This window comes from Phallusia mammillata, chromosome 3 (assembly GCF_965637545.1).
Source record: "Phallusia mammillata chromosome 3, kaPhaMamm4.hap1.1, whole genome shotgun sequence".
NCBI lineage: Eukaryota > Metazoa > Chordata > Ascidiacea > Phlebobranchia > Ascidiidae > Phallusia > Phallusia mammillata.
Genome location: NC_137254.1, coordinates 14,446,064 through 14,500,708, shown reverse-complemented (window position 1 = coordinate 14,500,708; position 54,645 = coordinate 14,446,064). Strand labels below are relative to the sequence as shown.

Below are 54,645 nucleotides of genomic sequence, written 5' to 3'. Positions count from 1 at the left end.
GTATAAACGTGCACCAAGCGATACAACTAGGTGCACCTAGTTGTATAAACGTGCACCAAGCGATATAAAGGTGCACCTAGTTGTATAAACGTGCACCAAGCGATATAAAGGTGCACCTAGTTGTATAAACGTGCACCAAGCGATATAAAGGTGCACCAAGCGATACAAAGGTGCCACCTAGTTGTATAAACGTGCACCAAGCGATACAAAGGTGCACCTAGTTGTATAAACGTGCACCAAGCGATATAAAGGTGCACCAAGCGATACAAAGGTGCACCTAGTTGTATAAACGTGCACCAAGCGATATAAAGGTGCACCTAGTTGTATAAACGTGCACCAAGCGATATAAAGGTGCACCTAGTTGTATAAACGTGCACCAAGCGATATAAAGGTGCACCAAGCGATATAAAGGTGCACCAAGCGATATAAAGTAGCACCAAGCGATATAAAGGTGCACCAAGCGATATAAAGGTGCACCAAGCGATATAAAGTAGCACCAAGCGATATAAAGGTGCACCAAGCGATATAAAGGTGCACCAAGCGATATAAAGGTGCACCAAGCGATATAAAGGTGCACCTAGTTGTATAAACGTGCACCAAGCGATATAAAGGTGCACCTAGTTGTATAAACGTGAACCAAGCGATATAGAGGTGCACCTAGTTGTATAAACGTGCACCAAGCGATATAAAGGTGCACCTAGTTGTATAATCGTGCACCAAGCGATATAAAGGTGCACCTAGTTGTATAAACGTGCACCAAGCGATATAAAGGTGCACCAAGCGATACAAAGGTGCACCTAGTTGTATAAACGTGCACCAAGCGATATAAAGGTGCACCAAGCGATACAAAGGTGCACCTAGTTGTATAAACGTGCACCAAGCGATATAAAGGTGCACCTAGTTGTATAAACGTGCACCAAGCGATATAAAGGTGCACCTAGTTGTATAAACGTGCACCAAGCGATATAAAGGTGCACCAAGCGATATAAAGGTGCACCAAGCGATATAAAGTAGCACCAAGCGATATAAAGGTGCACCAAGCGATATAAAGGTGCACCAAGCGATATAAAGTAGCACCAAGCGATATAAAGGTGCACCAAGCGATATAAAGGTGCACCAAGCGATATAAAGGTGCACCAAGCGATACAAAGGTGCACCTAGTTGTATAAACGTGCACCAAGCGATATAAAGGTGCACCTAGTTGTATAAACGTGAACCAAGCGATATAGAGGTGCACCTAGTTGTATAAACGTGCACCAAGCGATATAAAGGTGCACCTAGTTGTATAATCGTGCACCAAGCGATATAAAGGTGCACCTAGTTGTATAAACGTGCACCAAGCGATATAAAGGTGCACCTAGTTGTATAAACGTGCACAAAGCGATATAAAGGTGCACCTAGTTGTATAAACGTGCACCAAGCGATATAAAGGTGCACCAAGCGATCCTGTATGTTTTAGATGCACCCGAAATGCAAGAATATTTTTTTCTAACGTTTTGGCTATTCCAACATTTTTCTCAAGATCACCACAACCTGTTACCATTTTAAAAAAACATATGGATGCCAAAATTCCACGTCCATCTGCTACAAGGTGGAACTTCAATATTCGGACCATAATCAGAGTTTATGAAAACTTGTCACCTTTGACAAAATGCCTCACTGAAATTCAGGCAACATCAAATGCAGACCAAACAACTGCAGAAGCAACAGGCATTTTAAAATACTTGACTGACGATAATTTCAAGTTTTGGTTGGGGCTGTTTTATCAGATTATGCCCCGTGTCGAAATTATTTACTATCAAATGCAATCTCGAGATATTGAAGCTTTTAAGGTCAGTGAATATATAACAAATTTTAAGTGTGCTATTTCTAAAATAAGAAATTTAAAGTACTGTTAAAACCCTTTAAGGACACTAAAGGCAGAAGCTAAGGAAGTATGTGACTGTATATGTTTGATATTACGGACAGATACTCTTCCACTGAACACATAGTAGCTGCTAGATTGTTTGACCGGAAACTTATCCCTTCATTGACACAGAAAAGCTGGCAACTGAACTAAATGTGTTCTACTGTAGATCTGATATTCATGAATATTGCAAATTACTCGAGCTATTGAAATTTATCATGGAAAATAATCTAGATGATATATTGAGTGAAATTACAAAACTGATAAAAATCCTTTTGACAATCCCCATGACTACTTCACAGGCTGAACGATGCTTTTCAACACTAAAGAGAATAAAACTTTTCTAAGAAACACAATGAATTCAGAAAGACTCCAAAACAGTTTCTTAGTAGTCATTTAGATATCAAGTAGAAAGTTATTGATCATTTTGCCCAAATTAAAACCAGAAGGATGGATTTTATTTTTAAATAACTAGATCTTGCTACAACTATATGCTTTTATTCGGGTTTGAAAGAAAGCAAAGTTTAAAAGTATGCTTTAAATGTAAGTAGGAATGTTGTAAATTTTAGGATGAGGAGTTTTGTCCTGTAGATAAGTTCTTTATTTGAGCTTAAGAAACTGAAACAAAATACTTGATGTACAAACATTAGAACAAAGTGAAGTTGCTTTAACTAACATTAGCAGATAGAAACAAAATGTAGTTGTTAAATTTTTATTTAATACGCATTTTTGCTTGAACGCCTGAGTGTGGTTAACCAATAAGCATTTTTGCTTGAACGCCTTATCGGTGTGGTTAACCAAGAAGTCTGCTGCAGTCTTGGACGCTCCAAAGGTGTGGTTAACCAAAATCCTAGGCTTGTAATAAGGCCTAAAGGCTTGAACGCTCAACAGGTGTGGTTGTACTACAAACTCCCAGTTTCATAGGGCTACTGGCGAGGCGTCTGGGTTAACAAAAATGCCAACGACCACAAATGAGAGCCTCATGGGTGTGGTTGGAATTCTCATATTATTTCATTAGCAATTGCAAAAAAAGTTAACTATTCCTGCCCTAAACTGTCATCAACTACCATGTAGTTTTGTGCTAATAAGTGTTAATTCTTCGGCATGAACCTAAACGTATAACACCATAAGCAATTTCCAAAACTTGTATTTCTTTTTTCTGCGAAACACAAAACAGGTCAATAACAAAAATACATTTGTAATAGGGTGCATGTACTATGCATACTGTCACAAATTTATTTACATTGTGTGTGTGCCTTTGAGCAAATGGCAGTGCGTGGTTACGGCAGAAGTGGCTGATGGCAGCGTGCCTGTGACTGCCCGCGTCTTTCCCGAGGCACACGTTGTGTTTTGCGCATTGCAGTTCTTTTTTTGACTTGTTTTGGTTGCGCAAGTCATTCTATTTTGGAGACGGTACGGTGTGGACCTGTGCGCTGTTTTAATAAAGAAACAATTGGCTTTGAAACTGACTGACAGCTTCTAGGTATCAGTCGAAGAGTTCAAAAGGTTATTCTTTACAAATAATCGCGCATAAGGAAGTACACTAAACGCGACATCTGGGGGCTCGTCCGGGATAACCTTACTACGAATCTTTTCTATACCGACAGACGAAGAATGTCAACAGTTCAAGCTTTGAGTGAAACTGGGAAGGCAATGGGACTTTCAGGGGAAGCATTGGTCAAGTGGGTCAATGACCAGCAGTTACGTGATCGCGACGAACGCAAAGAGAGGCGTGAAAACGAACGTGAAGCAAGAAGACTCGAAGAGATAAAAATTAATGAAGCGCGCAAGCTTGAAGAACTTAAAATTAATGAAACACGCAAGCTTGAAGAACGGCGAATGGCCGAGGCGAAAATTGAGCGTGAACATAGAATGGAGCTTAAGAAAATGGATTTACAACTTGCGGAGTTAAAGGGTGCTAAGGAGGTCGCAACAACAAGTCATGCCAAGGTGCCGAAACTGCCACCGTTTGTGGATGGTCAAGATGAGCTCGATAGTTACATTCTCAGGTACGAAAGATTTGCTTCTAGTAACAAATGGGACAGGAACGACTGGGCAACCTCTCTCAGTGCGCTTCTTACAGGTAGAGCGCTGGAAGTTTATTCGAGATTATCTGACGCTGACGCAGTCAACTACGATGTTCTCAAGAAAGCACTTTTAGACAGATACGGTCTAACCGAGGACGGTTACAGGTCTAAATTCCGTGGTACTAAACCAAAGTCAGACGAAAATTCGACACAGTTTATAGTTCGTTTACAGAACTATTTGCAAAAATGGGTTGAAATGTCTGGTGTTTCTACGGAATGGAAAGAAGTGCGCAATTTATTTGTAAAAGAACAGTTTACTAAGTCGTGCTCTAACGAACTTTCCATATATTTGCATGAACAAGCGCCCAAGGCATTAGACGCGTTGGCTACTGTGGCAGACGTGTCAATTGCTAATTTGGCATAATAGCTACCAAGTATTATAATTTCGTTTTCATTGGGCTGTGGTTCCAAAATATTGTAGGTTCCCTTTCTTGGATTTCTAACGCTGTATTGTTTTTGAAAATTTCTTATTTCCACCAGATTCTCGCCGTTCTTCCAATAAATTATTCTACTGTATCGTAAGCTACACCATGTTCCACAATCATCGTGAAACTTTTTGTTAATCCCTGCCTTCATTCGGTTGACATTTGTATTGTTGTTGACTATAAAAAACACGCTTTCTTTCGCTCCCGCTGGGATTTCTTCCAACGGGGTATCGGAAAAGGTTGCAAGTTTTGCTACAACCTGACGCGTTGGTAAAAATGTGTCGTATTCCAATACCCCCCTTTGGGCCCCAAATTTGACACTTTTTTCGGGCGTTTCTTCACAACTGTATGAATCTGAAGATTGAATATCTTCGCAAACCACCGACTCCTGTAAAGTATTACTTAACTCTGCGGAAGATATTTGTGGAGACGAGTGAGAAACCTTTCTTGGAATCACAGCAACAAAATGATTTGGAGTCCAAACAGGAGTTTTTGAGGGCCCCACTCATCAAAATCATCAGCTGCTATGATGCGATTAAGGATTTCTACTACTTGGTCTTGTTGACCATTGCATGGCGGATAAATACAGTTAATTGGCCGTTTGATAACGCTGGTTAATGCCAAAATGGTCCAAACACTTGAAAATCCCCCAACTTTTGCACAGTCAATGCATGCTTCGTCGTACGATGGTGACACCAAATCAAACGAATGCGAGGACGCGTGTTTTTGATACGACTCTTTGTTTAGTATGAGATTAACACACGTTCGCGCGCGCAACTCCTGTGATAAACTTTCAGAACCGGACAGGCAAATCGAAACAGCATTAAAAAGACAATTACCATCAGCAGTGGTTTGAAATGGAAGCCAATTTTCCTGCAAATTGTGGTTGTTAAGAACCTCCGAGGCACGGATATCTTCCTGTAGGGAGTCAAAGTTGAAGCTAATGAGCATTTGATTGCTGGTTGGCAGAAATATATTTTCGACATGTGCTGCTTTTCGTAGAACTTCTGTGTCTTGACTGGATGCCTGAAAAATACAAACAAATTATAAGTAGACAAATAGGCACGTTCAAGGCTATAGTTTTGTCGGGGTTTGCAAAACAAATGTCAATTATGACGTAACAATGTAAACAATCATAGCAGTATGTACATTATTATTTGAAGTTTTAGTTGACTTATGACTTACATTGTTTCATTAACGAAACACTGTAATTATTACATACCTGGTTCAATCTCATCATAGCGGCACAGTAATTATAATGACCATCATTGCTACTGCGGCACGACACGCAAATGTAGGGAATTACTGACTCGTCCTTTAGAATAGAGAAGTCTTTGTCTGACAAGTATACACATTTACAGTGGTACCAGTTAAAGCATGCTTCGCAAAGGACACTTTCGCTGTTATCATCACACTTGTTTTTACAAGCACCGCAATGATAAATAGGCTTTGCAGGCATTTTGTCAAGATGGAATTATAGCAACCGTGCAAACCAGTTTTTGCAACCAAAAAAGTACGCAAAATCTTTTTCATCATGTCCACGTAAGGGAGTTCCAAAGTTTCCACAGAACAAAATGCAGTCTATTATTTTGGACAATATTTCACGATTTTTTTTCACTTTTTTGTTGTGTTCAATAATTGAAAGTCTATACGCCTCACTAAGTTTTTCCTTAATATTTACAGTTCCCAAAAGTGAAAGTGAAACATCATTGTCCACATGCTTCTTTGACTTTTCATGTTTTTCTGCTTTCTCACCTATTTTGGCTACATTTGTAAAACCATCTTTTGTCCAGCATTTTTCATCACCTCCAAACAGCAAACATGAAAAACAGAACAGTGCATTTTTAACTTCACAACCACAAAACCATTTTTTTCTTTTGATACCATTCAGAATTAAAACTGCGTATATATTTCTTGTTGTGGCTCATTCCTGGCTGACAAAGTTGAATATCAGGCGTTGGACGCCCTTTTTTCATTATACTTACCTTTTCAGAACTTGATAACTGCGAAAACTTAAGTTGCTGAAGCTTACTTACAGTCACCGAATGAGAATCTTAAAAAGCCATGATTAACCTTTCAATCAAAAACTGTAAAAATGATTAAAAAAGAATAACTGTCGTACTGTACTCATTGTCAAACCTGATGGTACACGTGATTTGCTTTGGCACACAATAAACGCGGAACAGACAACACAACTACTTTCGGGTGCCCATGTCACACGCTACTAGATTGGTGGAGCTGCGAGAGCCGCAGCACCCTGGCTCCTATTTCGCCCAGCAAGTAGCTTTTTAAAGTGCGCATGCGCAGAACCGCAAAACGTCATGAAACGACACGAAACGTCAGAAAACTGGAGCTGCAGTTCCAGCATAGGTATACATTAGTGTTTCCCAAAAAAACTTTTGTTAATGTAAAAAAAGGTGATTAGGGCGAAAATTATGGAATAAAAAATAAAAATAATGAAAGTTATTTGTAATATTATGATAGGGGTATTAATTAAAAATATCTAGGGGGTGCTGCAGCACCCTAGCACGAGCCGCCCCTGATCTTAAAACATGTTAACCCTATATTATTAGATGGTAAATAAAACATAAACCATAAAACAAAAGTAAGCAGGTAAATGGCGGTCGTTTGTGAAATAAGAATCTGCGATGCGGCCGTCCAAGCAAAAAGGTTGTGCACCACTGCACTAAGGTTTTATTTTTTATTTTTGACGTAACAAAGAGCATTGTGCGAGTTGTTCGGAGGCAGAAAAACAACGAAATTTTGTTGGCAGCAAAAACATGTCTTTTCCATGTTTGTGTGCAGATGCTAAAAATACTGTGCTTCATTTTGGTAAAAACTAAAAATTGCCGGAATTAAAGTAATCCTGAAACAAGTTGCTTTTATTATTATGTCAGAATTTAACAAAATGACAAACAGTTACAGTTGCCACTATGTTTGAAAAAACTAATTATGACTCACCAAACAAAATGGGTTAAAACCTAGGATGTAACTTTGGGGTTCGACCAAATGCTGAAGAATATCGTAGGGGTTCGGCCGTTACAAAAAGGTTAAGAATCACTGATCTAAATGAAGTGATAGGTCGTGAAGATTCTATTTGAATAAGGTTGCTTAGGTAACATTATTTAAATATAAAAAAATCTGACTTGAAAGATTATTGGAAAGATGTCTCAATTGAGGAAAAAAAGGACGAAACAATCTGTGGTTCTTGAAAGGATAGAATCCCTGAGGGATGAGGTACGGGAGAGTAAAATCTCCACCGACTCAACCCTAAAAGAACTAATCAATGAGCTCAGGGAGATCCGCAAGAGCCAAACTTTCTTGCAGGAACAATATAATAAGGTACAGACTCAGCTGGTAAACAACGAGGCTGAGATAAAACTTCTAAACACTGAAAATAGGGAACTCAAAAAGGCTGTAAAACAACTACAGGTGCAAACAATCTCCAATGTCGAGAACTTAAATGATCTCGAGCAATATGGTCGAAGACCATGCTTGGAGTTCAAAGGCCTGCCCTATTCGGAAACGGAGCCTGACATCAGTATCTCTCACCGAGTCTCTAAAGATCATCCCCGTCCGGCAATCATTGCTAAATTTATGAGCCGCAAAGTGAGAGATGCCATTTACTCCAACCGGTATAGGCTGAAACAATCCAACAAAGGCGTAGCCCCTGGGAACCAAATTTAATTTTTATCAACGAGAGCCTGACAAAGAAGAACCATGAGCGATTTAACAACTGTCTCCGGTTTAAGAGGGAGCACCAGTACCATCACATCTGGACTAGGAACGGAGCGACATTTCTAAAGGATGACAACAGCAACATCATTGCCACCCACAGTGACAAAGACTTGGTGAGGCATAAGATTTGTTAATACTTGTTGTATTTTAACCCACAAACTTTTACAACTTCTCTTCCACATGAAATGCAACAAATGTGCAAGTAATCTTCACAATAACACCCCATACTTTTGTACCCGATGCCTACTGTCCTATTTACCATTCAGCAATGTCAGTAACTCAGAGCTAGAAAGTGCTATTTCACCAGTAAAATCACCATTTTCACCCTGTTTACTGGCCAACATTGATCACACCCATTCATGTTACTATGATTGTGCATCCTTGAACTATGCCCTAAAGAAACTTAGCAACAAAGATATGTTAATATTGCACATAAACATTCGAAGTCTGAGAAAAAACAAACCTGCTTTAGAACAACTTCTGTCTGATATAGTAAGATCCCCTGACATTGTTATGATATCTGAGACTAGAATAACCCTAAATGGCATAACCACTGCTACTGATATAATGGGATATAATTTCCATCATACTGATACTTCACATAGTGCAGGAGGAGTAGGAGTTTATATAAAATCACACATTTTTTATAGCATAAGATCTGATATTAAATTTACTACCCCAGATACTAAAAGTCATTGGTTGCAACTTAAATTGAAACAAAAAATGTAATATTGGGAGTAATATACAGACATCCCAAACATTCATTTGAAGTGTTCCAGGATGCACTATCATCAGTATTGCATAAGCTCAGTGATACCAACCATCCTGTATATATATGTGGTGACTTTAACATAGATCTCATGCAATACAAGGATGTAAAAAGTCTTCAAAACTTTTTTTTGATCTCTCACCATTAATATGTCAACCAACTCGTTTAACGAACCACAGCCAAACTCTTATTGACCACTTTTACACAAACAATGTACATATTACCTGCAAATCAGGAATACTGACTGCAGACATTTCTGACCACTTGCCAACTTTTGTGTTATTGCATTCAACTTGCTGTGATAAAACAAAAAAATTCCTGAGAAGAAATTAGACCCGATTTATCAGTGAAGATTTTATTTCTGATATAAAAGATGCTGTCATAAAAATACCACTGTTATCTGAAACTATATTACATCAATTTTCTTCATTTAACCATGTATTTAACAAAATACTGCAACGCCATGCACCACTGACCACAGTGAGTAGAAGAAGAAGAAAATTGGTCAAGAAACCTTGGATAAGCAAGGGTATTTATAAATCAATCAAAGCAAAAAATAAAATGTATCATGCTTTATGTAGGTCAGGATTTTCAAGTACAAGTAAACATAACCAATATAAACAGTATCGTAACAAGCTAAACCGCATTCTGAGAGAAGCTAAACATAAATACAGTGAAAAAGAACTGACAGATCACAGAAATGATGTTGGTGGAATGTGGAAAATTATTAATAGTTTGTTGTCACGAAAACAAACTTTACACAACGCTCCTGCACAACTAAAACTAGATGGAATATCACAATGCACTAAAGACCCAGTTTTAATTGCTAGCAATTTTAATCAGCTCTTTGCTAACATACGAGCAAATATGGCATCATCCATTCCACAGCCAGTTATGCCACCACTTGATAGTTCCTCCATCATAAAGCCATCATCCTTCTTCTTCTATGACACTACCCCAGATGAGGTGGAAATGTATATATCCACTCTTGACAGTCAAAAATCTGTGCCCAGTTATGAAGTTCCTATTAAATACATCAAAATGGTTAAAAGCATTCTTTCACCTTTGCTCTCCGAGACTTTTAACTGGTGTATACAACATTGGGAATACCCCACTGAACTTAAAATTGCGGAAGTAATACCCATTCATAAATCAGAATTTGAATGCACTAACTACGGACCAATTTCACTGCTATTCCTTTTTGCTAAGATTTTTGAAAAAATTATGTATGATGGTTTGTATGACTACGTTGAAAAAAATGGAATGTTAACAACTCACCAGTATGGTTTTCGATGCAATCGGTCCACCTCCCTGGCAATTTACGATATCCACGAAAAAGTGTTAGCTGCGCTTGATCAAAAACAATACACATGTGCCATTTTCTTGGACCTGTCAAAAGCGTTTGACACAGTCGACCACAGGGTTTTGTTGTGCAAGTTAGAGCATCAGTATGGAATACGGGGAAGTCCCTTAGAACTGTTCCGTAGCTACTTAAGTCACCGCAAACAATGCACACGCATAGCCAATGTAACATCACAACTGCTAAACGTTACCTGTGGTTGCCTTCAAGGTTCGTCACTGGCTCATTTACTCTTCTCGCTTTACATAAACGATTTACCAACGGCATCTAAATTCACAACGAAACTCTTTGCGGATGACACGTGTTTAAGCATGTCATCAGAGTCGCTGACTGATCTACAGGCAAACGTAAACAAGGAACTCGTTTATGTTGACAACTGGATGCGCCACAACAAACTTTCGCTTTACAAGATCAAAACAACGTATTTATTGTTTTGTCCTTCCAAGCGCTCAAACACGCAGAAGTTTTCGATTTCCATAGGATCTCAACAAATACAGCGATCAACAGAAACAAAATACCTTGGAGTATATATCGACGATCAGTTAAAATGGGAGAAACACATAGCCCATGTGGAACAAAAACTAGCACAAGCCTGCGGTATTATGTTCAAGCTGCGTGACTACAACAATTTCTCCGCATTATTTACTACTCTTTTGCGTACCTCCCCTATCTGCAATATGCCGTAGCGGCGTGGGGTAGCGGATATGCTGCATCAATCAAAACGCTTAACATCAAACATAATAAAATTTTGCGAGCTCGCAGCCCTTGCCGATGTCGCGCTACCCCACTATAGCTAAATTGCATGCGTTTCGTACTGGTACACTACCTTCCACATACAACTCTCTGTTCACACCTATCGCGTCAGTGCACCATCACAACACCCGAAGGGCTGAAAACCAGAACTACTTTCATCCACGGATAAACACCGCGTTCGGCACAAGATCGATTTGTCATCGAGGTCAAAAAGTATGGGAAGGCTTACCACAAGATATCAAGTCTCTGTCACGCTTATCCTCTTTAAAAAAAAAGTTTCGCTCGCATTTGTTAAGGCAATATGACCCCTTAACAATTAATTCACTTCCGTGCCCTCGCTTATACCAGAATACATATAATGCAGCTTGTTCTCTTATGTCATAACTACCCTAGTTTTCACTTTCTTTTGTGCTTTTTGTGTGTGTGTGTATTTCAGTTTATCTTAGTGTGATTGTACTTTTTTTCTTTTGTGCTTTTTGTGTGTGTGTGTGTGTGTATTTCAGTTGATCTTAGTGTGATTTTACTTTAGTTTATCTTAGTGTGATTGATTTTTTTTACTCTATACCAGCGGTTCCCAAACTGGGGTCCGCGGTCCTTTAGGGGTCCGTGAGGCAATTTTGGGGGGACCGCGAAGCGGTTGAAGTAATTCTATAATCTTATTTGGCGTCAGTTTGTGCCACTAAATAAGTTTAAATCAAAGTAGAATTGAGAATCGACTGTCTCCATTGCTAAACAATGACCTTTATTGAATGACAACTATCAAAAATGCAATTGTTCGCGCACAATCGTAATGTTTTTTGTCCTGTTTGTGATGTCACATGCTGTCTTTGGATGATTGTTATGAGCAATTTTGCACAACTAGCTAAAATCCTGCAATCAACTTTCGTTTTTTATGAAATACACATTTAGGCTTAAGGACCGCGAGCCCTCGAAATAATGACAAAGGGACCGTTTTGAAAAATATATGAAAAAGTTTGGGAACCACTGCTCTATACCAGGGGTGGCCAACTTGTTAGTCGTTGAGATCGACAAAAAATTTCCTAATCGCACGCGATCGACTGATCAGTAGTAATTTATGCTGCCACTGACACAAAGCACTAACGCAAATTTTCTGCATGCAATTTTAATAGAAAATTACCACGTATTTATAGTCATGAGTTTTATTGTCAACGAAAATTCTCATATGTACATATTCGTCATCAAAAGAGTCAGTGGGATGTTTGCGTCATCATCTCGTTCACTAACTTTTCATAGTCAGGCGTGTATCCCGTCAAAGACAGCTTTAGGCAATCGCGCAAGTGGTTGTCAGTGAGCATAGCACGGTGTTTTGTTTTGATTACATTCATGAATGAAAATGCAGATTCACATAAATAAGTTGAACCAAAACAGGAATGAATATACTCCGCACATTTTTTAACATTGGTGTATTTTACGTCTACAACCTGCCAGAAATCATTTTCGCCCGACCGAGCCCTGAGGAATACGTCAGCTTTTATCGCCAACATTTCCATTTCAATTGCCGCTCTATCCAATTCAAACACTTCACTGATTTGTTTGGAGATTAAAGACACGTTCAAACCCGACTTGAATGCATATGATAAATATTGAACAATTTCTTCGATCTTTTGAAAGTCACGAAATCGATCTTCAAAATCATCAAAAACTATCTTTATTTCTTCGGTATATTTCTCAGAGTCCCATGTACTTTGTGGATGATTTTGCAGATGGTCTTTGATGTTCGGAAAAAAATCAAACCGCTTTTCTTCAAGATCGGCAATCAATGCAGATACTTGCAACTTGAAAGCACCAATGGTACTAATCATTTCGCTTATTTCTTTCCCTTTCCCTTGTAATTGCAAGTTTAGGGCACTTAACCTTCCTGTAAAGTCCGCTAAAAAAGCTAAGTCACACAACCAAGCTAAATCATCCAACTTGACGCAGTCGTCACCTCGGTCATGAAGAAAAACCTTAATATCTCGCAAGAGATCCCGAAACCGTTGAAGAAATTTGCTGCTGCTCAGCCATCTTACGTTTGTGTGTAATAGAAGTTCTTGTCCCCCAACTTCCTGTTTAAAAAGTCGTCGCTGAAGGGCCTTAGCCCTGATTGAATTCGCAATCTTAAATGCCACATCCATTACTTCTTTGGTGTTTAGTCGTTTGCTGCACAAAACTTGCTGGTGAATAATACAATAGTACTTTAAGAAATGTGGAAAATCGTCATCGTTTTGGCACAAGGCAACAAAGCCGTTTACACGACCCACCATTGATTTGGCCCCATCTGTTGTGACTGAAACCAACTTCCACAGAGGCAATTTTATTTCATTGCAGTAGTTTTTAAATGCATTATAAATATCTATGCCTCTTGTCCTTTCTTTTAAAGTTATAATGCCAATCACCTCCTCTCTAATGCTCCAGTCATGAAAAACCATACGAACAAACAAAACGACCTGTGCAGCATCCCTGATGTCTGTTGACTCATCCAGTTGCAGTGAATAGCACACACAGCTAGCAAAATCATTTTGAAGTTGGTGAGAAACATTCTCACTCATTTTTTCTATTCTTCTCATCACTGTGTTTCTGGACAACTGCAGCTCTTTAATCGCTGTTTTAATCTCGTTTTTATTACGAAAATCCCCGAAAAGGCTGTCTGAAATTTCAAGAAAGCATTCTTTTAGTATTTCTCCATCTAAGAATGGTTTTCCTTTTTTAGCTAAGAAACAACTTGCTTTAAATGAGGCTAAAGTAGTTGCTTTTGACGAAGTACAAAATCTTTTTAGGCCTATTTGCTGTCCTCGCAAATTTGTTGTGAGCTCTTTAACTTTTATTCTTCTTGCTTCACTTCCAAGAGGATAGTTATCGTTGTATTGGCCATGGCGTGTCATAAAGTGTCTTTCCAAATTTCCTTTCTTGGGCAATGCAAGAGAAGCATTACAGATCAGACATGTGCAACTCTCTTTTACCATGACAAAAAAATAGTCGATCTCCCATTGATCATTAAAGTGATACGTTTTCTTTCGCTTTAATTCGCTCATTATTTGAACTGAACTAATGCTACCGCTCAACTGTAAATGCTTTAATTGTAAATTTCCCCCAATCAATTGCAACTGCTTTGTTAACGCAAACAATCCAGTTGTTACGACATACTTCGATGCCAAAATCATAATTGTCACACAACAAAGAAGTAATATTCATTTACTTATTGTGCTAAGGCACACTTCTGTGGTGTGTCAAATTGTCGCAATTGCTGTTAGATATTGTTTAATTGGTTATTGATAAATATTAAACCGTTGATTAGTTAATGGAGGATTTATTGGCGATCGACCGGTCGATCGCGATCGACGTGTTGGCCACACCTGCTCTATACTATTATATCATTAAACTGGATAACTTGGTCACATACAAAAGAACGAAATACTGCCATAGGATTCGGTTTTTCAGATCAGCCATCCGGGTCGAAAACAGTGCAGCACCTTCCCAGCACACAACATCTGAGATCTGTAAAAATTGGTTGTTGTTTATGCAAACTTGTCTAATTGCGGTTTAAATTTGTTCAAATTTTAGTTTGATGGTTTGACACAAACCCAATTACGTATTTCTTTCTTGTAACCTGAGAAAAACACGCAAGACTATTCTTACAAAATTATCAAAACTCCTGTGACGAAACTATAACTAGTTTGCATGTAATACAAAATAGCTATTACATCAAGAACAACCTGAACAAAAAAAGATTACCTCCTATCTCATGCATCATCGTCTTCATTTTCGGCAAAACAAACAAAAAAGAAAAGGTATGAAGGATATGAAAGTGTATTATTTAGACAAGTTGAAATAATTTAATTTTAGAAAGTTCATGTATATTATATTTTTATCCTTATTATAATGCAATAGAAAGAAGTACAGTCGAAAACGAAGGACCTGTTGATGCCAACTTGAAAAGAACAAATATCAGCTAATCCCTGAAGTGTAAAGCCGCAGCAGAAAATCTAAAAACATAGGCGCCGAGTAGGCGGTTGCGCCGCCAACTTGGGTTTGTAAAGCATGGTGACGTTATGGGTGATTGAGTTCCAAACGCCCAAACCTTATATCCGTGAATAGACTGTATAAAACGTTATACTTAAAAAAAATTGTAATCATTATGTTCACAGCTAGGAGACTGTTTAATCCTAAATTGACTTTAGCGGACATAGAAAACTATTGCTTGAATGATGTCGAATGCACGGCGTGGGGTCTTTGTAGCCCAAGCGTTAAAGCGGAAGAGATCCGCAGAAGAAGTTTCAGAATCTGAAAAAAGAGTGAGACAGAATACAGAACAAGAGAAGAAATCCTTAGAAAATGTAAATATAAAAAAGCGTGTATGGGCCTTTACGACGAGAAGCAAACAGAATCAAATAATATCGTTTGGTGGAGGCACTATATGGATAGGGCCATTCGAGATGGAGAATGGTCAAGTTGGAGCAGCCCATAGGCTGGTTACTTCATTAGAGCCCGGAAGAACAAGAGAGAGCAGTTCACTATGGATAATGGGTGGAATTAGTAAGATACTACATATGGACATAAGAGCAGAATACTTACAACCAGTGGGAAATAAAGTAGAATATGTAAACTATATGTATAAACAAAATGAGATGAATTACCAGAATCATTAAAAAGATGGATCCAACATTGGGGTGAAAAGGGTGCAAGGTACAGTAATGAAGATCAGTATATACTAGATGGCTATAAAAAACTTGGAAGCAAACCTACCAAAAAACGAATGGAGCAAGTACCTCACAGACAAATTCGTATTAGGATACTCTCAAATCAAAATAAACAGAGGTTACATAAGTTGGACAAAAACATCAAGCAGCAATTTACAAAACATCTTAAACAAACTAAAGAAGAGACAAGCAAAACCGATGACTGGACAAATAGCAATGAAGGTGTTCACCCAAATTCTAGACAACATTAAAATAGAAAAAACCTAAGAATCAATCTTAAACAGAGACGAAGTCGAACTAGCATTAATCTGCGAAGCACTTGAAGGAAGAACAGAAGACATAAGTAAACATCTAATTATTAGAAGGAGACGCTGGAGCAGGCAATACGACGCTGGTCAAAATATTATTCCCTAAAAATATTGCTTCTACTATGCCAAATGACGCAAAGGGAGTAGGACAGATGGAGATGGCAACAGGCCATAGTCTTAAAAATAAATGACGCAAGTGACCCCTTTTGGCTGAACTCGGAAATCCTAAGTGCGCATCAAAATAGTTGGGAAGCAAAAATTGACTCTTCAAAACAGAAAAATGCAGCAACCTTAGCAGTAATAACATCAAATAACATCCATAACCTTACAAGAATAGCAGAAGTTTGTGATCTAAGATGAGCTGAACGCAGATTCAGTGATGGAGTTCCATGGCAAATTAAAGATGGACCGGAGAGAGAAAAGAAGGCTCTACCATATTCCATGACGTAGCAATTCTCGGGCAAACTACCTTCGTATCTATTAATCAAGACATATATTTAATAGATACTTTAATAGTAACGGTAACACAGTATATTCAAACAAAAACACCGGTACCGCATTGACGTAATGGAAAAATACTGAGGTAATGGTCACGCACTGTTGTGCAGCTACATGTCGTTACTGTTACCGACAGGGTTGCCATCGACTTAAAACCGAAAAAGGATATTTTCATACTAACAAAACAAACATTTTCTAACAAATCTTTGCATTTGTACGAGCCATGACATGTCATATGCAATATTTTGGCCAGAAACAATCTTTTGCAACTACTTGTTTGCAACTGCACCCCTTGACAAAGACTCCAATGCTTGGCCCACGGGAGCGAAGATAATGCCGGGCAGAAATTTTCTCCAAACCTGTTCACTCCGCACCCAAACATTCCCAACCCGCGAGGCAGTCACCAGTAGAAGAAGAAGAAGAGGGGCAACTCCGGAATGCCGCCTTTGCGGATTACCAGGCGGGACGCTGTCTCCTCTCCTGCCAGCGTCATTAAACCCGACATATATGCCAGATGCCCAGAAGGAGGCATTACATCTAGGATGCCGCCTTCGTCTACGAAAGCGATGAGGACTCGATGGTAAGAGCGCGGATCAACGAGTTCAAGAAATACCGCGCTCTTTGCAAGACCGTCTCTGATTTCCTTCAAGTCCCATTCAACAACAGTAGGGGCAAGAGCTCTCCCACTATCAATCCATAAACTAGGTAAGCAAGCGGGTATACCCCAAAGCAGACTTAGGCTATTAAAGGGAGCCTAAAAATCTTTCGATTATTGATGGCCCTGTAGGTAGGTCATGAATACCATTCGTTATGATGCATTGCGAAGGGGAAGCTGTCCCTTGCGTGGCAGTGAAACCTTCAATTTAAAATATGCGACATGACCCCTCACCGCCGCGGCTTAATGATAAGCCGAACACTATTTTTGAATAAGTCCAGACCCTCCTCCTAAGGCCATACGAAAGTTCTCTTCGGAGGTAATCATCGGACTGATTCCGGTAAAAGTTTTAATTATTAGGGGGGCAATTCCCATAGCCCCTACAATAGCGAGGCGTGCCCTACAATATATGGGTTGCAAGGCGTACGGCCCAATTCCTTATGTCCCAAGTTTTTACTGAATTCCCAAAACCATACGAAAAAAAACGGTCTGATTTTGTTTATCGTACGGCGATAATCTCACTTTGATTTTCAAACAGGGAACCGGCTCAAAGCAGCCGGGGATTGAGTACAGGGGTCAACTGCAGTACGGAAGGCGATGCACAACTCCACATCCTAAAGTAAGTGCGGTCGTGTTTGGCGACGCCTTGTTGCTCCACCAAACGTGGGCCTCAACCACATTGGCTTACAACCAGAGTTTGGAAGAAGTGGATACAACGGGGCGACATGCTTACCAAGTACCAGAACTTCAGGCATTAGCTCGCGTCGAAAGCAATATTGTCGGGGACAAGGCTCCAGGCGGGCAAGTAAAGTTCAGTTTTGAACTTGCGCGACTTCAGATTGTAAACCGTATTCGCGAGCAAATAAAACAGATGAGAAAGACTGGGAATGTATTGGACGAGATTAAAGAATCGACTCTAGCGGAGATCCAAAGCATGGCAATGAGGTTTATCTCTCTTGCAGTGAAACTACAGCAGACCCTCTCGGCAGTTATCCGGAGGAAGAACTAGCTGTTGGAGGAAATTCCTACAGAGGGCAAATCGGCCTGCAGGTGCCAAGGGTACCGCTAGACGCGAAAATTCGAATGCACCACCCAAAAGTGTAGAAGGAAGATTTTGCACGAGAAGACGACAGGAGAATTGCATGCTGTAATCTCTATGGCGAACGAACAAGCGTAGATTGGGCAAGGTTATTCTGGACAATGCTCCCATTAATCCAGATAACTTTCCATCAATCTAAAAGATACAGGCCGAGTTCCGCACTCGCTTCGAGGAGGGCCGAACCAAATCAACATTGCAGGAATACGAAAAGTTGGCGTTCCCACGTTAACTGCTCTCTTCAACTCAATACTGGAGGCTGGTCGAAGTCCATTGTGGACAAAAAATGTCGGACCACTCTGATTGAAAAATGCGACGACCACTGGGAACTGGGGCCGATTACGGTTGGTTCCCACTTCATCCGCCTCGATAATCGCGCTGAGCGACATGCTCGCAAAGCTGCAATGTTGCTTGCCAGACCCCAACGCGCACAGTCAGCGCTTCTCTACCTGTGAAGTGTTTTTTTCTGTGTCGTTGGTATTTGCTTGCTGTTGTTTTACCTTTTTATTGTTGTTTTAATGCATGGTGTTACAGAAACGATACCAATAGGCAAAATATATATTTTCTTAAATATTATGGACTGATTCTGCTTCTTTGAAATATTCTTTCTCAGACAGGTATTTTAATTACAGTGACCTATGTCACGCAAAGGAAGCCTGAATCGTCTATGACTAAACCTCGTAGGTTGACACCGTGCAAAATAATTCGACATTGCAATGTGACACACCAAAGCGATAAAAATGACATTTTAACCAACTACACGTGCTAAGGAAAAATGCAGGGGAATGCTATTAACGTAAATGCAACTCGATCCATTGCGCCAAAGTCGCGCCGACGTGTACCGAACGCCAAATTGACTCAAATTAAGTTTTACATATACAATGAGCACAGTTCACGAAGCACTACTGCAAACAGTCGCTAGGTTAAATAATGTTTCATTAAGCAACCACAGCTTAAACGATGTTGATTGCATAACAATGGCCTTGCCCCGACTGCCAAATTATTAATCTGTTAGGATACACAAAATCACTGTATGACCCACACGTAGGAAGCCAAATCAAGATGCCATTATCGAACCGTAAAAATGCTTGTCACAGTTCTAGAAAGTACGACAGCGTAAATTCTTTAGTTGAGTACGCAAGCATACCAAAAAAAAATCTACTATTCGACTTCCGTTGAAGGCAACGTTTTGCGACAAATTCACTCTCCTATGACGGCTACATCTTTTGGGTAGAGATATTGCGTATATCGTGGACTTGGTCACCTTCTACTGTTTGTTTTTATCGTCACAGGGACATCTTTTTGAAGCGTGTCCGTTCAAGGCATCGCAGTGACCTGCTGTCAATCTACGCCATTCCTTGTTTTTTGTTTGGTTTCTTTTCTATTTGAATCCCACCATATTTAACCGCTATGCCCCAACCTTACTTTCTAGCGTGTCCACCAATTGTGCCCTTTACTTTTTAACGCCGACATTCGAAAAAAGCTTTCATGGATCTCAAAATGTATTCACTTCACGATTTGCTGATTGCGGGGCCCATGGACTACCTTATGGATTAAAGCCTTTCTCCATTTGATTCATTGTTGTGTATGACAGCGCCCCTAAAGCGTAGTATAGCCCTTACGATCATCAGTTCGTTTTATCTAAACTTGTTGCATGTGAACATAAACAGCCATCATGTGTTTTTCCTGGTGTTGCCAAAAAATCAAAAGATTCTGAAAATTGTCCATTTTTAATAAAGTTTGCAGCCGCTTTGTGTTTGGGTATTCATCCAGAAAATGTGTATCACGGTAGCTTCAAAAGACAATGGCACAATGACAAGTGGTATTTTTTTTCCTGTGCTTTACTGTCTCCTCGTGCTTTTTAAAATGCTTAACCGTGACCCAATAGTACAGTGGCAAACCTTACCATATCCGTTTTTACTTTCGCTCGCTGTCGTACGATTGTTTCCATTTTTACATGACATTGTTGAACTTTTGAAACTAAATAAACTCGATGCTACTTGCCGGCGCTGACACCGTTTTTCGGAACACAAATTTTATGATTTCCAATAAGCTCTGCCTAGCCCACAATTAATATTTTTTCTTTTGTTGCAATTGTAGCATTGATTTGTCGAAAAGGGCTTGTGTAACGTATACGGGAATTCAATGAAACAGAGCCTACCCATTGTAATGGCGCAGTTAGCGGATTTAAGCCGTAATTTGTGGTTTCAAAAGCGCAAACCTTAAAAAAAAGCAAAAACGCCCAAAATAAACAGGGCTAAAAAAGCCAACCAACTACATAAACCGCCAAATTTTACAAAAGTTTTCGCCAAACCACCAGTTGCTATTTTTGGTGCCAACTACATTCAAAAAAGCCAATTTTGAGGTATTTGGCCGCCAAACCGCCAAATTGGCAACCCTGTGTCGCGTTTGGTCCTTGGAGAGACATATTAACTCATTTAAGATTGCAAAGATGTCAGCCAAGTAAGCAATTCTGTGAAGTTGGTTTTTGTCGCCGAACAGTGCGCAAAACTGTGCTTTGGATTTTAGATTCAAAATTGTTTTTAGTTTATTACGAAGATCAAAAACACGTTTCAAAACTTTGACGGTTAGTCGGTACGGTTCTCAAATGGTCACCTATCATTTGTTAGGAATACAATGACGGATAAACGGGGCAAATCAGAACAATTATTTTGTTCAACTCGGTTGATTTTTATGTTAAAGTCGGAAGAAGCGTGCAGTGCTGTAAACACTGACCTATATCCTGTTTCCATGGCTGTGGGTCCGATCGGACTTTTCTGCTTATATCGTCTCTGATAGGACGCGAAACAAATTTTATTTGCGTTTTAGCGGATCTCGTCAAAAGGGATTAGGAACTTTTGTTTGCTTCGATAGTTGTTGCCCATGTCTACTTTCAAACAGTTTTACAAAAGTATGGTTATTATGAATACCTTTAAAACGAAGTTATTTGCAATTCAGCTATTTACCCTACAAAACAGAATTTTCAGGCAACCCTAGGTTGGGAAACACTGGTTTAAACAATAAATACACGAAGTATCTAAAACCGAAGCAAGAGCTGCACCTAACCTGCAGCTGTCGTGAAATGACTTGGGACCTACCAAAATTTTAAACGCTCAACACACCATATCAACCTAATTATTTCACTTAATGGTTTATGATTGACAGTAAGTAGACAATGGGCAACAGTACAACAGTAAAAAGTAGGCTACAAGGTGTAAAATGAAAAGTTTACTGACAGTGCAACCTCTACAACACCACGACAATGCAGTTTGTAAACAATTTTTGACCTATTATAAAAATTTTGCCAATTTAAAATACCGATCGGTTTTGTCTGTATCTGAGTAACCCAATACTGCAACAATGTTTCGTATGCTGTATGACAAAAACGGTCTTCCCAAACGACATTTAACAAACGGCATGTTTTGTGTCCAGGTAGAGTAAAATCAGAACACTATCGCATTTCGCCCAGAAGTTAAAACGTTGCCGTTCCAAAAAGTCTTTAGTTGTTATGATCGAGGCTGGCTAGTGATCACCAATTACGTTAAGCGGTAGTGTAACAAATAACTTATCGAAACAAAACCGTCTCATTTCGAACATTGTAATTTACGTTTGGCGGCGTGTGTCGCGTTGTTACAGCGTTCAACAGAAAGTGCTAGACAAATTCTACACCACATCGGCTATAAATCGTCTTGATGTTCTGTGATTGGACCCTGACTTTGTACACAAAGTTTGCGATGAGCCAGTAGTAGGGGAACAGGTGCAGTTCAGTGCCATATACCGGGTTTGATTATTACATTTTATTCGTTATTGCCTGGTCGTTTAAAACAATTACGATTTTTTGGTTTGCATACCTAGTTCCTGAAATCTCATCTTGCTCGATTCTCTTCATAACGTGCGCAGTGTCGTTACATCAGCTGAACAAGATGGCACAAGAACCGTTTTGTTTTAAATGTACAAAACGAGGCAGGGATACCAACTGTGTGATGCTGCAATACTTGCCCAAAAAGACTTGTAACTTAATAGTGTCTACTTCTCGTGTGTATCAACATGTGTCTTTTCAAATGTCCTCGATGGCTAAATGGTTTCTCACATATGTCACATCGATAGGGTTTCTCTCTCGTGTGGGTCGTCATGTGCATTGTTAAATCTCCTCTTGCACCAAATCTTTTCTCACATACGCAGCATTGGTGTGGTTTCTCTTTTGTGTGAGTTATCATGTGTCTTTTCAAATATTGGTCCTGGCTAAACATTTTTTCACATACATCACATCGATGTTGTTTTTCATTAGTGTGAGTCAACTTGTGCCTTTTCAAATTTCCACCTTGACTGAACGTTTTCTCACACACATCACATCGATAATCTTTCGTGGGGGAGTGAATTGCTATGTGTCTTTTTAAATCTGCGCGAAGACTGAACGTTTTGTGACAAACATAACATCGATGGGGTTTCTCTTTTGTGTGGGTCAACATGTGTCTTTTTAAGCCTGTGCTGCGGTTGAACTTCTTTTCACATACATCACATTGAAAGGTTGTTTTATTGGTGGGAGTCAATTGTTTTCGTTTGAAGGTACCTTTCTCAGAAACAGTGCTTTCGTTTATTTTAGACAGTTGTTGACGTTTGGATCTCTCAGATAATTTCAGCTGATCACAAGCATCTGCACATTGCAGATCGGTTTGCTTCAAAATTAATTCCTGGGTCGCCATTATTCATTTTTGTTTATCTGCGAAAACGACAAAATGGTTTTTATGTTGTACTGCTCTCTGAAAACATTTTTTATTTGGGCGTAAAAATCAGTTGATAACAATTTTAACATATAGCAGTCCAAAATCCACAGCCAACAGTCAAAATTACATTGCAAAAGCGAACTGAACTTGTTTCATTATCATTATTATCAACTAAAACCCTCAATCAGTATATTTTAACCTGTGATGTTAAGTGAAGTTGATGACTACTATAGAAACCGGCAATATCTTAAGTCGATATGGCTTGTAATTGTAAACTTTGGGGCAAACTTTGAAAATATGTTAAACACTTCTTTCCTAGCTACAGTTGGGCATACAAGGCTTTAGACAAGTGCAACAAGAAAAACTATGTGACAATTGAGGATGAAGCGAGTTACTTTGTCTGTTCGCTGATAGTCTATTATTTACCATCATTTTAAACCAGTTCTACGCTTACCAGTAATTCGTCTGGATTTTGCAAAAGATTACATAGAAATAGCTGAAATCTCCCGTACCTGCAATCATATAACACTGTTCGCAAACTCAGAAGATCTATTCTTAGCGAAGCTTTTAGTTAAATATTCGAATGTTCTGACAATTGCCTTAATAATGCTACACTGATTTAACACCTTGAAAATATCCCCTTGGTACAGCATACAACAGAAGGTTGAAACTAAAAAGAACTATCAACGTCTAAATCTAAAAGAACGAAACACTGCGTGTTGTCACAAACGGAAAACTGAATTGCTTCCGACTATAGTCGCAGCTGCACAAACGCCACACGGCAAAGTACATCTAGTAGAAAGAACATGTTTCACAAATCGTTTATTTTTCAATATAGTTGCTGCAGACCAAAGTTTATGAAGTCTGTACGTTATTCTTTTCTATTACAGTAAAACTTTAAACACGTGGGTGACTACAACACAATTCCTAGAGTGGACGAATACATATTTGTTTTGTTAAACACTATTCTACAAACCGAGCACTCTAATACTCCTGCGTAAGCTTCGCGCATAGCATCTGGCACATCCAGCGCACAAACGTAACATTGAATATCTTGAGATGGCCTAAAATTTACACCTGCAGTAGAATTAAAAAATATTTTAAAATAAAAGCACTGGAACTTATTTAAGTCGCCCAACAACGCATCAGTAAACACGAGTGCATTGACCTGTAACCGAAAGAAAAAAGGGCAGCTCGTTGAGCGCCAGGTCCACTGTATGGTGTGTACTTTTATAAAAGCAATTTAAAATGTGATCACTGCATGGATGAAACTTTTCCGTTATCGTCATAGTTAAGCTAAGTAATTTTACAACGATAATATTTGTCTTGTGTTATGGGAAAAATAAAACACGCCCTTTGCTTGGCTAGTACGCTAACAATTTGACGAAAACGAGATGGGTCATGTTTTAGCGCAATCCAGGGTTTATGGAGATCAGTGGAAAAAAGCGACAAATCTGTTAACGATTTATATGTTGAATAATTACATTGTATCTATTTTCGATCCACTTTCAACTTGGGACTTTGATTTGCTTAAGGATTTCAAAGCACTCTGGGAACCGTTTTCCAATACGTATCATGAACATACAAGGAGTTTTAAACCAAAGGAGATACTATATAAGGGTATTGTACGAAACAACTTCATCGGACAACGTGTAGAGAAAAATATGACTCATTATTTTTTATTAGAATTAATTGCGTTGAAAAAACAGATTTGTTAACCACTAGACGTGCCTTGAAAACTCACCCAAGATGCCACGGTCCATTTAGCGACGGCTGCATTAATCCGTCCCACATTGCGTGCTCTGGTTTGCAACAGGAAATTGAATTGCTTCCTGTCTGACAAGAACGCCTGCATTCGCCGCACAACAATTGACTTATTATGTGTGAAAAAGCAAAGGAAGGTTTCGGGTTGTATGTGACATTAAACGTAAAGTGTAATGTTGGGCTGCGCACCGAAAGCATATTTCCAAAATGTTTCCGAATTCGAACCACAGGCTTTTTCAGCCAATCACAAGAGCGGAATTCTGCGGGTTGTAGTTACGTCACGTCTAGGTTGCTAAGCGGTTACTTTAACTTCTTAGATGGACAAGACATTATTAACAAATTTACCTGGTTTCCACTCCAACTTTATGCCTCTGACGTAAATATGCACAAGGAATGATCACGAGAAACTTACACATAATATGGTACAGCACTAGTAGACAGATTAAAAGATTAACGTGTAAACAGCAAGTCGAACGAGTTTATTTGTTACGAAACAATGCCTTAGTTTAAAACGTCAATATACTATCACAATGGACTTTGTGACTTACAAGTGTTACTTTTTCACGGCATTCGAAGCCGTACAATCCAAGGATGAATCCCATTTTATTTTTTCAGATTATTAGTGGAAAAGCGCTTCGGACCATTCGACCAATCTACGATACGCACTTAGCAATACAATCGTTTTTGGGAAAGTCGTATTGATAGTTCGTTGCCAATGGCAACCCTGCTAATAGGTCCTCTTAATATTCGCAATCGAGTCATAATACCGCTTATGGGTCCTCTTAATATTCGCCATGACCATAATACCGAAGGTATTATTAAGGACCCTTCCGGCCATATATACAATGAAACCAGTTTCAAGGTTTACAGGCTTTTGGACCCCTCCATATATGTGCTTATTGTTTCATGGATAGTGAGAGTAGTGAGCTGATAGCCTAATATAGTCAACTAAACAGAAGCCTATGCAGAAAGTTAATTGACATCGTATCTAACGTTTTTTCTCGTGTCGCCGTCTGTGTGATAGGCACAAAGGGCCAGCCCTTAACAAATACGCCGCCAACAGTTTCACGAGAACTTGTTTAGTTGTCATTGTCAACTTTGTTATATATGTGACACCTATTTTATTGTTTGTAGATAATTGCACTCGGGGGATTTCTATTATCTCCCACCATTCAAGATTTAGTACAACACAGTCAGGAAAAACAGGAAGAAATATTCAACATGTAAATACAATTATATATGTTAATTTTTTAATACATTTAAACTTTTTTAAGATGGTATGTTGTTTCGCAGTCTTTTAAAAGAAATGAAACGATCAATGTGCCTGACGATGAAGAACCAATATACAAACAGATGCTAGCTCTGCTTAGGTTCGCAGAAAAAGAACTGGCTCAAAAGCAGAGCAAAAGCATCTTATTCTTGGCAAAGGTAGGTAATTGTATTAAATCGACATATACTTCTAAAATACTTGTTTCCATGTGATACCTGTAACACGCCTTTTCAGTTCGGTATGGACCTGCAGTTAACAGTTGTTGCAATCTTTATTTACAATATAAAAACCGGCATATAAAATCCAGACAGGAATATCACGTCTGTCTTGCACAACGACCAAATCACGACTACCACGTGCATTCCTTGCCACGTCGAGTATCGCTACTTACAGAAAGCACACTGGGGGCGCCACAGAGAACATGTGACGTAATAATTATGTAACAATACTTACAGCAACAAAAGTAATTACAATTTGTATGTTTATTGAAACATTTTGTGTAATTGGCTACTTGACCGAACCAACCTGGAAAAATGCCCATTCGTTGGCAAAAAAAAATTACATGTAAATTCTGCAAAAAGTTTTTAGCTTACTGTTTCCGCCAAAAGCATTGTGCTACAAAAACGCTTCTAGTTATGTCATAAGCTACTTTCTGGCTACACTTCACCGCAAAGCCATTGCTCTGCGTGCCTAATGTTGCTTTACAGCTTCGTGAATAGTAAGGTCGGTGAAATCACACAATATTTTTTATTTTCCTAACTGACGAAGCACCAACGTTACAACTAAATGGATTTTGAAACAGCAGTTTCGATTTTGTGAAGATCTGAAAATCTCTCCAAGAATGTTTTTTCAAGTCACTAATAATCTTTTTCAGCATTGGTGGCACAAAACTCTTTAAAACAAGAAAAATTCTCCTCTTCCAATTGTGCCTCGAACAATGACAGCTTTCTCCGAACGATTTGCTAATTCTGTGAAGGTCACAGACGAGGTTATCTTTACCCTGAACTTAAATTTAAAATCAGTTCATTCATATAGGATGTGATATCGACCATGAATGCTAACTTTGACAGCCAGGTAGGATCGGAAAACTAGGAATTGGCTCTACCTTTTTCAGACAGGGAACGATATTGTTGGACTTGTGTATAGTAAGTTTCTTTTTTATCGGGAAACACTTTTTATAAAAACACATAATTAATGTGTGTTTGTCAAAGGATGATAACTCACTGTGTAACTGTTTGTTTTTTTAAATAATTTTACTTGTGGACAAACACAACATTTGAAGATACCAGAGTAGCGTTTGAAGATCGCCAGCAACCAATTATGGTTGATTGGCAAAGAAAGCTTCTCGACTACAGACGTCGCATTAGTGTTGATCTGAAAAATATACAAATAAATTGGATTTTTAAAGTGTTATTCGCCGGATTGTAGAGTATAGTAACAATTTATATAAGCCACTGGTCCGGGAAGTAAGATTACGATTTTGGATAGCCCGCCAAAAAAAGTTGGACTACGCTGACTTAGACCAGGGGTGCACAACCTTTTCGCTGACGGCCGCATCGCAGGTCTTTATATCACCAACGGCCGCCAATTGCTTGTTTGCTTGTGTTGTAAAATTGCTGATGTAAAGAAATACAAATGTCTAAACAAGCGACTATAACGATGCCTATATTCTTTACGTAGGCTATCTGGTGTTTTTTTTTTATGTAAAAAAATCCTGCCGGCGCCCTTCCAACCCTCATATAGTTTACTGCAGTGGCCCTGGACCCAGCTCTTTAAAAATATTCAAGACTGTGCAGCTACAATGCTATCAAGGTACACATTTGCTGGAAAAAGATCTGGGGGCAAACTATAAAGGCTGATTTCCCGGGAATTACCATGAACTGGGAAGGGTGGGTGGTCGGTCTTGCTTAAACTGTGTGGTATGCAGGAAGGAAGCAAACAACATACAATTGTGTACGATGTGACATTCCACTTTGTGTGGTTTCCTGTTTAAGTTTTTATAATAACAAAGGATTGTAAAAGTTCCACAGATTTGTAAAATTCTTTTTTTTGCTACACATGTATGTTGCTGTTTGTATCTTTCACTGTGTACATTCGTTCACTGTATGTATTTCTGCCAATGTTTTTTTTAATATTAACGTTTTTGTTCTCATTGGTGCAATTTAAATTCACATTCCTTTCATGGCAATAAAATATATCATGGTTATGTGCAAGTGTTGAATGTATATTTTGACAACAAAAATAAAGGTGTCAGCATATAGCACTAGAGCAGTGGTTCCTAACCGGGGGGGAATTCCCCACTAGGGGTGAATTTGTGTCACAATATTAATCTCTTACTGATTTTCAGTGCTATGTGGTATTGCTGAATATGAGCTGAGAAAAAGAAGTTCTCGAATAATCGATTTAAGGCAGCAATGCACAAAGTGGTTGTACGAAGAAATTTCAAGAAATAAAAAAAAAATACAGAGCTTTGCACTTGTTTACGAATTACTGTGCAAGTCTAGGCACTTGATAGAGCTATATGTGACGTAATTTTGTTTGTGTGATATCATGTGATATAGACAATGCTAGATTATCGATATATTCTTGAAGGTTATGCGGGCTATAAAAGCCCGCGTGTCAGCAATACTTAGTGTTAGATCATTGGTAATTGGCCAGTCAAAAAGCAGTTTGAATTTCATTTAGGCTACTCAAAGTAAGGATTGTTAAGTGTGAAGCCTCCATTAAGTCTTCAAAGTAGAAGCTTTTTTGAGCGTCACGCTTGTGCTTTGAAAAAGATGAGACTAGATTCAAGTGGGACATACTAGGAAACAAACACAAATACAATTGGTAAAGATTTCATAAAACCTTGTGCTTTAAAAATAGTTGAACTTGTGCTTGGAAATAAAGATAGGAAAAATGTTGCTGCCATTTCGTATTTAAATAATACAGTCCAGAGAAGGATGGAAGGCATGGCTCTAGATATAAAAGATCAAGTTATACAGGAGATTACGTCTGCTACATTTGGCTTCTTTTCGATTCAACTGGATGAATCTACTGATGTGGAAAAACTTATGTAGGTGTTGCACGGACGGAGCCCCAGCTATGTTAGGAAGTAAATTAGGATTTCAAGCTCATGTTAAAAGCTAAAGTCCATTACGTGAAGTTCTTGATCAGGGGTTCTTAAACTTTTTGGGTCGCGCCCCCCTTGAAACTTTTTATTAAATCTCACGCCCCCTCTAAATAAATTCAAGTCAAAAAGGTATCATTTTTTGTTTATTATCAATATCGGTTACTTAAAATTATTAATGAGAAGGATGAGGTTGTTTTGTTGAAACCAGTTGTTTAATTCTTGGTTTCGTTGAACTCAAAGCACATCGTAGGTCAGCTTCACAGTCAAGTTTGTTTCGAGCCTTTGTCTTCACACTAACAAGTGTAGAAAAACCAGTTTCACACAAATAAGTTGCTGAAAACGGAAGGAGGGTGCGCAGAGCTACGTTACCAACATTGTTATAAACGCGCGCATATTTTGCCCAAAAATCAGTAAGAGGCATTGCTTCAAAGTCATCCTTTGCTGTGGAATTGTATTTTAAATCCAAAAATTCTTCTTGCAAACTTTCACATACAAGGTCTTCACTGAGGCGAAAGGGATTTCGAGTCAGTTTCCAATCCGACAATTCCGTGGTGGTAAGTTCCGGGAAGTACCGTTCAAATTCCTCTTTTAAAATCTGAAGATGCGCTTCAATCTCCTTTTTAAGCTCGCCCTCCAGGGTAACACTATTTTGTTCAAGGGCTGCATCTAGGTTTGCGAATGATGCAGCATTTCCCTGCTGAACTCGACGAAGCCACAGCCCTAGCTTCGCTATAAAAGCACGTATGGAATCAAAATTTTCTATTCTCGTTGTGTTTTTGCCTTGCAGGGTCCGGTTGAGCACATTAAGCGCTTCAAAAACATCAACCAGATATGCCAATGACAATTGAAACACCTCTGAAGTAAATAAAACCAAGAGATCCCGTTTCCCCTGATCTTCGAGAAATAGATTTACTTCTCCTCTCATTTCATAAACACGAGCTAGCATATTTCCTTTCGATAACCAACGAACGGCAGTATGAAACAGCAGAGCCTTGTGATCGGATTCCAAATCATTGCACAGCTTAGCAAACAATCTCGAGTTTACAGCACTTGCTTTGACGAAGTTAACAATTTTGATGACAGTTACCAACTTGTTGTTTAATGCAGCAGGTAGAGTCTTCGATGCTAAAGCTTCTCGGTGGATCACACAGTGAGTGCCAACAATGTTTGGGTTGTTTTGCTTCATTCTTGTAATAAACCCGCTTCGCGAACCAAGCATTGCAGGCGCACCATCAGTGCAAACACCTACCAGTTTGTCCCATTTCAGGGAATTGTGACCAAAGTATAAGGAAACTTTTTCATACACATCTTCTGCTTTAGTAGTTGTTGCCAGCGGTTTGCACAGCAACATTTCCTCCTCAATCGTGGTAGTTCCGACATAGCGAACGTAAACCATTAGCTGAGACAATTGGGCAACATCGGTGGTCTCGTCACATTGAATAGCAAAGTATGGTGACGCGTGAATCTTCTCAAGAACTTGAACTTCAATATCCTCTGCAATTTCATCGATACGAGCTTTAATTGTAGAATCTGATAAGGAAATTTTTGCCAGCTTCTTGCGGTTTGTCTCCCCTAACACAAGACCAGCTGCCTTTAGCATACATGGTTTAATTAAAGTTTCCCCAATATTGTGGGGTTTCTTTGCCAGGGCAATCATGTAAGCAATTTCAAACGACGCTTCTACTACTTCACCAGATGACGATTGGCGAAAGTTCTCCTCTCCTGCAATTCTCATTTTCTTAAATGAGTCCCTTTTGGCTTGAAAATACGCTAATGGTTTGTCTTTCAGTCCAAAGTGCTTTGTTTCAAAATGGCGTTTTAAACGACTTGGCCGCAGTGCATCATTGCTCAAATTTTCAAAACATATTACACACTGTGGCACAGCTTGACCATTTACTGTAGCTTCAGTAAAACCATACTGCAAATACTCCTCCATGTACTTTCTCTTTTTAATGCTCATCTTGTCTTAAAGCTTAAACCGTCTCACTCTCAGTGCAGTCAAAATTCATAACCGAATAATGAACAGTGAACGAACTAGCACAATTACTATTTTACAATGACAATTGTTGCGTCACAATTGCCAATGTGACTCAATTAATACCCGAACGACTTGGCATTTTTATGGTTAGATAACTGACAGATGATCATTTGCTTTTTATTGATGCGTTGACTAAGCTTAGTATTTATTTTTCAACCAATTAGATAGACAAATAACGGCGGCAAAGTTAAAACACCGTGTTTGAGGATTGAATGTCGTCGATTAAAGCATTGCAATAAAATAATGTCGCGCCCCCCCTGCGAGCCCCTCGCGCCCCCCCCCCAGGGGGGCGCGCCCCCCAGTTTAAGAACCCCTGTTCTTGATCAAACAATTAAAATGGTCAACTTCGTTAAAGGAGGAACCCTTAACTCCTGATTATTTAAAAAACTGTGCAATGACATGGATGCAGACCATCACGTACTTTTTTTTATACAAACGCTCGATGGCGTTCAAGAGGAAATGTTACCAAGCGAGTGTTTGAGCTCAGAAACGAGCTTAAATCATTTTTTGAGCTTCAAAAGAAATTGGAATTCGTTTCATTGCTGAATAATGGATTAGATGTCTTGCTCATTTGGTTGATATTTTTAATCAATTGAACAAACTAAATTTAAAGATGCAAGGGAAATTCACCAATATAATACTTTTTAAAGATGCTTTGGAAGCTTTCACCAGCAAGCTAAATAATTGGAAGAGAAAAGTTAGAATGAACAATGTTGCAATGTTTGAAGAATTATCATCAGTTCTGGTTGTTGATGGCCAAGAACAAGTTCTTTCAGATTTGGAATAAGATTTGATTTTGCAAAATCTGACAGCATTGTAATCAGAATTCATTCGATACTTCCCTGAAATTGATGACGATGAGCTGGATTTATTACGAAATCCATTCACTTTGTTCGTGGAAAAAGTTCCCGATAAATTGCAGGATGAATTTTTAGAACTCAAAAAGGATTCTTGCGCAAGAGAATTATTTAGGGAAAAATCGATCACTGAATTTTGGCCACTGATGTGTAATTCCTATCCAAAAGTGGCAGAGAGAGCTATTCGAAGTATCCTTCCGTTTGTCTCCACTTATCTATGTGAATCAGGTTTTAAACTCTTTTGCAAATGAAAAAAAAACAGAGAAACAGATTAAACGCGGAGAATGATATTCGCTGTGCTATATTCGCCATTACTCTTCCACGCATTCATGAGTTGTCGAAACAAAAGCAATCACAAGCTTCACACTGACTGTTTGACTCTAATATTTTGAATATATTCTTTGAATAAAACATTTTTCAGTAAAGGTCATAGTACAAAGAAGAATATCAAAGGCCATAAAGATTATAATCAAAATTTTAATTTCAGTTCTAAGAATTAGATTAAAATGTTAATGTAAACGATATTTTAGCAAACTAAACTTGTAGTGGGGGAGGGGAATTTGAATTGAATATCTACTAAAAGGGGGCACAGGACAAAAAAGGTTGGGAACCACTGCACTAGAGCGAAATAAAAACATACTTCGTGACGTCATCATTTAAATGAGGTAATTTACCCAATCAAGTCAGCTTCCCGTGTGTCAACATGTGTTTTTTCAAAGTTTCACCTCGGTTAAATCTTTTTCCACAAACATCACATCGATGAGGTCTTTCATTGGTGTGTATCATCATGTGCCTTTTCAAATGTCCATTTTGTCTAAATCTGTTATTACAAACATCACATCGATGAGGTGTCTCTTCAGTGTGAATCAACATGTGTGTTTTCAAAACTCCACTTCGGCCAAATCGTTTTTCACATACATTACATTGATATGGCTTCTCTTTAGTGTGAATTAACTTGTGTGTTTTTAATTCTCCACGTCGTTTAAATCTTTTTTCACAAACATCACATCGATGCGGTTTCTTATCGGAGTGAGTCAACAAGTGTGTTTTCAAAACTCCTGACTGGGTAAATTGTTTTTCACAAACATCACATCGATGAGGTTTTTCTTTAGTGTGTGTCAACATGTGTATTTTTAATACTCCACAATGGGCAAATTTTTTCTCACAAACATCACATCGATGAGGTTTTTCGTTTGTATGTGTCAACATGTGTCTTTCCAAATGTCCACTTCGGACAAATCTTCTCTCACAAACATCACAAATATAGGGCTTTTCTGTAGTGTGTATCAACATGTGCCTTTTTAAACCTCCACTTCGGCTAAATGTTTTTTCACAAACATCACATCGGTAAGGTTTCTCGTTAGAGTGTGTCAACATTTGTGTTTTAAAATGTCCACCTTGGGTGAAGCTTTTATTACAAATATCACTTTGTTAGGGTTTCTCTCTGGTGTGTATCATCAGGTGTGTTTTCAAATTTCCACCTTTGCGAAATCTTTTCTCACAAATATTACATCAGTGAAGTATCTTATCAAAATGTGTCAATTTTATTTGAAGAAAGTGTTGTTCCAGAGTCCAAATCCTGAGTTCTCATCCGTTCAATTCCGGTAATTAACTTGTCTAACTGATATTGTGATCTAAAAACAAGATTTCGTTATTTTCACCGCTATTTCGGTTGTTGACCTGTTTGAAACAAGGAAATAGTACTTCTTATATTGCATGTATTCAGTTGACGCTACTAAAACTGAGTTTGTGTGATATATAAAACAATTCGTTTATGGGGGCGTGCAGGAAATTCGACATGCAAACAGTCGCATCGTCTAAGGTAAAAGTATTCAAGTTTAGTAATAACGTAGCATATTAAGCATGCTTAAAAGGAAACATTCTCGAATTTGACGCAACATAACAGACCACTGGTGAAATATTGAACCTTTGTGTTGTTAACATAACATACGCACAACAACTTTATCTTGCTACTTAATGGTCTTGGTAGCTCCTGGAATGTGTACGTAAAAATGAAACATTAACAAGTTGCGCAGCTGCGACCTTAGAATTTTGTACGTTCTGATATTAATGGACGAGAGAAATTAGCTATAGCACGTAGTTGGTTACAACTTGTACTGTGTAGAGTGCATAAAAAAAAAACAATATACTTGCTCAAACCAATCGATACAACAGCCCCCACATCTCTCTAAAAAAGCAACACTAAAAATACAGCATTTGTATCACAGGAAAAACTTTACCTATAACCTTTCTCACTCCCCTCTTACGAAATCATTCCACTGTTTCAGCTATGGCCACTAGATTGATAAATAGCTTCGCTGTGTTTGACGCTACAATACCTGTTGGTCTGTGCGCATTGATGCGTGTAACATTAGCAAAGCGAGGATATGGGTAGTTGTCGTCACGGTTAAGTAGACACAAGCAATTTGAGAAAAAAGAAACTTAAGCTTACATTCAGCGCTGGCAGGCAAATGTTTCGTCCGGAGGCCTTTCATTTTGTCACGTTTGTGTAAGCTTTGACTTCAAATTGTACGAACAAGCAATTTATCATTACCCGCTTTATAGCACCTCCACACCTGCCACAGTGTATATAGCACATTATTCAATCAACATTACGTTTTTAAAAGGAAGCAACTGATGGTTAAGGAAAACAGTAAATTAAAGGTAATTTTTTAAATGATCATTTGTATACAATATTTATTCTTTTGCAAGATCGTCAAAAGCTGATATATGCGAAGGCTAATTACTTGGTTTAATTGAAACTACTTCGTTACGCTACTTGAAGATTAAAATACGCTAACATGACCATGTCAGTACATGTGGCACAAGGCTAAGGGGTTTGCATTAACTAACACAACAACGCACCAACATGAAACATGTGCCTTTTTACTTTTGTCATCAATTGGTGACGGGTCAATGCACACGTGTTGCCATTGCGTTTATGTCAAATCGTTCGCGTGCTAACAAAGCCATTAGCATACAAACAGAGTCATTTCAAGCTCATCTATAACAATAACAGAGAAAAGTTACATGCATAAGTCATGTCCAAGTACATTCTGATACATTTTGATTTAACACATTACTTTTGGTTTGTTGTTATCTACTAAACATAATAACACAGCTCACGTATTCAATTCTGTCCCTTATTCTGGCTGATATTCACTTCAGCTTGTAGCGCGGTGTTTGTTCGAGCTACATCAAAAACAATTGACACAATGTAAGAATACGCCGCTTAAGGCGAGAGTGAAAGAAAGAACGCATTCTGTCCGGTTCGCTGTTGGCATGCAAGACTTCGATAATCAAAAATATACATGCCGTTAGGAGTTGAGTTTATTTCGCTTGGTGAAAGAACACATAGGGACAAGGAGACAGTCTCGTTTGTGTTGTATTAAAAAGTCGACTGGGGTTTAAAAAACAATTCAAAGATCCATGCTTAGTTTTACAATTGAATACTTAGGTTGTGTATTTTCAAATAGTCTGTCGTCAACTGACCACATTAATTTGTTAAAGAAAAGCGCTGACGCGCGGAAACTACCCAATCAAAAAGAGATCGTAAATTACGAAAAAGCAAATATTTCTGTTCGCGCTACACATTGCCCCCTTCATCAAATATCAACGATAACTCAATTTGTGGGATTTTTTTCACGGGTTTCGAACCCAGGACACTCCAGGGGACGAATCTCGATTAAGGTTTTTTTTATGTCTGTATATGGGTCATTAAAACCTTATCACTAATTTTTCGATATGTTTTATATCTAACTCATTATAAAACTATTACGATATTGATAAACAAACATATTTGTGACACGAATGATGTTGAGAAGATGAGCCACTTGAAGCTGGTTTGGTTAGGAGAATGAAAGCAATAATTTGTTGATTGTCCCACGCAGTCTGCTGATATCTCGATCGTGCCCAGTAGGACAATAAGAGTGCAACAATTGAATCCCAACTACCTAGAGCTGTTGTGTGCAACGTTGCCGTTAAAAATACACAATGACTCGCTGACTAAATCAACTAAAAAGTTAAACAAAGTATATAAAAGTAGAGACAAATTTGACATGACGTAGGTATAAACTTCTCTGGTGTTTGTATGGTTGAAACTTACCCTCAGTGCATGTCTAAGATAAGTCAGCAAACGCGAATGTATAGTCAAGCGACAACGTTTTACTATAACTCGGGGCGAATAACACGCAACTGGCAGTATTTCTGGCCAAAACATTTTACCTAAGGAATTTTGATAAGGTTTTGGGTATCAATCCCAACACGTTTGGCACAGAACATTCATTGTATGTTTGGAACACTACATACGGATCTGTTCATAAGTTTATTAATGGTTTAACTGATGTGGACTTCATATCACTGATGATGGCATGAGCATTTGCCGAAATGTTTGAACAATAAAGCATGTCGTTTTTGCGTCTATTTGGGCCGTTATTTTCACCATTAAATTCATTGTATGGCTTTTAAAGTTTGACTAATTATTTACAACCATGGTTCGAAATCCAAACTCACAAAACTAATATTGACGCGATTTTTCTTTTGTGTGAGTTAACATGTGTTTTTTTAATGTTCCCATTCGACTAAATTCTTGTTCGCAAATATTGCATGGATAAAGTTTGTCAACAATATGAGTTATCATGTGTGATTTCAAATGTCCGACTTGGCGAAATCTTGTTTTACAAATATAACATTGGTGAGGTTTCTCATTAGTGTGAATCCTCATGTGCATTTTTACTCCTACTCTTTGACCAAAGCTTTTGTTGAAACATAGCATCGATGGCGTTTTTCACCAGTGTGAGTCAACATGTGTTTTTTCAAATCTCCAATTTCAACAAACTGTTTTTCACAAACCTCACATCGATGTGGTTTCTCTAATGTGGGTCAACATGTGTCCTTTTAAATGTCCAAGTTGACGAAACCTTTTTTCACACACGTCACATCGATGTGGTTTTTCTCCAGTGTGAGTCAACGTGTGTGTATTTAAATTTCCAACAGTACGAAACCTTTTTTTTACAAACATTACATAGAAGTGGTTTCTCTCCAGTGTGAGTTAGAATGTGTCTTTTTAAATCTCCACCTTGACTAAAACTCTTTTCACAAATAGTGCATTGATGTGGTTTCTTACCAGTGCGATTCATCATGTGACATTTGAGGTTAAATTTGCGTCTGAAGCATTTCTCATATAAGCCACTTTTAAAGGTTGTTTCTCTGTCTCGTGGCAAAGATTTTGTAAGTTTGCAATTGAACAAAATTTCTTTGCAGTACTGAATACGGTTGGTTTGACTCTAAATCGTTTTTCTTCTTTATCTTACCACTTATTAAACAAATTTCTCAGTTGAATCAGGATGTCGGCTTCTAAAGGCAAAATCACAAATCCCTGCTGACAACGGAGGAAACAAGCGTACATTTCAAAACACTAAATGTAAAAAAAAGATTTTGCTACTTGGAAAATAATTCTAAGCTTTACTTTTTTGCAAATTAAGTTCCTCTATAAAACAATGTTTGGAAATGTTAATTGAACTAGCATAAAGAGCTTCAAGCACGGTTTTAATCTGGGAAACTGATTCTGAGCAAAAGCTATATCTGACTTTTCGACTTTCTTATAGAGTTTGCACTTGAGTAAGATTGTTGCTCTCCGGTTATAAAAGAAGCATCTGTCTTATAAAAGGCGTCACCTGGTAATGTATTTCATAAACACATTTGGTTTCGCCTTGTCGGTTGATGTTGTACTTATGCATGTGTACGAACGTTCAGCTGTGTATACATTTATAGCCTATGCAAAATTTGTAAACCAAATCATCTAATAGCACCAGGAGCGCGACATGTCGTTTATTCGTTCGCTGTATTTAACTACTTCCTAAATGTCACGCTCGTAATGCCCCAACCAAACACAATACCGCCGACTTAACAACTTTTTAAATCTTGCCACTTTATGCTTGCAGTTGAAGTACCTGAGGCCATCAAGCACTCCTAACTAACTTTTCCTCTGATTATGGCTTAATGTTTTCAGACATTTTGTAAAATATCACAAAGCTAGTGTTGGTTGCAACGTCAGTGGATGTGTAAGTCTTGGCAAAAAAAGTCTTTATGCCTCTGTAGCTTAGCCAACGAACTTCAGCCATTCTACTTTTAGATAATGCTTTGTATTGCCCTTGTGGTGCGTCTAACAGTATGTGCATAACCAACGATCACACCACTGTATCTCCGAACTCGAAAACTCTTTTTCATTAGATATTTGTTGAAACTCTGGAATTAGCATCTACCTTTGGTTTACTATGAACAAATATTATTGCGGGCTAAAGTCTCCCAGTGACAAAAGGCTTTATGTGTTAATTGCTTTTGCTATCGCCCTTCATCTGGCGCAACTAACACTGGAGGTTCAGATGTGACTGCAAATCGCATTAGGCTCAGGTTTGCTGTAAAATACCATTACTCCACTCACACATACAACTTTACTTGCCTTGTCAAACAATGTTATGTGTGTTTAATAAAAATCAATGCCGCGTGGATTAGTTCTTCAGACACACTGTGTGTCAAGAAAACTGTTTTGTCAAATCGCATGAAGCAAATGGTGCGGCTTTTGTAAAATTGTGTGAAATACCCGAAGCTTGTTCGCACTGCACCAATAAATACACAATACTCGTCATTATACCAAAGTAAGTTCAAAATACGTCATTATACCGAAGTAATTAGTTCATTTGTTCCAGAATGCCAGGGAACGCGCCTTGCCTCCAATAATTGGCAACGGGTCAATGCACACGTGTGTATTTCGTATTACCGCTGGACTATTTAGACAGTCTGTTTGTCAAAACATGAACTAATCACACAAATGGCGCGATTTACTTTTTTCCCTACACTCAAGACGAATGCTGTCGTTTCATACCAGGCTGCATAAAATGACGTTCGGCACTATACTAATCAATGGCCATAAATGAAGAAGTGCCATGCCTCCTGTGATAACGTTCTCTATGTGCCTGATTTGGTTTGGTGAACACTTCCTTATTAACTTACACATCAAGAGTCTGAAACTCGACTAGCTGTAGGACTGCCTTTTTCTTTCGGTTACAGATCAGCGCACTCCTTTACTGTTGCAGTGTGGACGAGTCTGACAGTCACAAGGTTGTCAGTGTACCGCATTATGGACGTAGTAGATCCTAACGTTACCATGCCACGTAGATTAGTTTGAGTCTACAAAACATGACCCATCACATTTTTGTCAAGTTGTTAGCGTACTAACCAAGCAACGGGCGTGTTTTATTTTTCCCATAACACAGGACAAATATTATCGTTATGTTTTCAAACAAGACTTCATAAAAATAATCTTAACTATGACTAATATTAACTCTATTACCTCTGCCGAGAACATAAAAGTTGCATCCATGCTTTAGGCCGTGTAAAATCGTTTTTATTAAACATAGCAATTTAAAAATCTCTTGTCTGTATTATACAATGGAAACCTGACGCTCAACGAGCTACTTTTTTTCTTTCGGTTTCAGGTCAATGCACACGTGTTTACTGATGCGTAGTTATGTGTCTTACACGAGTTTTCCAATGTTGTTACTTGACCGCATTATCGGCCAAGAACTTTAAGTTATTTTCATGTTTAAGTTCTACTACAGGTGTGAATTTTTAGGCCATTTCAAGATGTTCCATGATTTGTTTGTCCGTTGGATGTCACAGATGCTATGCTCGCAGCTTACGCGGTTGTATTAGAGTGCTCGGTTTGCAGAATAGTGTTTACCAAAACAGATGTTTATTTGTCGAATCTAAGAATTTTGTTGTAGTCATCCATGTGTTTAGGGTTTTACCGCAATAGTAAAGAATAACGTACAGACTTCATTAACTTTTGGTCTGCAGCAACTATATTGAAAAAAAGAATCGGTTTTGTGTTACATGTTCTTTCTACTACTTGTACTTGTGGCGTTTGTGCAGCTGCGACAACAGTCGGAAGCAATTCAGTTTTCCATTTGTGACTACACGCAGTGTCGAAAGTAAAGATATATGTTTCGTTCTTTTAGATTTAGACGTTGATAATTTGTTTTGTTTCAACCTTGTGTTATATGCTGTACCCAAGGGAATACCTTCAATAATTGCTAAACTAAAAGCTTCGCTATGTATACGGTGTATATGCTTGCAGGTACGAGAGACTGCTATATGGTACACAAGACATTGCTTTAAAACTGGTATGTTACATTTTGTGAAAGCATATGCAGCAGGTTTGATATCATTTGATTTGTTGATTGGGATTGACAAAAGTGGTCACTACAGCTGTCGGCTATTACTATGCAATCTTTTGCAAATATCCAGACGTAGAACTGGTTTAAAATGATGGTGAATAATTGACTATCAGCGAACAGACTCCGGTTCATCCTCAATTGACATATATTTTCTCTTGCTGCACTTGTGTAAAAGCTTGCATGCCAAACTGTAGCTAGGAAGGAAGTGTTTCAACTAATTTTAAGTTTGCTCGAAAGTTTACAATTACAGATAATATCGACTTAAGGTATTGTCGGTTTCTACAGTAAACATCAACTTCACTTAACATCACAGGTTAAAAAATACTGATTGGGGGTTCTAGTTGATGATAATCAAACATGTGCAGTTCTCTTTTTTGCAATGTAATGTTGCGCAGATGATTGTTGACTGTGGATTTTGGACTGCTATATGTTAAAATTGCTAACAACTAATTTTAAAGCCCAAATCAGTTGTGGAGGTTTTTAAAACAAAATGTTTTGAGATAGCAGTACAACATAAAAACCATTTTGTTGTTTTCGCAGATAAACAACAATAAATAATGGCGACCCAGGAATTAATTTTGAAGCAAACCGATCTGCAATGTCCAGATGCTTCAGATCCAGATGCTTAAATTATCTGAGAGATTCAAACGTCAACAACTGTCTAAAATAAATGAAAGCACTTTTTCTGAGGAGGGTGCCTTCAAACGAAAACAATTGATTCTCACCAATAAAACACTCTTTCAATGTGATGTATGTGAAAAGATGTTCAACCGTAGCACAGGTTTGAAAAGACACATGTTGACCCACACAAAAGAGAAACCCAATCTTATGTTTGTCACAAAACGTTTAGTCTTCGCGCAGATGTAAAAAGACACATGGCAATTCACTCCACTACGAAACCTTATCGATGTGATGTGTGTGAGAAAACGTTTAGTCAGGGTGGAAATTTGAAAAGGCACAAGTTGACTCACACTAATGAAAAACCACATCGATGTGGTGTATGTGAAAAAATGTTTAGTCTGGACCGCACGATTGATTTACGTAATGGGCGATCACTAGCTTGCCTTGGTCGTAACAGCCGAAAACGTAAACGGTTTAACTTCTGGGTGATACGCGTTACCTTTGCACAAAACCTACCTAAAACATGTAGTTTGTCAATTTTAGTTTTTGTATAGCGTTTTTTTCTACCTTACGAAAAATCTGTGCATAAGTGGATAAAATAGGCTACTCGAATGCATTTTGTTACCGAATTACCCGTATTCTGTCTGTATATAAATAGTACAAATAGTAAAAAAAAACTACTTGCAATTTTCCAGGCGAAATAGAGTTGTTATGCAGCTCGTTTAAAGCACCTTTCATAGTCCAAAATGACCTGTTCACCTAAAAATGTGGTTAGAGGGGACTGACATTTATTGGTCTCCCACAACATTTGGAAATCAGCGAAAAAAGTGCATATTTTATGAAATATCTCACAGATTCAACGTAGCTTTATTTTTTTGTTGATTTTACCAGCAAAGTTGTCGCCCTATGTAGGTTTAAGTAGCATACAATCCTAGGCATACCATTTTCTGTGTATCATTTTTGCTTTCAGTGCTCGGGAAAACATGGGTGTAGATTCACCAAAAACACCCATTAAAGGCCATTTCTTTTGACTTTATTCCCTAATTCATTAGACTATTTCACATAATATTTACATATGCTATTTACATATTTTAAGGGGGCCACGGTCCGCATATTTCCAAAATGTTTCCGAATTCGAACAACAGTTTTTTTTTAGCCAATCACAACGGCGGAAACCTGCGGGTTGTCGTTACGTCACGTCTAGGTTGCTAAGTGGTGAGTCACCACCACTGGTGACTTAAACTTCACTATTGTCGACGGTTCAAAGTTTTTTGTCAGTTTTGATTTAAAAATACGTTTTGTGGGTCAGAACAAGATAAAGACTGATGCAGTTGGGGTGTTTGAACTAAAGGTAATGCTCATTAGGTTATGAATAGCAGCAAATTATAATTTTATATAAATGTAAAATGACTTCTGTGCAATATATGCTTTATGAATGGTAAATTATACACTTATAATTTTTAGTAAGTCTGAAATAGCTTTTGTGCAAAATATTTTCCCTCTTAAATGGTATGTGTTTGTTTAGGATAACACACATCCCTTTCAATCAATCAATGTCTTTTTTGGAATGCATATGATGAGCAGGGCACAGCAAACCAGTTTGGATAGCATAATAAATGTGTATTATGCCACATTCTCTCTATAGTGCAAGCCTCATGATCAACACAATTTATCACATTATGCATGCCATACCTTGGGATCAACAAACTGTTCCTATGAATGGTTTTCTTAGTTGTACACAGTGCAGTTCTAACTTAAATGTACACTATGGACACCATTTGCATAGTTGTTCCAAACAACTCCCAGTATGTTCAGACTTGAATGTTGTTCTGTACCACCAATGTGTATGTTGTTTTCATTATGAATGCTGGTAATTTTGTCGTAAGTTTATAATAAAACAGAAGTTATCTTGAATGACAAAATGAACTAGTGTGCTTTGAAAGAACTGGACGATTGAAAAAGGCTGCTACAGTATAAAGTAAATGAGAAGAATTACTTGAGTGTTTTTCTTATGAGATTGAAATAATAAATATTTTTATCCAAAAATGTTTTACGGAATAACTACCACCTAAAAACAGTACAGGCAGCAGTCTTAGAAATTTGTTTTCCTTATGTGAGCAGGTTTTCTCAGCTATTTAATCTTTTCAATCCCATAAATGGAACCATAAACAGTAAGTCAATTATATCTGTGATGTATCTATGATATCTTCATCATATCTATGATGAAACAAAACACTTTTTCAATTACCATAGTCTAAATTACAGTTGACAAGCCTGTCGATTGACAGCACTCTATCTAAAATGTGAAAAAAAACTTGCGAAGCTGTTTTTATATGCTCATTGATGCAAACAATAAGCATAGATGCAACATCAGTGCATTGCTATTGTAACATCAAGAACTTTATTCTTTGGCAAAACATGACATCAAATTAGAGCATATCGAAAAACTAGAAAACAATTTACATTTTTATTTTATAAATGAAAAATACAGATATACTGGCAGCTGTTGATGCAATAAAGATCTGTAATGTAGTTGGTAAAGCCTGGGATATAATATATATTTAACTTCCTCATTTTACAAACAAATTTATATTAGATGACTTTTATATATATTACTTGTAGTAATAAGTAAGCATCATAATGTTTAACTACTAACTAAAAGTGCCATTTTGTAAATGTTTTTTTATGGTGTGTGTATATATTTTTGATTCGACCAGATAATACCAACACTACTCTAAATTAAGCTAAATGTTTACCTAATTTTACAGTCGCCAATTTCTGTTTATTATGCAGGGTCTAATCACAATTTTTGAAAAACAAATCCAATGATTTCAGTCGATCTTTTGTTTTATTATACTATTTCTACAGTTGCAAGGTCCTTCATAGCTTTTCTGGTGCAGATAGATTCTAAAATTCACCATTGTAGTCAACACTAACTGTTTTAATTCAACATAAAAACGAAACAGCAATATTATAAACTTCACCATTTAGGAAACTATATAGGTACTCCACAACATTTCTAAGTAAAAGTAATTAATTTATCAAGTATACTGAAGAAGTTTATACCATGTCATGATATTTTTGTTTAATGTATTGTGTCTAAATTTAAATTAATTAAGTACCAAATGTCCACAACTAGTGGTATGTTACAGCTTTGAGATCTACATGTACATGCTGCACAGTTTAATTAAAACCAGCAAATATATTTCAAACCAAAGTGCATGGAAAATGTAAAGGGGCATTAAGGAAATTACACTTTGTGTCATTAATATCAAGCAAAAAGAAATGTGAGTGTCAATAGCTGGTCACTTTAAACAATTGCTATCAATGTTCTGTTCTTGTCCTTTCGAGGTTTTCTTTTCGGGTAAGACTTGATTCTGTTTCAACTACCCGTGTGTAGCGGATTGAGCACAAGAGAAGATGGAAACTTTCCACTGCTTTTTGTCTCCAATCAAAATTACTGAAAAGCCTGGTCATAAACTTATCTATGCTGTATTAGGTGTGTTGGCTTGGTTTTAAATTTATTTGAAAATTTCTGTAGATACAGGAAAAAATGTGTCAAAAATCTCAAGTGAGAAAACCATAGTCATTAATAATCCATTTTTAGTTGGTCAGTTTCCCCCGCTTTGTTGCAGAGAATGAATGATAGACACTGACATTGATATCAAACTCGTTTTAAAGCGTTATGTTAAAAAAAGAACAAAATAATTGCGATTGCATTTAACTATTACAATTTACAATCAATACTAAACTGTGATAAACATACTTCAAATACGATGAAAGGCAGGTTGCTACGCAAGGTGTCCTCTGATTGGTTAACAAAATCTGATACACAGGGTGTGTTGTGATTGGTTGAAAGATGCCGTGACCCGCGAACTTTCTCTATTGTGATTGGCTTAAAAAACCCGTTGTTCGAATTCGGAAACATTTTGGAAATATGCCCACGGTCCACGAAAGGTTGAGAAACATTGAAGACCCCCCTCCTCTTTTGTCGTAACGCTCTGAAATCGAAAAGAAAAGTCATAGCATTGGCGAATATTGAAAATTTAAAATAAAAATAACGGAAAACAAATCCGCGGCAATAAACATTACAAACACACATTCGTCCTGCATTTATTGATATCAGTGCCATTGCAGTAAAATTTTAACCTGCACAACCGAAGGGGTCGTTGCAGGCTCATTTTTTAAGCAATGTCCCAAACCAGCATAGTTAAAAAAGAAGAAATCACTCCAGCAAAACGAAAATCTAAATTGATCGAACGGCCCAAGCAGGGTGATGCTGTCGATTAAAGTAAGCATCTCTCATCCAGCTCCATTACCTCCTTGGCTCAAAGAACATGATGGTACCCTATAAAAACACAAGCTTGTAAACCTGCATGCTTATGCGGTTCTGATATTCGGCCTAAATTTTATACCCACCATCTAAAATGACTTTTATCTGGTCTTTGGCAGCTATAATTTTTTACAATCTCCTATCCTATTCCATAGCGTTGCGGTAATTCTGTGCCACTTGGCAATCCAATAACGTTAAACAAACCACTCTTCGAGTACTCCATTCGCCTGGTGTTTCCAATTGCTTCAGCTAAATAAACCCAAGAGTTTATTAGCAGGGGGGACGGGACATGTTTGCAGTATAATTTGTTACATACAATATTTTAAGTTAAAAATGTTCTGAACCTGTTTCCTCAAAATCACAACACTGCACTTTATCTCCAACTTTTCGGCATCTTCAATGATAAAAATAATAATAATTATAAAAAGCTGCAGACAGTGTAGACCAGTGATTCTCAACCTATGAGGGCCACATGCGGCTCCTAGCTACTTATTTTGTAGCTCTCACTATTTGCCATCAAAAGTTAGCAAAAAATTGCAAAAGAGTGATATTTCAAAATTTCCTATTTATATAAGTTTACAATGCAGCATATTAAAACACTAGTATTATTCAATCCAATCAATCTACTACCGAAAATAATAAGTGCAGAGGTAAAATTGCTTACTACATTGTGTCTCATAAGTCGGAAACCATATTAACAAAAAGTAGTTACTAAGATTCTTGTTGTTGGCTGTTATCCTGTACTTTGTTTTAAAAGTTTGTTTTGCGGCTCCTTACACACTTGAGAAACTACCTTTGGTCCCCACAATAAAAAAGGTGGGCTGTTTCGACCTATAAGGTCTCATCAGTGCAGCTGGTGACAATAGATGGGCTGTTTTGGATAGTGTAACCATCTTTCTGCACCCCATTCTGTTTGGAGCAACAAACTAAAAATATACAGCAGTGGTTGAAAAAAAGCTTGTCCTTTAGCCCAACCAAAAACTTCGATCTCTTTGTTTTTGCACACTAAACCACCAATAGTGCATCCCTAAGACTCCAAAACACTACACTAAATGATAAACTGTGCTTGTCTAAAAATAAACATAGATACCTTGCAAATCAACTTACAGACTCATTGGTGATTTTCAGATGTTGTTTTATATTTTTTGCTTTCTGGCAAATCACCCAGATCTTCAACTGTCATTTGTTCATTCGCCTTAGTAATCCAACTTTTTTGTTGTTGTTATTGCAGCCTCCTTGGTTGGTGATCGATCTTCTCGGCATTGGTTGGTCCAAGACTAGCTAATTTTATAATTGGATCCTTCGTATTTGTAGTCAGGAAGGCAAAGGCGCAAGTCGCCTTATTCTCTTGGCGATCTCCATGCGTTACAGCTGGAGTAAAAGATGAACTTCACCGCGGCACTCTGGGCGGTGTTGTTGTCCTCTCCGCAGCGTCAATCTTTAATCCTTAAACGGGCCAAACAGATTTTTTTGTAAATGTAAGAAACGACTTTACAGATAGTATTAACACTTCACAACTATCACATTTTTGCCATTTGTATTAATTATTTTCTCTCGTATACATGTAGAAATCAGGTGGTAATAGTATGTACCGATGCTGACATTTTTCCCTTGGCCCAGTAAAGGGTTATGACCTTGTGGCATGGTCATGGTTGAAGCGTATTCCATTGGGAAGAGGAATTACCCAAGGGGATTTTCCCCGCAGCTCCGTGCAAGCAAAAATAAGGCGCAAATTTGATGCCGTCCAGCTCTGTGTTCCTTGCCTATAACGCCTGGCATTTTTGGAACATGTAACGGACATAGGCTCATTTCCCTAACTGTCGAGAGACATACAGAGTAGAAACTGGAAATTAGAATAAGTTGAATGTTGGTAGGCGCAGTACTTAACAAAAAACGGGAAACGCGAGAAAACACTGGATCGCAAAATAAACCAAAATCAGGAGCATGTTAATAGGTTTTACTTTCCCCAATAAAACTGGGTTGTCTTGGATGATGTTCGAGCTCTTCACCGCATACACACCTAGCAGGTCTTTGCTGATTACTTAATGCTATCCTCGAATTTTCGAAACAAATTTTGCTCTATTTTCTGGAGATGCACTAATAAACTGAGTAATTCGTTTTCTAACATTTTTCCACCATTTTATCCCTGTAATCCAAAGCTTTACCTTTATCTTTGGCAATGATCTGGTATCTGTCAAAGCTCGTGGGTGGATACACATATGATAGTTTGTTTGCCAATTAATCGCCTTTTTCTGAAGCCAATTAATCCCGCACACGTTAACGTTATGCCGGGCACGTGGCAACCCACTACCGATACTAACACCGCTATCGTAGGGGAACTAAGGGGAAAATTCTTACCCTCTAATAACATAGTTTTATTTCCAACCACATAGGCTGATGGACAGTTGCGTGCATGTTGAAGAGATGCAACCATTTCCCATCTGTCCATTCTTGCCTCATATTTTTCGACAGTTGACAAGTAGACATCATTATACCCTCTTGTATACCACAAAAACCTATCTAAGGTGCCAAAAAAACAAACAAACAACAAAGTGACGGTGACAAAAACCACCCAGCAAACGAAGTTTCGCTACACTCCCCCCGACCTGAATTCGTCCTACTCCCGTAGGACTAACATAAAAAAGAGCACTTCGGCGCCATCAACATCTAAAACGTCATATGCCTTTGTTTGTCCATAACAGGGTTGTTGCATAACAACATTCGTTCGCGAACACAGAGTTTGTACTCTTGCGTCGCTTATTATTAGGCGCTAGAGGTGCCCTCCAAAACACACAGTGACGCAAATATGAAATACACTTTGCGAAATCGCTGAAACAGAGCACCCGGTTCCGACTCTTTGAATGGACTCTTTGACTTGATGGGCCTTGCCTGCTTTTTTTGACGGGCACCGGCTTTAAGTTTGGTGAAGCGACGTAGAACCAAATGCCTGCAATCATATAGCGTACATCATAGCTGATTTTTTTTCGTCCGAAACCAGGTCTAAAAACTTGATTTTCTGTTCTCTTTGAGCTCCAGCACCTCGACAGTAGGTCGCCAGCACCAAGGTAACCTCCGCCATAACTCGGAGACAGCGAGGTTGTGGTGACTGGTTTATTTCGGCAGGCCTCGTAAATCGGTATACACCAAGCCTGCTTACTTCGTACCCGGTTCAGAATCCTGTAATAACGGCTCACTACAAAAGCCAATTACTCCCGCACACTGGTTTAGCTTATAGACACGGACTTATATTTTGAAACAATGTAAAAACACAACGTCGACTAGGGACGCCCGATTTAAGGCATGCGGAACAAATGCACATTCCGGCACAATCAACGCTTTACAAATCAATCACCCCTAAGGGAAAGAGTAATAAGGGTGCCATAACACAAAAACGTAATTAAGGGGTGGCACCAACGAAAAAGAATAAAAACAATAAAGTGACGATGACAAAAACCAACCAGCAAATAAAATTTCGCTACACGTACACAACAAATCACCCCAAAGTGCAGTGGTTTTAAGTGAACATGCTAAACAATGTGCTTGGTTATGATGAAAAACATGTAATAATAATGTGCCCGGTACCTCAAGGCACAAGTAAGATAACCTGTGGGACAGCCCTAATAAAAAAACTTGTGCAAAACCTGTGTGGCAACAACATTTTGACTAGTAATAGTGGTAGACGAATTCGGTTAATCGCATCATCGATTTGCCAAGGGCATTTGATGCGATTAACCGGATTATGCGATAATCCGGTTGCTACGTAAGCAGTACACGTCGTTAACAAAAGTGCTCATTTTCACTTTCCCAGCTAAAACTAATATGCAGTGACGCTCAACTATGGCAACGGAGCAGTATTTTTTCTCTTTTGTTGCCGAGAATTGAAAAAAGTACTCTCAAGTCAAAACTAGATTTATTACTCTCAGCGCAATACATGACGTCGTGCTTCCTAACTGTCGTGGCTATGGTAGTAGTGTGTTGGAGAAACTGTAGAAACGCACACACACTCTTAAATGGCGCACACGCCACATTTCGCTTGATTTGTGCTTTCTCTTGCAGTCAGGTTTATTTGAAAATATGTGTTACACAGCCATGGGGCCCAACATTTGAATTTGGGAACTTCCCTATGACGACGGTTTATGACGTTTTAGTCTTGTTTTGGGTAGTTTCCCTTATAAATGTGATAGACCTCTCGCTTAATATACACGTAATATAGTCTGTTGTTTCTGACCTATTTTGTTTTCTAGTTCAAACCAACGCGTTAAGCGGCAAAGTGCTACAGTTGCATATTTGCAAGCCAGCCCAAATCCAAAAGTACACGACTGAAACCTGGTTACACTTACAACTTCGGCACATTCTACAGCGCAAGGGCGCTAAAAGAATAATTGATTTCAGCAAACCTTTAAGACTCGGATTGTGGCGCTACCTTCTAGCTTACTCAGCAAAACTGCAGCTGCAAGATTAGCGTGACTGTCACGTGATCAACGTGTAATCGTTGCTTCAAAAATTTAAACCAGCAACAGCTACTAGAGCAGGGGCGGGCAACTTCTGCAGTTGGCGGGCCTGATATGGGAAAATGAAGTACTTGGCGGGCCGGATTCCTGAATCGATACATTAATCGCGTATTTATCCAGTGATTTAAAACGGATTTTTGACCACCTAAACCAGGGGTGGGGAACCTTTTTGTTTATAAAGGCTACCAAACGATTTATCGACACTCGTGTAGGCCGCATAGACTATTTTCCAGGCCAAGGGCAGTGATGTTCAAACTTTTTGACTTACAGAATGGTCGTTTTGCTATTTCCTCGTAGTTTGTAGGACTTACGGTCCCAGCTAATTACAATTCCTCACTACATTTTCATCTTCACTACAACATTCAGGATTTATTTAACCTAGAAATTGCTGAACCTGGAGTTTTTGGTAGTCCTAACTATGGAAATCGCTTTATGTACCACTATGGGACCACCCCGTCGCGGGCCGGATCCGGCCCGCGGGCCGTATGTTGCCCACCCCTGTACTAGAGGGATAAATGCCTTTCTTAAATGGTGATTTACCTGATACGTTGCGCAAGGTCACGAATAGAAGACATAAAAAATGGCAATTATTGGCACGTTACCAATTACGTGAATCTAAACAACATAGAGTGATTACTTGCGATCTAACTTTTTTACAACCATTACGTGTTTGGCGGGTCATGAACAATAACATAAGAACATTTTTAACAATTTGTTTTACATTTAACATTGTTCAAACTTCAATACAGTTTAATACTTCGAATTTGGTGCAGTTCGCACATAGTAAGAAATTACAATCAGCGTCTTTGCCGGAACACCAGTTTCGTAATTTTAACGTGCTGAACTCTTTTTAACGCTTGTTATATATTGGCGATTTCATAAGCCAACAATAAAGGAACAATGTGCACGGCTTTGAGGTAACGATTCCTAGTTATCGCACAGCGGTAAACTGAACGCCGATTTAATTTCCGAATAACTTTTCAAAAATATTTTAAGGTCGAGACGTTTCAGTTTAAACGTTAGATGCGATATTTGGTGTAGAATGCAAAAATGCATCTACGTCCTTTTCGCGTACATTACCTCCGGAGGATTTTAATATCATATGGTCGTCTTTTATTCGAAAAACTCGGTCTGTTCGACGTTCACATAGAGATCATCAATCCCGTTAATCGCATATTTCGTTGAAAATCGATGCGAATATCCGGTTTATGCGATAAACCGGTATGCGATTAACCGGACGATTTTCTTAACAAACGATTGGCGACGGTTTGGGATTTTTAATTGCGATGCAATTAAACGGATTATGCGATTAACCGGATTCGTCTGTACTAGCACTGCAAGTGCAAGTCTTTTGGAAATAATGGTGTTCCTAACAAAGGTTTGTATCCAAACTGTTTTGCCTTTGAAGGACTCATGGAAACAGCAAAAAGGATTTTCCATCCTAGTAATTTCACTTGTCAAAACATCATCTAGATTATTTTCAAAGTAATCATGAACATCAGATCTACAGAAACATTTTCATTTCATCAACTAGCTTTTCTTTGGATGTGCTTGGTGGTCAACACTATCTTGTCTGTAGAATGTTCATTCTTAAGAAACAATTCCTGTGAAGCAATTTAGCAGCTACTGTTTAGACCAGTGGTTCCCAAACTGTGGGCCATGGCCCGGTAGTGGGCCACAGAGCCATTTGAATAGATTCTACTGTTTTGTAATAGGGGAAAGCAGGGCAATGAGGGACGTTAACAGATAAACGATCATATTTAACTTATTTGATAACATTTTTTTAGTTTTTTTATTTTAACTGGTTGATTTTACATTAATAAAGTCATAGACGAAAAATGGCTTTTAAGTTTTGACCGGAAAAGAAATTATTTCAAATTTCATTTTTTTGTTTTTTGTCCCCCTTTGCCCCACACCAGGGGCAATTAGGGACACTGTCACCTTTCCTATTTTGTCACATTTTACTTGTACTGAAGCTTTAGATTTCTATATTTATTCAACACGCTTCTTAAGCTTAAACTGGTGGCATTTGACTAATTACAAGACAACATGTCTACTTGCCTAGAAATTAGTCTTTTTGATACAATGCATCGAAAACTGAGATTTTGTATTAAACAGCTGGCACAAAACAAGGTCTCTAAACATCAAAACATTTTCTCACTACAGAAATAACATTGGAATGAAGTTTTATTTGACAACTAAAATCACAAAAAATATATACCGGTACCGGTAGAACAGAACAGTGACAATTTTAAGACAGGTAAAACATAACTTCTAACTTTTCAAGGAGCATTTTAACAAAAATCCCACACAAATTTTCCTTTGCCACTGTAACTAAAACATTTATCATGGCACCAGTATTTGCACACACTACATTCAATCCAGTCCTCAGTCAGTGGTTGCTGGTACAATTCAAGGCAAAAAATGCACCTATAAACTTTCTTCGCATACAGTTTCTTTTGGCTCTTTGTTGGATTCTTGGACTTTGGATTTTGTTTGTTTTTTGGTTTTGGTTTGCTTCCAGCTGCCACTAAACTGTTCTTAAATGGTGATGATGTTAAAATTTTTGATCTTTTGGCCTTTCTTTTACGACAGGAGAGTTTAGCACGAGGCAAAAACTGTTGTATGTTTTAGCAGCTTTTTTAAAGATATTTTTTGGACCCGATGTCATCCAAAGCTTGCTCTAAGTCTTGCTTCGAGTACTGAAATTGCAGTTTTACGTTTATAATTTCTAACCATGATAGTGTAATTTTGACAAACCGAACTATCCTTACTCAGCTGTATGTACTCTAAAGGTAAATAGTATGGTACTGGGTAACCTATGCCTATGAACAAACTAGTTAAGGCACCTAAGTTAAGCTCAGGATAGGCTGAATGTTAAGCTCAGGCTAGACTGAATGTTAGGCTCAGGCTAGGCTAACTGTTAAGCTCAGGCTAGACTGAAGCTCAGGCTAGGCTAAGCTCAGGCTAGGACAATGTCCCGCTTTGTCCCCATCTCTCTGTCCCGATTTGCCCCCAAAGTACAGCCTCCGAAATTACCATATTTGAAAAACTAAACAAGAGTTTAGCAAAACAACTTTTTCAATGTTTGATCACCATGTTCTAGTGTATCTGATGGAACATAGCCAAGTTCAACTTTTATGCACGCGTAGGCTAACTTAGATGATTTCTGAAACCTTTTCTTATAGTAAATTAAGCTAAAGGAGTATTTCTTTCATAACTGAACGAATGTAAACCAGTTCTTCAAACTTTTCCATCAACTGCTGGACAAGATGGCCGACTTTGCATAAAAATGGTTAGGGGACGCTAACGACAATATCTGCGAAAATAATCCCTTGTCCCTCTTTGCCTCGTGTCCCGCTTTGCCCTACTTTCCCCTACTGTAGATGTTATGCGCTTTGTTTTGAAAAACGTAATTTTTGCAAAGAATTCTGAATCTTGTAGCCAAAGTTCAGGAGCATGTATCTCATTAAAAATAAATTGCTGGATAATTTCGCCAGTTTTTGAGTTATTTTTGTTTGTGCCCAAATTTACAGCACGTGGTGGGCCACGAATCGCTATAAAATAGACATTTGGGCCACAGACCAAAAAAGTTTGGGAACCCCTGGTTTAGACAACAGTACATGTCCAGTATATCAATACTCATCTTTTTCATCATGTCCACGTAAGGGAGTTTCAAAGTTTCCACAGAACAAAATGCAGTCTATTATTTCGGACAAAATTTCACGATTTTTTTCCACTTTTTTGTTGTGTTCAATAATTGAAAGTCTATACGCCTCACTAAGTTTTTCCTTAATATTTACAGTTCCCAAAGTGAAAGTGAAACATCATTGTCCACATGCTTCTTTGACTTCTCATGTTTTTCTGCTTTCTCACCTATTTTGGCTACATTTGTAAAACCATCTTTTGTCCAGCATTTTTAATCATCTCCAAACAGCAAACATGGAAAACAGAACAGTGCATTTTTAACTTCACAACCACAAAGCCATTTTTTTCTTTTGATACCAATTACAATTAAAACTGCGTATATATTTCTTGTTGTGGCTCATTTCTGGCTGACAAAGTTGAATATCAGGCGTTGGCTCCTATTTCGCCCAGCATGTAGCTTTTCAAAGTGCGCATGCGCAGAACCGCAAAACGTCACGAAACGTCAGAAAACTGTAGCTGCAGTTCCAGCATAGATATACATTAGTGTTTCCAAAAAAAAAAATTTTAATGAAAAAAAAGGGATTAGGGCAAAAATTATGCTTATTATATATTGCTAAGGAATAAAAAATAAAAATAATGAAAGTTATTTGTAATATTATGGTAGGTGTATTAAGTAAAAATATCTAGGGGGTGCTGCAGCTCCCTAGCACGAGCCGCCCCTGCTCGGGTCGATGTTGTGGTTTTGGCCCTTGGAACCAACAACGTATAGCGAAATCCCGGTCAAATAAGGACAAACCCCGGGCGACTATTTAGGAGTATCACCGATGATATCAGTCGCCTGGTTGTGAAGACCAAATTCCATGTTTCTTGAGGCAATAATTCATGTGATGCTAAGCGCGTGACCGATACCGTTGTTTCGGTTAGCAAGCCAATTCACTTTTCACCAAACCGTATTGAAAACAACACTTTGTGCGTGAAAAACTTTTCGAAAAAAATTGGGGAATAAAACACCAAAGCAATTGTGGCTTGTCCCTTGAAAGGTTTGCATCAGCAAAAAAAATGCTGCAGCTCGTGATGAATACTCGGAAAGCATTAATAAACTGTCTGATAATGTTTTTGAGTCAGGCAACTTCAAATGAGACAGTGTTAAAGAAAGCACGACATGAAGCCATAAATACACGGGTTTTAGATCAAAGCGAGATTAGGGCGTTGCAAAAAAAATTTGATAGGCAGAAAGA

The 54,645-nt window shown here is 38.3% G+C and overlaps 4 protein-coding genes, 1 long non-coding RNA gene and 1 pseudogene across 5 annotated transcripts; all 6 read right to left on the bottom strand.

Annotated features, from left to right (window-relative positions):
- Positions 1–9,264: 9,264 nt before the first annotated feature.
- Positions 9,265–10,260, bottom strand: LOC145219064 (uncharacterized). The gene is made up of 2 exons (XR_013857841.1): positions 10,204–10,260; positions 9,265–9,949 (listed from the first exon to the last, which is right to left on the bottom strand). It is a non-coding gene; the product is annotated as an uncharacterized LOC145219064 (long non-coding RNA).
- A 1,986-nt stretch (positions 10,261–12,246) lies between these two features.
- LOC145219622 (general transcription factor II-I repeat domain-containing protein 2A-like) lies at positions 12,247–14,070 on the bottom strand. The gene has a single exon (XM_080086959.1). It carries the CDS (start codon positions 14,068–14,070, stop codon positions 12,247–12,249), a length of 1,824 nt encoding a protein of 607 aa, XP_079943085.1.
- Positions 14,071–21,284: 7,214 nt separating this feature from the next.
- Positions 21,285–25,980, bottom strand: LOC145218997 (uncharacterized). The gene is made up of 2 exons (XM_080086416.1): positions 23,471–25,980; positions 21,285–23,012 (listed from the first exon to the last, which is right to left on the bottom strand). Exon 2 carries the CDS (start codon positions 22,993–22,995, stop codon positions 22,309–22,311), a length of 687 nt encoding a protein of 228 aa, XP_079942542.1. The 5' UTR covers positions 22,996–23,012; positions 23,471–25,980; the 3' UTR covers positions 21,285–22,308.
- Positions 25,981–29,334: 3,354 nt separating this feature from the next.
- On the bottom strand, positions 29,335–31,122 carry LOC145219621 (protein FAM200C-like). The gene has a single exon (XM_080086958.1). It carries the CDS (start codon positions 31,120–31,122, stop codon positions 29,335–29,337), a length of 1,788 nt encoding a protein of 595 aa, XP_079943084.1.
- A 1,330-nt stretch (positions 31,123–32,452) lies between these two features.
- Positions 32,453–33,434, bottom strand: LOC145218994 (uncharacterized). The gene has a single exon (XM_080086412.1). It carries the CDS (start codon positions 33,432–33,434, stop codon positions 32,736–32,738), a length of 699 nt encoding a protein of 232 aa, XP_079942538.1. The 3' UTR covers positions 32,453–32,735.
- Positions 33,397–39,190, bottom strand: LOC145219005 (uncharacterized; annotated as a pseudogene).
- Between the last annotated feature and the right edge of the window lie 15,455 nt (positions 39,191–54,645).

What these genes read in the sequence shown, in the direction of transcription:
- LOC145219621 (XM_080086958.1), bottom strand. Translation starts at nt 31,122, where the DNA reads ATGAGCATTAAAAAGAGAAAGTACATGGAGGAGTATTTGCAGTATGGT.
- LOC145218997 (XM_080086416.1), bottom strand. Translation starts at nt 22,995, where the DNA reads ATGGCGACCCAGGAATTAATTTTGAAGCAAACCGATCTGCAATGTGCA.
- LOC145219622 (XM_080086959.1), bottom strand. Translation starts at nt 14,070, where the DNA reads ATGAGCGAATTAAAGCGAAAGAAAACGTATCACTTTAATGATCAATGG.
- LOC145218994 (XM_080086412.1), bottom strand. Translation starts at nt 33,434, where the DNA reads ATGTTGACACACTCTAACGAGAAACCTTACCGATGTGATGTTTGTGAA.